Here is a 72,089-nt window from a genome sequence, read left to right on the forward strand (position 1 = left end):
TTTGCTAGATTCAGCCAAATGCTGTGAAAAAAACTTGCACAGCACTGGCACAGACCTGCCTGGCAAAAGCTGATAGGAACTCATGTAACCTAGTCCTGAAAAGGACTCCAATTACAATTAGTCTTTACTCCCACAACCTATCTATTTAAGAGCACAGACCTCCCTGATAAAAGTCGTAGGAAATGCTGTAACCTAGTCCTTAAAAGGACTGCAATCACAACTATTCCCTACTCCCAAGCTATCTGTATATTTGTGCGAAAATTGGCTTGAAATTAACAAGGTATAGCGCACACAGCAACAGCGGTGCCGTCTAACACGCAGCTGCAGCAGTGAGAAAATGGTGGCGACGGGGAAAATGGCTTGGTCTTATAGGGCAAGGACATGTGACATACACTGCCAATGACACATGCCCTTGCTTGTGTGAAAAAAAGCACTTCGCTCCGTGTGTGCGCTGCTGATAGGCTGACAGATTGCACCTCCCCACTGCAAATGCGGGAAAGAGAAAAAAAAATGGAGATCTTCATTGTTCCTGCAGAGATCCATCCCCTGCCCCTCCCCCCACCCCGCTGTACACTCAAACTGCGTATTAACATTAATTTTCATCATTACTGAGAAAAAATCCAGTTATGATTTTGGTGCACGAACAGTTATCGAACATAACCTCGAACAGCCGAATTTTTCTCAAATTGTTCGTGTTCGCCGTCCGGCTCGAACACCGCCCAAAACAGCTCGAATTTGAGATTGGCGAACAGTTCGAGTAGAACAACGCTCATCTCTATTGTGTACGTCTACACAACCAAGATTAAGCGTGTGATTAATGAGGCTGCGGGTCGCCTCTCTCTATTTGTAATACCGTCCTGTCGGTGTTTGCATCGCAACTCCGTGCTCCTCGAGTGGTCACGTGTAGTTTTGAGCCACCCCCGTAGAGTTCGAGTTCGGTTCGGTTCGTCGAACACCCGTGTGTTCGCCGAACTGTTCGTCGAACTGTTCGTCGAACACCTTCGAACACCGTTAAAACCAATGGCAGGCAAACAAAAACACATAGAAACACATAGAAAACACCTTCAAAGGTGTCCAAAAGCTGACAAACTGCTCAGAAGACACAACTAACACATGGAAAAGTGACAAGTACATATAGTCATGCGAAAAGAAAAGAGGTGGAGGAGTAAAAGGAGGGGGAGACACAGATATAGGCATGTCATGCCTGGTGCCTGTCCGCTGGTGGGTCGAGCGAGCCCCCCTGTGGTGGAGGCAGCTCTAAGCTTTTTAATTTAAACTGTCTCTCTAATTTGAATGAATACACTTTAAATCCATTTACAAAGATCTATTGGAGGGCAAGTCTCATGCCAGCAGCCGCGTAATTCCAGCTCCAGTAGCGTCCACTAAAGCTGCTGCAGTTAAAAAGCTTTTATAAGGATCGAGCTCGGCTGTCCATAGCAAGGCATCCTACTGCCAGTCCCAGCCCCTATGCCTTGGGGTGCCTCCTGATGCTCTTCACTGAGTATCCAGTGGTCCCGAAGCATTTCCATGCTTAACAGCCGGGATAATCCGCTGACTAGCAGACACTGCTACTAGGCACAAAGTATTTCCTGGGCTAGATGCAGTTAAAAATTTGTAATTAGATACTCTCGTTGGATGCTGAGAAAGCATTCCACAGAGTCTCCTGGCACGCCATATATGATTCTCTTAAAAAGGTAGGGGTCTAGGGGACCCTTTCATAGCCAAAATCACTGCCCTGTATCGCAATAAGTCACCTAGGCTGAAGATAAATGGAACTGTAGCACCCTGAGGGCTCGGTTGCTACAGAGGTATTGCACCTCACCCAGAGGTGTGATATCTCACTCTCAGGTAAGGATGGAGTGTGGATTAGGACCCGACACCTGCATGCATTACACCACATTGCCGTGGGGCAGGGCGACCAATATGCCCCTGAGATGGGCACGACAGTCCCTGTCCCTGGCTGGAGTGGGGGGAGGGAACACTGAGGAAGGGGAACCCTGTAGTGCAGGAGCAGGGAGGAAGCAGTTCCTGGGTGCATTGAGAAGGGAGTATAAAAGGTGGGCACCATCTTAGTTCAGTGCAGAGAATTCTGAGCAGAAGTGACAGGGAGCAGGGGCTCAGCATGAGTTCTGCTCCGGAGGCGGGCCTAGTAACAGAGGCCCAGGCCTGGAAGAGGGAGAAGGAAGGAAGAGGAGCGGAGAAGGCTCCAGGAACGAGGAACGAAGGGATCCCAGGGGTGCGGACGGGCGAGTCGCCACCGCACGCCCGAATCCACCTGCGTGGAGGGGTCAGGCCAAAGGGGGAGACCGGTCCCCGAAGCTAGTGGAGGCAGGAAATGACCCTCAGCTATAAACCGGAGGCTGTGACATTTTATGTGGTGCAGTCCCTCGCTACACCCGCTAGGATGGCACCACATAGGGTCAGGGAAACTGGCGCCAAGTTTACCAAGAGGAGGCCCGAGGCAACCGGACAGAAGGGTTGGTAAGAAAGGCCAGACAAAGGACACACAAAGGGGGTCCTGTGAAGCGCTCCAAAGTTATCTGGGAGTTGTCTGAGCCCCTCACCTGGTGAGCACAGTACGACGTGGGCAGCCATTACCTGCAGACGTGGTCTGCATAATAAGAACTGTGAGTAAAGGCCCTGGACTGCATCACTGACTCCGTGTCGTTACTACTGCTGCCATGCACCATCACCCCCATCCTCCGCATACACTGCCCTGAGGCTATACTCCTCCCGTGGGGAGTTATGCTACGCTCTGCTGCACCCACAACACCAGCCTCAGCGGTCTGCCCTGCAGCGGCGGTTCACTCTGACCGCAATCCACGGGTGGCGTAGTCGGACATTTAAACATCAAAACCACATAAATAGTTCCGCCACTGATTTGACCGCCCTGAGCCACGGAACCGGGTCGCCGCCACGGAGACTACAACCACCAGCATCCACCAAAAAGGGTCCGGCTCCGGGTGTCCCAAGGCCCAGGGGGTGCATCAGAACATTTTCATCACCTTTCACAATCACCAATGGGACAAGGCAGGGATGTCCTCTGTCCCCTCTCTTATACATCCTAGTGACGGAGCACCTGCTCTCATCAATTCGCCATAACCCCAATATTAGGTGGATTGAGGTGGGAGGCACCGAGTACAAGTGCTCTCTATTTGCTGATGATGTCCTAGTATATATCACTCAATCACATATATCCATCCATGCTGTTATGGCTGAAATAGATCACTTTGTTACATGGTCAAATTTTAAAATCAATGCAGCGAAGTCTGAGGCCCTCGATGTCTCCCTCCCCAAATCCATACAGGATTCCATCCAGTCCAACTTTCCCTTTGCCTGGCCCTCAAAGGGTATCAAATACTTAGGAATTCCTATTCATAGAGACCTCTCCCATCTATGTTATCTTAATTTTGGGCCCTTTATTGAACAACTCCATACAGACCACGGTTGGCAAGTTAGAACTGTAACATTCACTACGTGAACCACTGGTGTTTTGTGGAAAAGCACATGTACACTGTGTTCCAAATTATTATGCAAAAAGTGTTTAGGAGTGATAAGGGAAGAATTTTTTTGTTAGTCAGTTAAACTCATTGATGGTGATGTGTGTCAGGGCTCTTTATATCACTGTAAGCAATTGCAGACACCTGTGCTAATTAGTTTGGCAGGTGTGTCCAATGAAAGGCAAGACTACTTAAGAAGGCTGTCCCACATTATTAAGCAGCCTACATTTTCTGCCAAAATGGGAAAGAAAAAGGATGTGTCGGCTGCTGAGAAGCAACAAATTGTGGAGTGTTTAGGTCAAGGCATGACTACAATCAACATTGTGCGATGATCGGGATGAAGTGTCTTGGCAATCAAGAAGTATGTAGCTGATTCACAGTACACACGTGTGCGTGCTGATAAGGGCAAATTGAGGACTCTTTCCTACAGGCAATTAGGTCAGGTTAAAAGAGCAGCGGCAAAAAAGCCTTGTCATAGCAGCAGAAAAGTTTTTGAAGCTGCTGGTGCCTCCAACGTCCCCCGAACAACAAGATGCAGGGTCCTTCAGAGGTTTGCAGCTGTGCATACGCCATCCTGTCGACCTCCTCTATCCACTTCACACAAGCAGAAACGGCTCCAGTGGGCCAAACATTACATGAAGACTGATTTCAAAACTGTTTTGTTCACGGATGAGTGCCGTGCAACGCTCGATGGTCCAGATGGATGGAGTGGAGGATGGCTGGTTGATGGACACCCCACGCAAACACGGCTACAGCGCCAACAAGGAGGAGGTGGAGTAATGTTTTGGGCTGGAATCATGGGGAGAGAGATTGTCGGCCCCTTTAGGATCCCTGAAGGAGTAAAGATGAACTCCATAATGTATGTGGAGTTTCTCAAACAGCACTTCCTGCCATGGTTCAAGAAGAAGAACCGTGTATTCCACAGCAAGATCATTTTTATGCATGATAATGCACCATCTCATGCTGCACATAAAACATTTGCATCTCTGGCTGATATGGGCATAAAAGGGGACAAGCTTATGGTGTGACCCGCATGCTCCCCTGACCTCTACCCCATTCAGAACCTCTGGAGCATCATCAAAAGGAGTGTCTATGATGGCGGGAGGCAGTCCACATCTAAGCAACACCTCTGGGAGGGTATTCTGTCCTCATGCAAAACAATTGAAGCAGAAACCATCCAAAACCTGACAAATTCAATGGACAAGAGAGTTCAGAAGCTCCTTTCGAACAAGGGGTCCTATGTGAAAATGTAACATCACCTAGAATAAAGTTTTGAGTTGAAAACTGTTTGATTTCAGTTTCTAATAACCTGCTAATGCTTATAATTTCAAAAATGACCATTTTTTTGGTCTTTATTAAAATGAAAAGGTTGATCGAAAAGTTTGGGGGATCTAAGAGTGTGGCAACCCAGTAGTCAGGATTACTTCGAATTCTGACAATATGAGGGTCATGTTGCAGGTAGTGCAGCAAGAAGGCACTTACGTGTCTTGCGCATCTCGGAGCCCCAAAATTATTTTCCGGGCTAGATGCAGCTAAAAATTATTATTAATTTTAAATCTGGTGGAGCTTAGCATAGATGGCCTAATAGAATCAGTGCTGCACACTGCTACAAAGCCCAAATTATTTTCCAGCCAAGGTACAGATAAACATGATTAGTAATTTGAAATCTGGTGGAGCTTAGTATAGATCGCCTAATAGAATCAGTACTGCACACTGCTACAAAGCCCAAATTATTTTCCAGCCAAGATACAGATAAACATGATTATTAATTTGAAAGCTCAAAACGGTTGGTGAGGTGATTTTAACCAATCATCAAGCTTTTACTCTCCCCAGGATGACACAGGGGTAGAAATGTCGTTTCGGATCCATGATTTGTTCATCTTTATGAACGTGAGTCTGTCAACATTATCAGTGGAGAGCCGCGTGCGCTTATCTGTCAGCACACCACCAGCAGCGCTGAACACACGTTCAGACAGAACGCTGGCTGCGGGGCATGACAAGATCCCCAAGGCGTAAGTGGCTAGCTCCGGCCATTTATCCAGATTGGAAGCCCAAAAAGAGCAAGGGTCCAGTGACACAGTCATGGCTTCAATGTTTACTTGGAGATACTCCTTTACCATCGTCTCTAGGCGTTGACTATGTGTCAGACTTCTTGTCTCCTGTGGCCTTGCAAAGGATGGGCTAAAAAAGTGGTGAAATGATTCCGCAAAATTGATGTTACCAGCAGATACTGTGGTTCTGTTACGGTTTGAGTGCTGAACACTCGAAGGTCCCACGTTTGGCAAGTTGGAACTGTGAGATTCACTACGTGCACCACTGGTGTTTTGTGCAAAAGCACATGTAAGATTCTGCAACAGTCTCTGCTGATACTCCTGCATGTGTGCATTACTTTCTATGGCAGGAATAATTTCTGCAAATTTACTTTTGTATCGGGGATCTAACAGTGTGGCAACCCAGTAGTCAGGATTATTTCTAATTCTCACAATTCGAGGGTCATGTTGCAGGTAGTGCAGCAAGAAGGCACTCATGTGTGTTGCGCATCCAGGAGCACCAAGTCCCTGTTGTGTTGGTGGCGAGGTAACAATCATGCTTCCTTCCTCTGTCCTCTCCCCCCAACCTCGCACAACAGAAATGTGATCAAGGTCTCCCTCATCTGATGAGTCTTCCATCAGTTCGTCCTCCACTTCTTCCTGGGCTCCTGCACCTTCCTCACTAGTTTGGCTGCTACCATGCGCCCTGGTAAAACCATCTCCCCCACCCTCACATGCCTGCCGCCTTGGTGCTGCCGACCGTCTGGACCTTGCAGATGTTAGCCCTTCCGCATACAACTCCTCCTCCTCTACTTCCTCCACCTCCTCTTGTGCCACCACCTGACTCCGAATTCTGTTTAACATGTGCTCCAGCATGTAAATCACCGGAATAGTCATGCTGATAATGGCATCGTCAGCACTAAACATCTTTGTCGCCATTTCAAAACTGTGCAGAAGGGTGCATAGGTCCCTGATCTGAGACCACTCCTCCAGCGTGATTTGCCCCACCTCTGGATCTCGTTGGCCCAGGCTATACGTCAGAACGTATTGCACCAGGGCTTGTCGGTGCTGCAACAGTCGCTGCAACATGTGCAGAGTTGAATTCCACCGGGTAGGCACATCGCATTTTAGCCGGTGAAGTGGCAGGCCCAACGACTTCTGTAGAGATGTAAGTCGCTGAGCTGCGGGATGCGAACGGCGGAAGTGAGCACACAGCGACCGTGCCCTCTGCAGAAGGTCATCTAGTCCGGGATAGTGGGCTAAAAATTGCTGGACAACCAGGTTCAACACGTGAGCCATACAAGGCACGTGTGTGACATTGCCCCGGCGAAGGGCCGCACCCAGGTTTGCAGCATTGTCGCACACGGCCTTACCTGGTTTCAGGTCCAGTGGAGACAACCATTCATGAAATTGGTTCTCCAGAGCTGAGCACAACTCCTCAGCTGTGTGACTCACATTTCCCAGACATTTCAAAGTAAATACCGCCTGATGACGTTGAGCCCTACTGCCAGCATAGTAAGGAGGTGTGCAGGATCCCTTCTGCGCAGTTAGAAAGCTTGTGGCATGACCAGACAGGCTTTGGGTGCAGGTGGAGGACCGAGAGGAGGTTGAGGAGGCAGAAGCAGTGGAGGAACTTTGAGATAAAGAGGATTGACGCACAACTCGTGGGGACGGCAAGACTTGGACAGCAGCCCCTTGTCCTGCTGACACTATAGTTACCCAGTGCCCAGTCAGCGACATTTAACGCCCCTGTCCATGCCTACTCGTCCAAGTGTCTGTGGTGAAATGCACCCTGTCACACACAGAGTTTCTCAAAGAAGCGGTGATGTTGTGTGCGACATGCTGGTGGAGCGCAGGCACACCTTTCTTTGAGAAGTAGTGCCGACTGGGCATCTGGTACTGGGGCACTGCGACGGACATAAGGTCTCGAAAATCCTCTGTGTCCACCAGGCGGAAAGGCAGCATTTCTGTAGCCAAGAGCTTGCAGATGGTGAAATTCAACCTCTTAGCTTTCTCATGGCTAGGAGGAAATGGTCTTTTACTTGTCCACATCTGAGGGACCGAGGGCTGGCTATTGTGCTTAGACGGGGTTGATAAGGGTGTCCCCGGCAAACTGCCGGTCTGTGAGGAAGATGCAGGCGGACATGTTACGTTGCCTTGATCCAAAGGTGGTGCTATCGATGTCGGACAGCGCTCAACACCAGCTGGTGTTACCACCTCCAAAGAAAATGATGACCTGCCAATCACGCTGGCTGTTGCGGGTAAAGAGGTGGCAGGTCTGCGCCCCAAAACAGGTGTGACTGCTGTCCCCCCAGTCACAGAGGATGAAGAGGTTGCGGATGCACAAGATATGGCAGACGGTGGTTGGCCCGGCCGGCTAGGCCGCATTGTAGCACACTGAGCTTCCCACTGCAACTTATGCTTCATGTCCATGTGCCGGTTCATGCATGAAGTACTCAAACTATGTATTTTTTGGCCTCTACTTAGCTTTTGCTGACAAATGTTACAGATAACACGAGTTAGGTCATCTTTATCGATCTGAAAAAATGCCCAGGCTATGCAAGGCTTAGCACCCATGCGACCTGAAGATCCACCACGACTTGTGGTGAGAGGCAGAGTTGTGTTTGAGGATGCAGTTGTTGACGTGCTTCCAGTACTACGTCTCTGTCCAGGAAGGCGCAACCTGACCTCGTCGTCACTAGCATCCTCCTCCACCTCCTCTGCTGACCTCATCTCTTGGCTGACTGTGGGTTGACAGTAAGTGGGATCTCCAACCTCATCATCATCACCCTGTGCGTTATCACACCCGTCGTCCTCAGAGCCAACCTGTTCCTGCCCTGACAAAAAACTAAAGTTGTCGCTCCAATCAGGTATTTGAGTCTCATCATCGTCTTCCTCATTGTCTCCACCAACAGGAGTTACAGTTTGGGAATGAGGATCTACATTATGGTCAGAACCTTCTGCGTCTGGTCCTGGATCCGACTCATAAAGATTCTGGGCATCAGTGCAGATTATTTCCTCGTCTGGATTCACAGAAGCGCTGGAGTCGACCTCTGATTCCCAGGCTATAGTATGAGTAAACAGCTCTGCAGACTCAACCATCTGTTCTAACTCATACTCAGACGGGCAGCTGGAGATTTGGGAGCTGTGAGGAAGCAAGTGCGATTGGGGTGACACCTTTGAGGACTGGAGTATTTGTGATGTTGAAGTTGATGTGGAGGAGAGCCCACTTAAAGGAACACTTGATATCCGTTGAAGCACCTGCTGTTTTTGTGCCTCATCTGGAATTTGTAGCGATTGGCGTGGCCGTAAGAAAGGGATCTTATCACATTGTCCGCTAAAAGAAGTAGACATTTTAGTTTGGCTGGAAGATGGTCTTTCTTCTGCAGATGTTACTGTTGCTTTAACACCTACCCCACGGACACAACCTTTTTTCCCCTTCCCAACACGCCTATTCCCCTTTCCACCAGCAGCAGGCCTTTTTCCACTCATTTTGGTGGTTAACTAATTCACAACTCTGGAGTTGTTTGTACAAAAAAACAATGGATGGGAACCGAGCAGAGCTGAGTGGCCAAACTGTGGTATTAGGCCAAAACTATTGGCTTGGTTAGATGCAGAAAAAAATTATATTCAATTTGCAACCTGATGGAGGTCAGTATAGATGGACTAAGAGAACAAGTCCCACACACAGCTAGAAGCCCAAATATTTTTTCAGAGGTAGATGCAGAAAAAAAATATATTCAGTTTGCAACCTGATGGAGGTCAGTATAGATGGACTAATAGAGAAAGTCCCACACACTGCTAGAAGGCCAAATATTTTTTCAGAGCTAGATGCAGACAAAAAGGTATTTTTAATTTGCAACCTGATGGAGGTCAGTATAGATGGACTAATAGAGAAAGTCCCACACACTGCTAGAAGGCCAAATATTTTTTCAGAGCTAGATGCAGAAAAAAATTATGTTCAGTTTGCAACCTGATGGAGGTAAGTATAGATGGACTAATAGAACAAGTCCCACACACAGCTAGAAGCCCAAATATTTTTTCAGAGGTAGATGCAGAAAAAAATTATATTCAGTTTGCAACCTGATGGAGGTCAGTATAGGTGGACTAATAGAACAAGTCCCACACACTGCTAGAAGCCCAAATATTTTTTCAGAGGTAGATGCAGAAAAAAAATATATTCAGTTTGCAACCTGATGGAGGTCAGTATAGATGGACTAATTGAGAAAGTCCCACACACAGCTAGAAGGCCAAATATTTTTTCAGAGCTAGATGCAGAAAAAAAAATATTTTTAATTTGCAACCTGATGGTGGTCAGTATAGGTGGACTAATAGAGAAAGTCCCACACACTGCTAGAAGGCCAAATATTTTCTCAGAGTTAGATGAAGATAAAAATTATTTTTAATTTGCAACCTGATGGAGGTCAGTATAGATGGACTAATAGAGAAAGTCCCACACACTGCTAGAAGGGCAAATATTTTTTCAGAGCTAGATGCAGATAAAAATTATTTTTAATTTGCAACCTGATGGAGGTCAGTATAGATGGACTAATAGAGAAAGTCCCACACACTGCTAGAAGGCCAAATATTTTTTTCAGAGCTAGATGCATAAAAATTTTTTATTCAGTTTGCAACCTGATGGAGGTCAGTATAGATGGACTAATAGAACAAGTCCCACACACAGCTAGAAGCCCAAATATTTTTTCAGAGGTAGAAGCAGATAAAAATTATTTTTAATTTGCAACCTGATGGAGGTCAGTATAGATGGACTAATAGAGAAAGTCCCACACACTGCTAGAAGGCCAAATATTTTTTCAGAGCTAGATGCAGACAAAAAATTATTTTGAATTTGCAACGTGATGGAGGTCAGTATAGATGGACTAATATAACAAGTCCGACACACTGCTAGAAGGCCAAATATTTTTTCAGAGCTAGATGCAGATAAAAATTATTTTTAATTTGCAACCTGATGGAGGTCAGTATAGATGGACTAATAGAGAAAGTCCCACACACTGCTAGAAGGCCAAATATTTTTTCAGAGCTAGATGCAGACAAAAAATTATTTTGAATTTGCAACCTGATGGAGGTCAGTATAGGTGGACTAATAGAACAAGTCCCACACACTGCTAGAAGGCCAAATATTTTTTCAGAGCTATATGCTGAAAAAAATTATATTCAGTTTGCAATCTGATGGAAGTCAGTATAGATGGACTAATAGAACAAGTCCCACACACAGCTAGAAGCCCAAATATTTTTTCAGAGGTAGATGCAGAAAAAAGTTATATTCAGTTTGCAACCTGATGGAGGTCAGTATAGATGGACTAATAGAGAAAGTCCCACACACTGCTAGAAGGCCAAAATATTTTTTCAGAGCTAGATGCAGATAAAAATTATTTTTAATTTGCAACCTGATGGAGGTCAGTATAGATGGACTAATAGAACAAGTCCCACACACAGCTAGAAGCCCAAATATTTTTTCAGAGGTAGATGCAGATAAAAATTATTTTTAATTTGCAACCTGATGGAGGTCAGTATAGATGGACTAATAGAGAAAGTCCCACACACTGCTAGAAGGCCAAATATTTTTTCAGAGGTAGATGCAGAAAAAAAATATATTCAGTTTGCAACCTGATGGAGGTCAGTATAGATGGACTAATAGAGAAAGTCCCACACACTGCTAGAAGTCCAAATATTTTTTCAGAGCTAGATGCAGACAAAAAATTATTTTTAATTTGCAACCTGATGGAGGTCAGTATAGATGGACTAATAGAGAAAGTCCCACAAACTGCTAGAAGGCCAAATATTTTTTCAGAGCTAGATGCAGATAAAAATTATTTTTAATTTGCAACCTGATGGAGGTCAGTATAGATGGACTAATAGAGAAAGTCCCACACACTGCTAGAAGGCCAAATATTTTTTCAGAGCTAGATGCAGAAAAAAATTATATTCAGTTTGCAACCTGATGGAGGTCAGTATAGATGGACTAATAGAACACGTCCCACACACAGCTAGAAGCCCAAATATTTTTTCAGAGGTAGATGCAGATAAAAATTATTTTTAATTTGCAACCTGATGGAGGTCAGTATAGATGGACTAATAGAGAAAGTCCCACACACTGCTAGAAGGCCAAATATTTTTTCAGAGCTAGATGCAGACAAAAAATTATTTTGAATTTGCAACCTGATGGAGGTCAGTATAGGTGGACTAATAGAACAAGTCCCACACACTGCTAGAAGGCCAAATATTTTTTCAGAGCTAGATGCAGAAAAAAATTATATTCAGTTTGCAATCTGATGGAAGTCAGTATAGATGGACTAATAGAACAAGTCCCACACACAGCTAGAAGCCCAAATATTTTTTCAGAGGTAGATGCAGAAAAAAATTATATTCAGTTTGCAACCTGATGGAGGTCAGTATAGATGGACAAATAGAACAAGTCCCACACACAGCTAAAAGTCCAAATATTTTTTCAGAGGTAGATGCAGAAAAAAAATATATTCAGTTTGCAACCTGATGGAGGTCAGTATAGATGGACTAATAGAGAAAGTCCCACACACTGCTAGAAGGCCAAATATTTTTTCAGAGCTAGATGCAGACAAAAAATTATTTTTAATTTGCAACCTGATGGAGGTCAGTATAGATGGACTAATAGAGAAAGTCCCACACACTGCTAGAAGGCCAAATATTTTTTCAGAGCTATATGCAGATAAAAATTATTTTTAATTTGCAACCTGATGGAGGTCAGTATAGATGGACTAATAGAGAAAGTCCCACACACTGCTAGAAGGCCAAATATTTTTTCAGAGCTAGATGCAGATAAAAATTATTTTTAATTTGCAACCTGATGGAGGTCAGTATGGATGGACTAATAGAACAAGTCCCACACACAGCTAGAAGCCCAAATATTTTTTCAGAGGTAGATGCAGATAAAAATTATTTTTAATTTGCAACCTGATGGAGGTCAGTATAGATGGACGAATAGAGAAAGTCCCACACACTGCTAGAAGGCCAAATATTTTTTCAGAGGTAGATGCAGAAAAAAAATATATTCAGTTTGCAACCTGATGGAGGTCAGTATAGATGGACTAATAGAGAAAGTCCCACACACTGCTAGAAGTCCAAATATTTTTTCAGAGCTAGATGCAGACAAAAAATTATTTTTAATTTGCAACCTGATGGAGGTCAGTATAGATGGACTAATAGAGAAAGTCCCACACACTGCTAGAAGGCCAAATATTTTTTCAGAGCTAGATGCAGATAAAAATTATTTTTAATTTGCAACCTGATGGAGGTCAGTATAGATGGACTAATAGAGATAGTCCCACACACTGCTAGAAGGCCAAATATTTTTTCAGAGCTAGATGCAGATAAAAATTATTTTTAATTTGCAACCTGATGGAGGTCAGTATAGATGGACTAATAGAGAAAGTCCCACACACTGCTAGAAGGCCAAATATTTTTTCAGAGCTAGATGCAGACAAAAAATTATTTTGAATTTGCAACCTGATGGAGGTCAGTATAGGTGGACTAATAGAACAAGTCCCACACACTGCTAGAAGGCCAAATATTTTTTCAGAGCTATATGCTGAAAAAAATTATATTCAGTTTGCAATCTGATGGAAGTCAGTATAGATGGACTAATAGAACAAGTCCCACACACAGCTAGAAGCCCAAATATTTTTTCAGAGGTAGATGCAGAAAAAAGTTATATTCAGTTTGCAATCTGATGGAGGTCAGTATAGATGGACTAATAGAACAAGTCCCAGACACAGCTAAAAGCCCAAATATTTTTTCAGAGGTAGATGCAGAAAAAAAATATATTCAGTTTGCAACCTGATGGAGGTCAGTATAGATGGACTAATAGAGAAAGTCCCACACACTGCTAGAAGGCCAAATATTTTTTCAGAGCTAGATGCAGACAAAAAATTATTTTTAATTTGCAACCTGATGGAGGTCAGTATAGATGGACTGATAGAGAAAGTCCCACATACTGCTAGAAGGCCAAATATTTTTTCAGAGCTAGATGCAGATAAAAATTATTTTTAATTTGCAACCTGATGGAGGTCAGTATAGATGGACTAATAGAGAAAGTCCCACACACTGCTAGAAGGCCAAAATATTTTTTCAGAGCTAGATGCAGATAAAAATTATTTTTAATTTGCAACCTGATGGAGGTCAGTATAGATGGACTAATAGAACAAGTCCCACACACAGCTAGAAGCCCAAATATTTTTTCAGAGGTAGATGCAGATAAAAATTATTTTTAATTTGCAACCTGATGGAGGTCAGTATAGATGGACTAATAGAGAAAGTCCCACACACTGCTAGAAGGCCAAATATTTTTTCAGAGGTAGATGCAGAAAAAAAATATATTCAGTTTGCAACCTGATGGAGGTCAGTATAGATGGACTAATAGAGAAAGTCACACACACTGCTAGAAGTCCAAATATTTTTTCAGAGCTAGATGCAGACAAAAAATTATTTTTAATTTGCAACCTGATGGAGGTCAGTATAGATGGACTAATAGAGAAAGTCCCACAAACTGCTAGAAGGCCAGATATTTTTTCAGAGCTAGATGCAGATAAAAATTATTTTTAATTTGCAACCTGATGGAGGTCAGTATAGATGGACTAATAGAGAAAGTCCCACACACTGCTAGAAGGCCAAATATTTTTTCAGAGCTAGATGCAGAAAAAAATTATATTTAGTTTGCAACCTGATGGAGGTCAGTATAGATGGACTAATAGAACACGTCCCACACACAGCTAGAAGCCCAAATATTTTTTCAGAGGTAGATGCAGATAAAAATTATTTTTAATTTGCAACCTGATGGAGGTCAGTATAGATGGACTAATAGAGAAAGTCCCACACACTGCTAGAAGGCCAAATATTTTTTCAGAGCTAGATGCAGACAAAAAATTATTTTGAATTTGCAACCTGATGGAGGTCAGTATAGGTGGACTAATAGAACAAGTCCCACACACTGCTAGAAGGCCAAATATTTTTTCAGAGGTAGATGCAGAAAAAAATTATATTCAGTTTGCAACCTGATGGAGGTCAGTATAGATGGACTAATAGAACAAGTCCCACACACAGCTAAAAGTCCAAATATTTTTTCAGAGGTAGATGCAGAAAAAAAATATATTCAGTTTGCAACCTGATGGAGGTCAGTATAGATGGACTAATAGAGAAAGTCCCACACACTGCTAGAAGGCCAAATATTTTTTCAGAGCTAGATGCAGACAAAAAATTATTTTTAATTTGCAACCTGATGGAGGTCAGTATAGATGGACTAATAGAGAAAGTCCCACACACTGCTAGAAGGCCAAATATTTTTTCATAGCTATATGCAGATAAAAATTATTTTTAATTTGCAACCTGATGGAGGTCAGTATAGATGGACTAATAGAGAAAGTCCCACACACTGCTAGAAGGCCAAATATTTTTTCAGAGCTAGATGCAGATAAAAATTATTTTTAATTTGGAACCTGATGGAGGTCAGTATAGATGGACTAATAGAACAAGTCCCACACACAGCTAGAAGCCCAAATATTTTTTCAGAGGTAGATGCAGATAAAAATTATTTTTAATTTGCAACCTGATGGAGGTCAGTATAGATGGACTAATAGAGAAAGTCCCACACACTGCTAGAAGGCCAAATATTTTTTCAGAGGTAGATGCAGAAAAAAAATATATTCAGTTTGCAACCTGATGGAGGTCAGTATAGATGGACTAATAGAGAAAGTCCCACACACTGCTAGAAGTCCAAATATTTTTTCAGAGCTAGATGCAGACAAAAAATTATTTTTAATTTGCAACCTGATGGAGGTCAGTATAGATGGACTAATAGAGATAGTCCCACACACTGCTAGAAGGCCAAATATTTTTTCAGAGCTAGATGCAGATAAAAATTATTTTTAATTTGCAACCTGATGGAGGTCAGTATAGATGGACTAATAGAGAAAGTCCCACACACTGCTAGAAGGCCAAATATTTTTTCAGAGCTAGATGCAGAAAAAAATTATATTCAGTTTGCAACCTGATGGAGGTCAGTATAGATGGACTAATAGAACACGTCCCACACACAGCTAGAAGCCCAAATATTTTTTCAGAGGTAGATGCAGATAAAAATTATTTTTAATTTGCAACCTGATGGAGGTCAGTATAGATGGACTAATAGAGAAAGTCCCACACACTGCTAGAAGGCCAAATATTTTTTCAGAGCTAGATGCAGACAAAAAATTATTTTGAATTTGCAACGTGATGGAGGTCAGTATAGATGGACTAATAGAACAAGTCCCACACACTGCTAGAAGGCCAAATATTTTTTCTGAGCTAGATGCAGATAAAAATTATTTTTAATCTGCAACCTGATGGAGGTCAGTATAGATGGACTAATAGAGAAAGCCCCACACACTGCTAGAAGGCGAAATATTTTTTCAGAGCTAGATGCAGACAAAAAATTATATTCAGTTTGCAACCTGATGGAGGTCAGTATAGATGGACTAATAGAACAAGTCCCACACACAGCTAGAAGCCCAAATATTTTTTCAGAGGTAGATTCAGATAAAAATTATTTTTAATTTGCAACCTGATGGAGGTCAGTATAGATGGACTAATAGAGAAAGTCCCACACACTGCTAGAAGGCCAAATATTTTTTCAGAGGTAGATGCAGAAAAAAAATATATTCAGTTTGCAACCTGATGGAGGTCAGTATAGATGGACTAATAGAGAAAGTCCCACACACTGCTAGAAGTCCAAATATTTTTTCAGAGCTAGATGCAGAAAAAAAATTATTTTTAATTTGCAACCTGATGGAGGTCAGTATAGATGGACTAATAGAGAAAGTCCCACAAACTGCTAGAAGGCCAAATATTTTTTCAGAGCTAGATGCAGATAAAAATTATTTTTAATTTGCAACCTGATGGAGGTCAGTATAGATGGACTAATAGAGAAAGTCCCACACACTGCTAGAAGGCCAAATATTTTTCAGAGCTAGATGCAGAAAAAAATTATATTCAGTTTGCAACCTGATGGAGGTCAGTATAGATGGACTAATAGAACACGTCCCACACACAGCTAGAAGCCCAAATATTTTTTCAGAGGTAGATGCAGATAAAAATTATTTTTAATTTGCAACCTGATGGAGGTCAGTATAGATGGACTAATAGAGAAAGTCCCACACACTGCTAGAAGGCCAAATATTTTTTCAGAGCTAGATGCAGACAAAAAATTATTTAGAATTTGCAACCTGATGGAGGTCAGTATAGGTGGACTAATAGAACAAGTTCCACACACTGCTAGAAGGCCAAATATTTTTTCAGAGGTAGATGCAGAAAAAAATTATATTCAGTTTGCAACCTGATGGAGGTCAGTATAGATGGACTAATAGAACAAGTCCCACACACAGATAAAAGTCCAAATATTTTTTTAGAGGTAGATGCAGAAAAAAAATATATTCAGTTTGCAACCTGATGGAGGTCAGTATAGATGTACTAATAGAGAAAGTCCCACACACTGCTAGAAGGCCAAATATTTTTTCAGAGCTAGATGCAGACAAAAAATTATTTTTAATTTGCAACCTGATGGAGGTCAGTATAGATGGACTAATAGAGAAAGTCCCACACACTGCTAGAAGGCCAAATATTTTTTCAGAGGTAGATGCAGAAAAAAAATATATTCAGTTTGCAACCTGATGGAGGTCAGTATAGATGGACTAATAGAGAAAGTCCCACACACTGCTAGAAGTCCAAATATTTTTTCAGACCTAGATGCAGACAAAAAATTATTTTTAATTTGCAACCTGATGGAGGTCAGTATAGATGGACTAATAGAGAAAGTCCCACACACTGCTAGAAGGCCAAATATTTTTTCAGAGCTAGATGCAGATAAAAATTATTTTTAATTTGCAACCTGATGGAGGTCAGTATAGATGGACTAATAGAGATAGTCCCACACACTGCTAGAAGGCCAAATATTTTTTCAGAGCTAGATGCAGATAAAAATTATTTTTAATTTGCAACCTGATGGAGGTCAGTATAGATGGACTAATAGAGAAAGTCCCACACACTGCTAGAAGGCCAAATATTTTTTCAGAGCTAGATGCAGAAAAAAATTATATTCAGTTTGCAACCTGATGGAGGTCAGTATAGATGGACTAATAGAACACGTCCCACACACAGCTAGAAGCCCAAATATTTTTTCAGAGGTAGATGCAGATAAAAATTATTTTTAATTTGCAACCTGATGGAGGTCAGTATAGATGGACTAATAGAGAAAGTCCCACACACTGCTAGAAGGCCAAATATTTTTTCAGAGCTAGATGCAGACAAAAAATTATTTTGAATTTGCAACGTGATGGAGGTCAGTATAGAAGGACTAATAGAACAAGTCCCACACACTGCTAGAAGGCCAAATATTTTTTCTGAGCTAGATGCAGATAAAAATTATTTTTAATCTGCAACCTGATGGAGGTCAGTATAGATGGACTAATAGAGAAAGCCCCACACACTGCTAGAAGGCGAAATATTTTTTCAGAGCTAGATGCAGACAAAAAATTATATTCAGTTTGCAACCTGATGGAGGTCAGTATAGATGGACTAATAGAACAAGTCCCACACACAGCTAGAAGCCCAAATATTTTTTCAGAGGTAGATGCAGAAAAAAATTATATTCAGTTTGCAACCTGATGGAGGTCACTATAGATGGACTAATAGAACAAGTCCCACACACAGCTAGAAGCCCAAATATTTTTTCAGAGGTAGATGCAGAAAAAAAATATATTCAGTTTGCAACCTGATGGAGGTCAGTATAGATGGACCAATAGAGAAAGTCCCACACAATGCTAGAAGGCCAAATATTTTTTCAGAGCTAGATGCAGACAAAAAATTATTTTTAATTTGCAACCTGATGGAGGTCAGTATAGATGGACTAATAGAGAAAGTCCCACACACTGCTAGAAGGCCAAATATTTTTTCAGAGCTAGATGCAGGCAAAAATTATTTTGAATTTGCAACGTGATGGAGGTCAGTATAGATGGACTAATAGAACAAGTCCCACACACTGCTAGAAGGCCAAATATTTTTTCAGAGCTAGATGCAGAAAAAAATTATATTCAGTTTGCAACCTGATGGAGGTCAGTATAGATGAACTAATAGAACAAGTCCCACACACTGCTAGAAGCCCAAATATTTTTTCAGAACTAGATGCAGAAAAAAATTATATTCAATTTGCAACCTGATGGAGGTCAGTATAGATGGACTAATAGAATGATGCTATGCCCAAAAGCTTTTACTTCACTAGGTGCAGTAAAAAAATTGGTATTCTATACACAGGTGGTATATCTTGCAACACAGATAGGCTACTCCACTGACTAACACACACTGCAATAGGCCAAAAAGGATTAGCTTTGCTAGATTCAGCCAAATGCTGTGAAAAAAACTTGCACAGCACTGGCACAGACCTGCCTGGCAAAAACTGATAGGAACTGATGTAACCTAGTCCTGAAAAGGACTGAAATTACAATTAGTCTTTACTCCCACAACCTATCTATTTAAGAGCACAGACCTGCCTGATAAAAGTCATAGGAAATGCTGTAACCTAGTCCTTAAAAGGACTGCAATCACAACTATTCCCTACTCCCAAGCTATCTGTAGATTTGTGCGAATATTGGCTTGAAATTAACAAGGTATAGCGCACACAGCAACAGAGGTGCCGTCTAACACGCAGCTGCAGCAGTGAGAAAATGGTGGCGACGGGGAAAATGGCTTGGTCTTATAGGGCAAGGACATGTGACATACACTGCCAATGACACATGCCCTTGCTTGTGTGAAAAAAAGCACTTCGCTCCGTGTGTGCGCTGCTGAAAGGCTGACAGATTGCACCTCCCCACTGTAAATGTGGGAAAGAGAAAAAAAAATGGAGATCTTCATTATTCCTGCAAAGATCCATCCCCTGCCCCTCCCCCCGCCCCGCTGTACACTCAAACTGCGTATTAACATTAATTTTCATCATTACTGAGAAAAAATCCAGTTAAGATTTTGGTGCACGAACAGTTATCGAACATAACCTCGAACAGCCGAATTTTTCTCAAATCGTTCGTGTTCGCCGAACGGCTCGAACACCGCCCAAAACAGCTCGAATTTGAGATTGGCGAACAGTTCGAGTCGAACAACGCTCATCTCTAGTCACGTGATCCTGCTGGACCGGATACCACATCACCGCAGGTCCTCAGTTGTTTATCCCGGTGGCTGGATAACAGCAGGTCCTCAAACATCCGAATATGCCAGGCTGCTCCTGCCGCTTTGGCTCCGTATGGAGATATTTCACATGTAAACAATGGTACAGCGGTCTCAGGGAGCGCCAAAGGAATACTGGACAATTTAATAGATGATGATAACCGACCTTTATTCTTCCTCCAATACCACTACCATTGTTTACATGTTATATGTATTGATGAGTTGAGCTTATTTTTTCTGATGACTGTGTTAAATTACCTTTTTTTTTTATAGCCAGTGACTGTTGGCTATTACATTGTTTGGAGCATTCGCTCTAATATTGTGACTGGTGCTGACTTTGTGCCAATCAGCAAACCTATTAAGTATTTGACATTATACGGTGCATTAAGGCATATAAGGGCCAGTCAATGTTAAGCGGGGTCGCCATTTGCACCTATAGTGTGCCAAGCTCCATGGAAAGATAGGGACTAGCTGTGACGCGAGTCAGTACAGAAATAACAGACTCAGAAGAGGAGAGAAGAGACTAATATTACTGAAAGAAATATTATGTAAGTGCTACTTACTGGATAAATAAAGGGAGGTCAAACAATCCATAGTCAAGTCCAGGAAAATGGCGCAGTACAAAGGGAGCAGACAAAAGAGTAGTCAGATAACAGGCAAATGGTCAAAATCCAGGTAAGGGAAAAGAGTCAGGCACAGTTAGATCAGTCCTACACAGGCAACAGCAAGTGTACAATTGACACTGGGTGAAGGAGCTAGCATGCTTAAGTAGAAGACTAATCAAGGGGAGTGAACACAGATGATTGCAGAAACGACCCAGCAAAACCAAAACAGACTGACAACCTCCACACAATAGTCACATAGAAGACAAGGAAAGTGTGGAGACTGTGACAGTACCCCCACTTCAAAGGGGGGGCCCCGGACCCACAGGTCTCCCAGGAAACCGCCGATGAAAAGCCCGGACCAACCGATCAGCCCTCACAGAATGAGCTGGAACCCAGGACCGTTCTTCGGGTCCATACCCCTTCCAATGTACAAGATATTGAAGGGAATTCCGGACCATACGGGAATCAATGATCTTTTGTACCTCATATTCTAAGCTTCCCTCAATAGACACCGGAGGAGGCGGGGGCAAGGGAGACAGAACAGGGGGAATAAATTCCTTCAACAAAGACTTGTGGAACACATTAGGAATACGGAAAGATTGAGGGAGTCATAATCGGAAGGAAACCGGATTGACCACCTCCTGAATCTCATATGGACCAATTAATCTAGGACCCAACTTCAGCGACGGTATCTTCAATCTAATATTCTTAGAGGATAGCCATACCTTATCTCCCACCTTGAAGGCGGCACCTGACGAGCGTCTCCTATCGGCCTTTTGTTTCTGCCGATGCTGAGCCACCCCAATATTCTTTTTAACCTCCCTTCAGACATCCTAGCAACTGCCTTCTGGGTGGCAGTAACTCCAGGATGACCACTCAACACAGAATCATGGAATTCTTGCAAAAGGCGTAATCTGAGATACACAGGGACAAACAACTTGCATTCAGGAATATTGGGAGGAGCCAAGGACTGAGCAGTACGGATTTCAGCTTCTAGCTCAGAGGAAACCATGGCTACAACTATACCCTGAGGAAGAATGGAGGAAGGAGGCTCCGGAGGAGACACAGAATCAAGGCTACGAGACAGGGCATCCACCCTCACGTTCTTAGACCCAGGTCTGAACGTAATAGAAAAATTAAATCTTGAAAAAAATAAAGACCATCTGGCCTGTCTAGGTGTCAACCGCTTAGCAGATTCGATATACGCTAGATTCTTGTGATCTGTCACCATGGTGACTAGATGAACGGCTCCTTCCAAAAAATGCCTCCATTCTTCAAAAGCCAATTTGACAGCAAGTAACTCTCGATTACCCACATTATAGTTTCTTTCAGCAGGAGAAAATTTCTTAGAGAAAAAGGCACATGGTCGCATATTAGTTTAAGTCTTTGGACCTTGAGACAATACAGCCCCCACCCCAACCTCAGAAGCATCCACCTCCACAATGAACGGCCTCTGGAGGTCTGGTTGAACAAGTACAGGAGCAGACATAAAACATTTCTTCAAGTTTTCAAAAGCCCTGACTGCTTCTGACGACCAAACCTTTAGCTCCGCCCCTTTGCGAGTGAGGTCCGTAAGAGGCTTGACGATCTGAGAAAAACCTTTAATAAATTTTCTGAAATAATTTGCGAACCCTAAAAAGCGCTGCAAAGCCTTAAGGTCGCTGGGTTGAACCCAATCAATGATGGCCTGAACCTTCCCAGGATACATCTTAAACCCGGAGGCTGACACAATGAAGCCCAAGAATGATATTTCTTGAACAGAAAAGGTACATTTTTCAATCTTGGCAAACAAACAATTATCTCTTAACATTTGCAGAACCAAACGGACATGTTTATAATGAATATCCAGATCAGGTGAAAAAATTAGAATATCATCTAAATAAACCACAATAAATCTCCCAATATAATCAGAGAGAATATCATTAAAAAAATTCTGAAAAACCGCGGGTGCATTTGTTAGCCCAAAAGGCATGACGAGGTTTTCAAAAAGACCTTCAGAAGTTAAAAACGCTGTCTTCCACTCATCACCTTCACGAATACGTATCAGATTATATGCCCCTCTGAGATCCAGTTTGGAAGGCCATTTGGCCCCGAAAGCTGATTATATAGATCGGGGATAAGTGAAAGCCGATAAGTAGTTTTAACAGTTATCTTGTTTAATTCTCAGAAATCGAGGCAGGGACGGAGACCTCGATCTTTTTTTTTTAACAAAAAAGAATCCGGCGGCAACCGGCGATGAGGAAGGACGAATATGACATTTCCGTGAACTTTCATTAATATAAGCCTTCATGGATGCCCGCTCAGGGCCAGACAAGTTATACAAGCGAGCTTTGGGTAATTTGGCGTTAGGAATGAGATCAATAGCACAGTCATAGAGACGGTGAGGATGTAAGTAGTGTTGAGCCACCCCCGTAGTGTTCGAGTTCGGTTCGGTTCGTCGAACACCCGTGTGTTCGCCGAACTGTTCGTCGAACTGTTCGTCGAACACCTTCGAACACCGTTAAAACCAATGGCAGGCAAACAAAAACACATAGAAACACATAGAAAACACCTTCAAAGGTGTCCAAAAGCTGACAAACTGCTCAGAAGACACAACTAACACATGGAAAAGTGACAAGTACATATAGTCATGCGAAAAGAAAAGAGGTGGAGGAGTAAAAGGAGGGGGAGACACAGATATAGGCATGTCATGCCCTTCTAAAATCCAAAAAGTGAGAAGCCGAGACGGCCAGTCCGCTCCTGCCCGTGCCACCTCCGTGTCGCCGGGTTTGTGCCAGAGCCGCGGTGAACCCTGACGGCCAGCCCCCCTCTCCCAATACTGGTGCCTGTCCGCTGGTGGGTCGAGAGAGCCCCCCTGTGGTGGAGGCAGCTCTAAGCTTTTTAATTTAAATTGTCCCTCTAATTTGAATGAATACACTTTAAATCCATTTACAAGGATCTATTGGAGGGCAAGTCTCATGCCAGCAGCCGCGTAATTCCAGCTCCAGTAGCGTCCACTAAAGCTGCTGCAGTTAAAAAGCTTTTATAAGGATCGAGCTCGGCTGTCCACCGCAAGGCATCCTAGTGCCAGTCCCAGCCCCTATGCCTTGGGGTGCCTCCTGATGCTCTTCACTGAGTATCCCGTGGTCCCGAAGCATTTCTTTTGAAAAAATTAAGTGTCCAAACTACAGGTGGTGTAGCTTGCTTAACAGCCGGGATAATCCGCTGACTAGCAGACACTGCTACTAGGCACAAAGTATTTCCTGGGCTAGATGCAGTTAAAAATTTGTAAGTAGATACTCTCGTTGGATGCTGAGAAAGCATTCCATAGAGTCTCCTGGCACGCCATATATGATTCTCTTAAAAAGCTTGGGGTAGGGGTCTAGGGGACCCTTTTATAGCCAAAATCACGGCCCTGTATCACAATACGTCACCTAGGCTGAAGATAAATGGAACTGTAGCACCGAGGGCTCGGTTGCTACAGACGTATTGCACCTCACCCAGAGGTGTGATATCTCACTCTCAGATAAGGATGGAGTGTGGATCAGGACCCGACACCTGCATGCATTACACCACATTGCCGTGGGGCAGGGCGACCAATATGCCCCTGAGATGGGCACGACAGTCCCTGTCCCTGGCTGGAGTGGGGGGAGGGAACACTGAGGAAGGGGAACCCTGCAGTGCAGGAGCAGGGAGGAAGCAGTTCCTGGGTGCATTGAGAAGGGAGTATAAAAGGTGGGCACCATCTTAGTTCAGTGCAGAGAAGTCTGAGCAGAAGTGGCAGGGAGCAGGGGCTCTGTATGAGCTCTGCTCCGGAGGCGGGCCTAGTAACAGAGGCCCAGGCCTGCAAGAGGGAGAAGGAAGGAAGAGGAGCGGAGAAGGCTCCAGGAACGAGGAATGAAGGGATCCCAGGGGTGCGGACGGGCGAGTCGCCACCGCACGTCCGAATCCACCTGCGTGGAGGGGTCAGGCCAAAGGGGGAGACCGGTCCCCGAACTAGTGGAGGCAGGAAACGACCCTCAGCTAGAAACCGGAGGCTCTGACATTTTATGTGGCGCAGCCCCTTGCTCCACCCGCTAGGAAGGCACCACATAGGGTCAGGGAAACTGGCGCCAAGTTTACCAAGAGGAGGCCCGAGGCAGCCGGACAGAAGTGTTGGTAAGAAAGGCCAGACAAAGGACACACAAAGGGGGTCCTGTGAAGCGCTCCAAAGTTATCTGGGAGTTGTCTGAGCCCCTCACCTGGTGAGCACAGTACGACGTGGGCAGCCGTTACCTGCAGACATGGTCTGGATAATAAGAACTGTGAGTAAAGGCCCTGAACTGCATCACTGACTCCGTGTCGTTACTGCTGCTGCCCTGCACCATCACCCGCATCCTCCGCATACACTGCCCTGAGGCTATACTCCTCCCGTGGGGAGTTATGCTACGCTCTGCTGCACCCACAACACCAGCCTTAGCGGTCTGCCCTGTAGCGGCGGTTCACTCTGACCGCAATCCACGGGTGGCGTAGTCGGACATTTAAACATCAAAACCACATAAATAGTTCCGCCACTGGTTTGACCGCCCTGAGCCACGGAACCGGATCGCCGCCACGAAGACTACAACCACCAGCATCCACCAAAAAGGGTCCGGCTCCGGGTGTCCCAAGGCCCAGGGGGTGCGTCAGAACATTTTCATCACCTTTCACAATCACCAATGGGACAAGGCAGGGATGTCCTCTGTCCCCTCTCTTATACATCTTAGTGACGGAGCACCTGCTCTCATCAATTCGCCATAACCCCAATATTAGGTGGATTGAGGTGGGAGGCACCGAGTACAAGTGCTCTCTATTTGCTGATGATGTCCTAGTATATATCACTCAATCACATATATCCATCCCTGCTGTTATGGCTGAAATAGATCACTTTGTTACATGGTAAAATTTTAAAATCAATGCAGCGAAGTCTGAGGCCCTCGATGTCTCCCTCCCTAAATCCATATAGGATTCCATCCAGTCCAACTTTCCCTTTGCCTGGCCCTCACAGGGTATCAAATACTTAGGAATTCCTATTCATAGAGACCTCTCCCATCTATGTTATCTTAATTTTGGGCCCTTTATTGAACAATTCCATACAGACCACGGTTGGCAAGTTAGAACTGTAAGATTCACTACGTGAACCACTGGTGTTTTGTGGAAAAGCACATGTACACCGCGTTCCAAATTATTATGCAAAAAGTGTTTAGGAGTGATAAGGGAAGAATTTGTTTGTTTGTCAGTTAAACTCATTGATGGTGATGTGTGTCAGGGCTCTTTATATCACTGTAAGCAATTGCAGACACCTGTGCTAATTAGTTTGGCAGGTGTGTCCAATGAAAGGCAAGACTACTTAAGAAGGCTCTCTCACATTATTAAGCAGCCTACATTTTCTGCCAAAATGGGAAAGAAAAAGGATGTGTCAGCTGCTGAGAAGCAACAAATTGTGGAGTGTTTAGGTCAAGGCATGACTACAATCAACATTGTGCGATGATCAGGATGAAGTGTCTTGGCAATCAAGAAGTATGTAGCTGATTCACAGTACACACGTGTGCGTGCTGATAAGGGCAAATTGAGGACTCTTTCCTACAGGCAATTACGTCAGGTTGAAACAGCAGCGGCAAAAAAGCCTTGTCATAGCAGCAGACAAGTTTTTGAAGCTGCTTGTGCCTCCAACGTCCCCCGAACAACAAGATGCAGGGTCCTTCAGAGGTTTGCAGCTGTGCATATGCCATCCTGTCGACCTCCTCTATCCACTTCACACAAGCAGAAACGGCTCCAGTGGGCCAAACATTACATGAAGACTGATTTCAAAACTGTTTTGTTCACGGATGAGTGCCGTGCAGCGCTCGATGGTCCAGATGAATGGAGTGGAGGATGGCTGGTTGATGGACACCCCACGCAAACACGGCTACAGCGCCAACAAGGAGGAGGTGGAGTAATGTTTTGGGCTGGAATCATGGGGAGAGAGATTGTCGGCCCCTTTAGGATCCCTGAAGGCGCTAAAGATGAACTCCATAATGTATGTGGATTTTCTCAAACAGCACTTCCTGCCATGGTTCAAGAAGAAGAACCGTGTATTTCACAGCAAGATCATTTTTCTGCATGATAATGCACCATCTCATGCTGCACATAAAACATCTGCATCTCTGGCTGATATGGGCATAAAAGGGGACAAACTTATGGTGTGACCCCCATGCTCCCCTGACCTCTACCCCATTCAGAACCTTTGGAGCATCATTAAAAGGAGTGTCTATGATGGCGGGAGGCAGTTCACATCTAAGCAACAGCTCTGGGAGGGTATTCTGTCCTCATGCAAAACAATTGAAGCAGAAACCATCCAAAACCTGACAAATTCAATGGACGAGAGAGTTCAGAAGCTCCTTTCGAACAAGGGGTCCTATGTGAAAATGTAACATCACCTAGAATAAAGTTTTGAGTTGAAAACTGTTTGATTTCAGTTTCTAACAACCTGCTAATGCTTATAATTTCAAAAATGACCATTTTTTGGTCTTTATTAAAATGAAAAGGTTGATCGAAAAGTTTGGGGGATCTAAGAGTGTGGCAACCCAGTAGTCATGATTACTTCGAATTCTGACAATATGAGGGTCATGCTGCAGGTAGTGCAGCAAGAAGGCACTTATGTGTCTTGCGCATCTCGGAGCCCCAAAATTATTTTCCGGGCTAGATGCAGCTAAAAATTATTTTTAATTTTAAATCTGGTGAAGCTTATTATAGATGGCCTAATAGGATCAGTGCTGCACACTGCTACAAAGCCCAAATTATTTTCCAGTCAAGATACAGATAAACATGATTAGTAATTTGAAAGCTTAAAACGGTTGGTAGGGTGATTTTAACCAATCATCAAGCTTTTACTCTCCCCAGGATGACACAGGGGTAGAAAAGTCGTTTCGGATCCATGATTTGTTCATCTTTATGAACGTGAGTCTGTCTACATTATCAGTGGAGAGTCGCGTGCGCTTATCTGTCAGCACACCACCAGCAGCGCTGAACACACGTTCAGACAGAACGCTGGCTGCGGGGCATGACAAGATCTCCAAGGCGTAAGTGGCTAGCTCCGGCCATTTATCCAGATTGGAAGCCCAAAAAGAGCAAGGGTCCAGTGACACAGTCGTGGCTTCAATGTTTACTTGGAGATACTCCTGTACCATTGTCTCTAGGCGTTGACTATGTGTCAGACTACTTGTCTCCTGTGGCCTTGCAAAGGATGGGCTAAAAAAGTGGTGAAATGATTCCGCAAAATTGATGTTACCAGCAGATACTGTGGTTCTGTTACGGTTTGAGTGCTGAACACTTGACGGTCCCACGGTTGGCAAGTTGGAACTGTGAGATTCACTACGTGCACCACTGGTATTTTGTGGAAAAGCACATGTAAGATTCTGCAACAGTCTCTGCTGATACTCCTGCATGCGTGCATCCCTTTCTATGGCAGGAATAATTTCTGCAAATTTACTTTTGTACCGGGGATCTAACAGTGTGGCAACCCAGTAGTCAGGATTATTTCTAATTCTCACAATTCGAGGGTCATGTTGCAGGTAGTGCAGCAAGAAGGCACTCATGTGTGTTGCGCATCCAGGAGCACCAAGTCCCTGTTGTGTTGGTGGCGAGGTAACAATCATGCTTCCTTCCTCTGTCCTCTCCCCCAACCTCGCACAACAGAAATGTGATCAAGGTCTCCCTCATCTGATGAGTCTTCCATCAGTTCGTCCTCCACTTCTTCCTGGGCTCCTGCACCTTCCTCACTAGTTTGGCTGCTACCATGCGCCCTGGTAAAACCATCTCCCCCACCCTCACATGCCTGCCGCCTTGGTGCTGCCGACCGTCTGGACCTTGCAGATGTTAGCCCTTCCGCATACAACTCCTCCTCCTCTACTTCCTCCACCTCCTCTTGTGCCACCACCTGACTCTGAATTCTGTTTAACATGTGTTCCAGCATGTAAATCACCGGAATAGTCATGCTGATAATGGCATCGTCAGCACTAAACATCTTCGTCGCCATTTCAAAACTGTGCAGAAGGGTGCATAGGTCCCTGATCTGAGACCACTCCTCCAGCGTGATTTGCCCCACCTCTGAATCTCGTTGGCCCAGGCTATACGTCAGAACGTATTGCACCAGGGCTTGTCGGTGCTGCCACAGTCGCTGCAACATGTGCAGAGTTGAATTCCACCGGGTAGGCACATCGCATTTTAGCCGGTGAAGTGGCAGGCCCAACGACTTCTGTAGAGATGTAAGTCGCTGAGCTGCGGGATGCGAACGGCGGAAGTGAGCACACAGCGACCGTGCCCTCTGCAGAAGGCCATCTAGTCTGGGATAGTGGGCGAAAAATTGCTGGACAACCAGGTTCAACACGTGAGCCATACAAGGCACGTGTGTGACATTGCCCCGGCGAAGGGCCGCACCCAGGTTTGCAGCATTGTCGCACACGGCCTTCCCTGGTTTCAGGTCCAGTGGAGACAACCATTCATGAAATTGGTTCTCCAGAGCTGACCACAACTCCTCAGCTGTGTGACTCACATTTCCCAGACATTTCAATGTAAAAACCGCCTGATGACGTTGAGCCCTACTGCCAGCATAGTAAGGAGGTGTGCAGGATCCCTTCTGCGCAGTTAGAAAGCTTGTGGCATGACCAGACAGGCTTTGGGTGCAGGTGGAAGACCGAGAGGAGGTTGAGGAGGCAGAAGCAGTGGAGGAACTTTGACATAAAGAGGATTGACGCACAACTCGTGGGGACGGCAAGACTTGGACAGCAGCCCCTTGTCCTGCTGTCACCATAGTTACCCAGTGCCCAGTCAGCGACATGTAACGCCCCTGTCCATGCCTACTCGTCCAAGTGTCTGTGGTGAAATGCACCCTGTCACACACAGAGTTTCTCAAAGAAGCGGTGATGTTGTGTGCGACATGCTGGTGGAGCGCAGGCACACCTTTCTTTGAGAAGTAGTGCCGACTGGGCATCTGGTACTGGGGCACTGCGACGGACATAAGGTCTCGAAAATCCTCTGTGTCCACCAGGTGGAAAGGCAGCATTTCTGTAGCCAAGAGCTTGCAGATGGTGAAATTCAACCTCTTAGCTTTCTCATGGCTAGGAGGAAATGGTCTTTTACTTGTCCACATCTGAGGGACCGAGGGCTGGCTCTTGTGCTTAGACGGGGTTGATAAGGGTGTCCCCGGCAAACTGCCGGTCTGTGAGGAAGATGCAGGCGGACATGTTAGGTTGCCTTGATCCAAAGGTGGTGCTATCGATGTCGGACAGCGCTCAACACCAGCTGGTGTTACCACCTCCAAAGAAAATGATGACCTGCCAATCACGCTGGCTGTTGCGGGAAAGAGGTGGCAGGTCTGCGCCCCAAAACAGGTGTGACTGCTGTCCCCCCAGTCACAGAGGATGAAGAGGCCGCGGATGCACAAGATATGGCAGACGGTGATTGGCCCGGCCGGCTAGGCCGCATTGTAGCACACTGAGCTTCCCACTGCAACTTATGCTTCATGTCCATGTGCCGGTTCATGCATGAAGTACTCAAACTATGTATTTTTTGGCCTCTACTTAGCTTTTGCTGACAAATGTTACAGATAACACGAGTTGGGTCATCTTTATCGATCTGAAAAAATGCCCAGGCTATGCAAGGCTTAGCACCCATGCGACCTGAAGAGCCACCACGACTTGTGGTGAGAGGCAGAGTTGTGTTTGAGGATGCAGTTGTTGACGTGCTTCCAGTACTACGTCTCTGTCCAGGAAGGCGCATCCTGACCTCGTCGTCACTAGCATCTTCCTCCACCTCCTCTGCTGACCTCATCTCTTGGCTGACTGTGGGTTGACAGTAAGTGGGATCTCCGACCTCATCATCATCACCCTGTGCGTTATCACACCCGTCGTCCTCAGAGCCAACCTGTTCCTGCCCTGACAAAAAACTAAAGTTGTCGCTCCAATCAGGTATTTGAGTCTTATCATCGTCTTCCTCATTGTCTCCACCAACAGGAGTTACAGTTTGGGAATGAGGGTCTACATTATGGTCAGAACCTTCTGCGTCTGGTCCTGGATCCGACTCATAAAGATTCTGGGCATCAGTGCAGATCATTTCCTCGTCTGGATTCACACAAGCGCTGGAGTCGACCTCTGATTCCCAGGCTATAGTATGAGTAAACAGCTCTGCAGACTCAACCATCTGTTCTACCTCATACTCAGACGGGCAGCTGGAGATTTGGGAGCTGTGAGGAAGCAAGTGCGATTTGGGTGACACCTTTGAGGACTGGAGTATTTGTGATGTTGAAGTTGATGTGCAGGAGAGCCCACTTAAAGGAGCACTTGATATCCGTTGAAGCACCTGCTGTTTTTGTGCCTCATCTGGAATTTGTAGCGATTGGCGTGGCCGTAAGAAAGGGATCTTATCACATTGTCCGCTAAAAGAAGTAGACATTTTAGTTTGGCTGGAAGATGGTCTTTCTTCTGCAGATGTTACTGTTGCTTTAACACCTACCCCACGGACACAACCTTTTTTCCCCTTCCCAACACGCCTATTCCCCTTTCCACCAGCAGCAGGCCTTTTTCCACTCATTTTGGTGGTTAACTAATTCACAACTCTGGAGTTGTTTGCACAAAAAAACAATGGATGGTAACCGAGCAGAGCTGAGTGGCCAAACTGTGGTATTAGGCCAAAACTATTGGCTGGGTTAGATGCAGAAAAAAATTATTTTGAATTTGCAACCTGATGGAGGTCAGTATAGATGGACTAATACAAATAGTCCCACACACAGCTAGAAGCCCAAATATTTTTTCAGATGTACTGTAGATGCAGATAAAAATTAGTTTTAATTTGCAACCTGATGGAGGTCAGTATAGATTGACTAATAGAGAAAGTCCGACACACTACTAGAAGGCCAAATATTTTTTCAGAGGTAGATGCAGAAAAAAATATATTCAGTTTGCAACCTGATGGAGGTCAGTATAGATGGACTAATACAAATAGTCCCACACACAGCTAGAAGCCCAAATATTTTTTCAGAGGTACTGTAGATGCAGATAAAAATTATTTTTAATTTGCAACCTGATGGAGGTCAGTATAGATGGACTAATAGACCAAGTCCCACACACTGCTAGAAGCCCAAATATTTTTTCAGAGCTAGATGCAGAAAAAAATTATTTTTAATTTGCAACCTGATGGAGGTCAGTATAGATGGACTAATAGACCAAGTCCCACACACCGCTAGAAGCCCAACTATTTCTTCAGAGCTAGATGCAGAAAAAAATTATATTCAATTTGCAACCTGCTGGAGGTCAGTATAGAAGGACTAATAGAACAAGTCCCACACACTGCTAGAAGCCCAAATATTTTTTTAGAGCTAAATGAAGAAAAAAATTATTTTTAATTTGCAACCTGATGGAGGTCAGTATAGATGGACTAATAGACCAAGTCCCACACACTGCTAGAAGCCCAAATATTTTTTCAGAGCTAGATGCAGAAAAAAATTATATTCAGTTTGCAACCTGATGGAGGTCAGTATAGATGGACTAATAGAATGATGCTATGCCCAAAAGATTTTACTTCACTAGGTGCAGTAAAAAAATTGGTATTCTATACACAGGTGTTATATCTTGCAACACAGATAGGCTACTCCACTGACTAACACAATCTGCAATAGGCCAAAAAGGATTAGCTTTGCTAGATTCAGCCAAATGCTGTGAAAAAAACTTGCACAGCACTGGCACAGACCTGCCTGGCAAAAACTGATAGGAACTCATGTAACCTAGTCCTGAAAAGGACTCCAATTACAATTAGTCTTTACTCCCACAACCTATCTATTTAAGAGCACAGACCTCCCTGATAAAAGTCGTAGGAAATGCTGTAACCTAGTCCTTAAAAGGACTGCAATCACAACTATTCCCTACTCCCAAGCTATCTGTATATTTGTGCGAAAATTGGCTTGAAATTAACAAGGTATAGCGCACACAGCAACAGAGGTGCCGTCTAACACGCAGCTGCAGCAGTGAGAAAATGGTGGCGACGGGGAAAATGGCTTGGTCTTATAGGGCAAGGACATGTGACATACACTGCCAATGACACATGCCCTTGCTTGTGTGAAAAAAAGCACTTCGCTCCGTGTGTGCGCTGCTGATAGGCTGACAGATTGCACCTCCCCACTGCAAATGTGGGAAAGAGAAAAAAAAATGGAGATCTTCATTGTTCCTGCAGAGATCCATCCCCTGCCCCTCCCCCCACCCCGCTGTACACTCAAACTGCGTATTAACATTAATTTTCATCATTACTGAGAAAAAATCCAGTTATGATTTTGGTGCACGAACAGTTATCGAACATAACCTCGAACAGCCGAATTTTTCTCAAATTGTTCGTGTTCGCCGTCCGGCTCGAACACCGCCCAAAACAGCTCGAATTTGAGATTGGCGAACAGTTCGAGTAGAACAACGCTCATCTCTAGATGTAAGATCTCAGACTCTACATCCGAAAAACATCTCTGAAGTCCTTCAGGTATTCCGGAAGACCCTCCAGACTAACGGAGCAAGCATGCACAGATTTAAGACATTTTTCAATACAAAGAGGGTCTCATTTGACAATATCTTTCTGATACCAGTCAATGATCGGATTATGCATGCGCAGCCAAGGAAGACCCAACACAATCCCAGCAGGTAAATTGTCCAAGACATAACAGGAGATTAATTCTGTATGAAGTGACCCCACCTTGAGTGTGAACTCCACCGTAACTAACTGAACCAGATCTTTTAGCAACGGTGTTCTATCAATAGCCACAATTTGAATAGGGTCTTCTAGCTTAACTTTCCCTAAACCTAACTTCTGAACAAGTCCCGAATCAATGAAATTAGCCGCGGCTCCACAGTCAATAAAGGCAAATGTTAATAAACACTGTTTTTTAAACAGAAGTTCAGCATTCAACAACACTTTATCGGAGGAGTAAAAGGGTAATTGTAAGTCTGGGTGACCTCCTCGACAATCACCGAGACCTAGGCGTTTCCTGACGGCTTATTCGTTGCAGGTCGTGCCAGGAAATCCTTTAAGAGATGTCCAGTTTGGCCACAATACAGACAAAGTCCATGTTCCAGACGGCGTCTCTTCTCCTTAACCCTTGAGCTGGCAGCTCCAACCTCCATAGGTTCTACCTCTGGTAAACGACCCCGGGCCCGGTGGACGAAATGGAACCTCCTGTTGAACCTTGCATCTCTCCCGTATCCTCTGATCCATGCGGATAGCCTGAGTCATGGCCTCCACCAAACAACCAGGTGGAGCATGCAGGGCCAGAGCGTCCTTTAGAGACTCCGAAAGACCCCTGAAGAATTGGCACCTGAGAGCCGCGTCATTCCAGAGAACCTCAGTAGACCACTGACGAAACTCAGAACAGTAGTGTTCCGCTGTGTGGTTCCCCTGTGTCAGGTTCATGATCCTTGTCTCTGCCACCTTGACCCTGTCAGGTTCGTCATAGATCTGTCCTAAAGCGTCAAAGAAAGCTTCCACAGAACGAGGTTCAGGAGCAAAAGGGGGTAGAGAAAATGCCCAAGTCTGGGGACCCCCCCGCAGAAGTGACATTATAATTCCCACCCGCTGTGACTCACTCCCTGATGACCGAGGGTGCAAAGTAAACAATAATTTACAACTCTCTTTGAAAGTTCTGAACTGATCTTTCTCCCCCGAAAATTTGTCAGGGAGTGCTATAGCCGGTTCAGGGGGGCTTAAAGATACGTCAGATGGTTCAGAGGTCATGACAGTGGTCGGAGAGGAAAGATTCTGAGGGACAGTAAATGTACGAGAAATCTGGTCTTGTAATTGAGCCTGTGAGGACGCCAGTTTGTGTTGTTCCAAGGCCAGATCCTGAACTAACTGAGTCAGATTCGCCACCTGATCACACAAAGTATGTAACGGATCCATAGGTGGGAAAAAGAAAAAATTAACAGTCAATTGTAATGTGACGCCAGTCACTACAGAAATAACAGTCTCAGAAGAGGAGAGAAGAGACTAATATTACTGAAAGAAACATTATGTAAGTGCTCCTTACTGAATAAATAAAGGGAGGTCAAACAATCCAAAGTCAAGTCCAGGAAAATGGCTCAGTACAAAGGGAGCAGACAAAAGAGTAGTCAGATAACAGGCAAATGGTCGAAATCCAGGTAAGGGAAAATAGTCAGGCTGGGTCAGGCACAGAGAGATCAGTCCTACACAGGCAACAGCAAGTGTACAATTGACACTGGGTGAAGGAGCTAACATGCTTAAGTAGAAGACTAATCAAGGGAAGTGAACACAGATGATTGCAGAAACGACCCAGCAAAACCAAAACAGACTGACTGCCTCCACACAATTTTAACATAGAAGACAAGGAAAGTGTGGAGACTGTGACACTAGCTAATGGCATTTTCATTAATCAAATATCTTCAACCAATTTTCTTATCCCTTTCTGTCTGTTATATCAGATGGATATGCGCCTGCGGAGGAGGTAGACTACATAGCCCAGGTGTAACCCTGTATGTTTGTATGTTCTTTGCATCTGCACATTATGATATGTTTATCTCTGATTGTTTTTTAATGATTATTTAATGAAATGTATTTTTTTAATTAGATATATTATTCTGTGAGTTTAGCTTACATAGAATAATACAATCACCCTCAATCCAATCTTACACTGCTCTGGTTATTTAAAAAGCTGAGCTATGATTGATTGCTATGGACAATAGACATGCTTTGGTGTAAGACAGTTTTGATGAATGATAAGCATTCTAAGTGTTATTCTGTACAAACCACAAAAGGGAAACGGGTCTGTTTTTTGTAGTCCAACCTGTAGTACAGTACAGTCATTATTTTATTTCTTTACTGTCATCATATTCTGTGAACTATATCAAGAATGTCGTCTTTAGCATCACTCCCTATTTAAGAAGAGCTTATGCAACATCATGACAAGTGAATTAAGCTATCAGCATTTTTTTGACTGTGGGTGGAAACCATAGGACCCATAGGAAACACAAGTAAACACAAAAGGACATACAATCGCCATACAATTGGTGCCCTAGTCGGGCTTTAACCCATGGCCTCTCTGCTGCATTTACATGTTGTTTTCATTAGCATAATAAATGTCGGCATGGATCAGACAAGAAACAGGGTCACGTTTGTTCTAAAAAAAATGATTAAAATAAAATATGCCTATAGCATGTGCAGATTAGCATTGCATTATGTAAGAGTTTATTTCTAACTGCGGTAATATCTGGCTTGTAAAATGCACAGAGCGAAGGCGAGTCAAGTTCTCCCGACTTTACTGGATAGCGGTGTTATGACTTTGTGATAAGGATCTATATTTACTGAGAGATAAGGCAGGAACACCACAATTTCAGATCTTCAAAGCAGGCTGGCTTGCATTATGCTGGCGTGTGAAAGGATGTGCATGTCAAGAAGGTGCCAGCCATTGTCAAGAGGCTTTCCTTCCACTTTTATTAGTGAAGCAGGGAGGTATGTGCTTCCTATTAGAATAAAGAGGGCTGAAGCAATTTCACATATGCTGACTGCTCGGCCATACTGTTTCTGTCCATATAGTCTCTAATAAGGATTTTGTACTTTTACTCAGGCCAAGTAAAATATGCAATATTTTTATTTCTAGAAGTAATGTAAATAAGCACATTTCCTAAAAACATAACGAGATAGCACAGATGAGACTAAAGATGGGTGCACTTGGAAAAAGAGTGTGAATATCCTACATAAATTATAATAGGTATGATATACTAAATCCTGCAGATCATTGATAGATATTCTAAAATATAGGATCATCTAAATTATACATTGATAAATCACAGAAAATGGCATGGTATAATGCATAACACATAATATTTAAATAAATATAGTCAGACAATGAGAAGTACAAGGTACAACGTCAAATGTGCCACTCATAACTCACTTAAATATAAAACGGACAGAACCTAAGCAAGCAAGCAGTCTTAGTATCTAGTTTTTAGAGCAGATCATTATGTAATTACTTGATCACTACAGGAGGCACCTACTTCAATGGAAGTTGAAGTGACATCTCTTTCCCACTTCCACAGTTATAATTATTTTTTCTCTTCCCCAGCTATAATTAATCCCATATGTTCAATGTAGAGTTCTACTTCAATGGAGGTTGAAGTGTTAGTTCTTTCTCTCTTCCCCATCTATAATGTATCCCATATGTTCAATGTGAGAGTGATATGTCCCCTCTCCGGTGATGTCTTATGGATTTCCATTTTTCTCTTTGACAGTGTATATGCAGGAGAGTATTACCTTAAGGATACACATCCTGGGACCCACCACATGTACAAGTATATCCAGGGTATTTTGTAATGAACAGCTTCAGAATAAGGCTCTTGGATTATTTCATTATTATTGAACCAGATTATCCCATGGTATTGGTGCACCAGTCCAATCCTGATTTTACAAGTCTCTGTTACAATAAAATGGCTTTTTAATTGTTATTATTCTATAATAAAGGGGTTGTCCACTACTGGACAGCCCCTTCTTAATAACTAAGCATCATTAAAAAAACAAACTAAGAAACATATACTTACAGTACTTCATGGATTGATGATGTTCCTCTGATGTCAGCCCTGTGTTTCCTGGTGGTCTCATGATATTGCTATGTGACATGACCTCTGCAGCTGTTTAGCGCCCATTGATCGTCTGCACCCTTTACTGTACTGCTACTGGACTTCTGCTCTGACGGAATATTGAAGGCTACTGCTGATCAGTGGCTGCAGTAGAAAATGTCACATAGCCACATAGGGGATGCAGCGTATCAGCATTTGGCGACCTTGCTCTGTAACTTAAATGATATATGCAATTTTTGCATGGTTGAAAATTTGTGGGAAAAAAAAATACTCTAAATTTTAAAATTATTATTATAACTTTAATTAACTCTATTTCTGCAGAATTATCTTTAAATTTGTCCAATCAATGGAAGGGTTACTATTAGTGATGAGCGAGCTTGCTCGGATAAGGGGTTATCCAAGCAGGCTCAGGTGCTAACCGAGTATCTTCAATGTGCTCGAAAAATAGGTCAGAGTCGCCATGGCTGCAAGTCTCGCAGCTGTTCGACAGCCGCAACACATGCATGGATTGACTAAAAAACAGGCAATCCATGTTTGTGTTGCAGCTGTCGAACAGCTGTGAGACATACAGCTGCGGCGACACAAACCTATTTTTTGAGCACGCCAAAGATACTATGTTAGCACCCAAGCGTGCTCGGATAATTCCTTATCCGAGCACACTCGCTCATCACTAATTACTATAGTTTTTGCTCATCATACATTCACCAAGTTGATGTGGATAGTTTAGATCATCAGACCAGTAATCACAAGACATAAAGATGAAGTGATTATTCACTTATCTGACATTCATTACAAACCATTCTCAATTGTTACTTTATTTTTTTTAGGCAAGAAAACAACGATCCATGAACAGCATATTGCATAGAAGCATAATACGTAGCTTTTTCTTTATATATTTCATATTTTACTGTGAACCGTTGCTTTAATCAATGTGGGCGTTATTGGAGGCAATGCAATATTTCTGATAGGTCAAACATGATGCAGTCTCTGTTTAATCCTATGGCTACTACACAGTTATTTTATGACTTGTCGGAGAGATTTTATCATCTTTTCTGAACTTTCAGCTTTTCACTGCCTCTCCCCTCTTTTTTCTTTTGGTGCTGCACCAAACACTCTGCTTCAGGCAATCTCATGAATTAAAGTTGACAGATATGTTTAGTAATGTGAAAAGGTTAAAACAGGGGCCAATGAGGTATTACTGAGGCTCTATTGTATCTAAGCAACAGACTTTATTCAGACATTCAGCTCATATTATTAGCTAATATAACTCCTTGTGGCTTCTCTAGGAGGATTATTCATTCTTCTCATTTTTGATAATTATTTTATAGTGCATTTTTTACTTTTAGCTGATTTAACTTACTACATTGACTAGAAAATACAACACAATACGTACAATAAAAACATGGAAATGTTTTGAGACCTTGCATCCAGTTTCCACATATGGTGACTGCTTTCAGCAACAAAAAGATAAGAATTGAGAAACAGAGGGTGATGGCGGCATTTTCTGGAGTGATGGATGGAGCATGTCTGACCACACACAGACTAACCTCAGACAAAGGAACAGATCGCTTTTGAGTTTGACCACGTATAGATACAAGTTGGATGACATGAGGCCAGCTGAGTCAAGTGGCCAAATAACTTAAATACGTTGTCTAGTTTAGAAAAGTAATTTTCATTTATCCTAATAAGGAATTCCAAATTAAAAGTGAGGTTTCTTCTGTAAAGGAGCTACACACACTCCTCAACATTGAAACTGCAACACCAGGAAGGTAATGTCATGGAATTATGGAGATCTCAGGATCGATAGACATGTTAATGATATGCAGATGGGGAAAAAATGAAAACAAAATTTTCAAAACATCTCAATTTATTCAGAATCCAGTATGAGCGACAAGTGCAGAAATCCCAGCACTTACAAGCCTGCTATCAATAAGATTATTAACAGTTGATTGAGGAATGTTCTGCCGCGCTGAATGCACTTGGACAAATCATCAAGATCTGCTGCTGGCAGCTGTTTTTTACAATTGTCAACCAATGACTTTCCAGATGTGCTCAATGGGAGACAAGTCCGGAGACGCTGCAGGCCATGGTAGCACATTTGGACCACGCAGGCTGCACACAGTAGCAAGAGCAACATGTGGCTTGGTGATGTCATATTAAAAAGTAGTTCCTGGCACGTGTGGGAATAATGGACTGCACTGTGATTCTGTGATTTCCATAATTCCATAACTTTTCTTCTTGGTGTTGCAATTTCAATGCTGAGGAGAGTATTTTGAACACTGTGGAGTGGTTAAAATGAGTGTCTTTCTCTGGAGGACCTGTCCTATTCTGTTTTTTGCAAAGAATACATTGATTTGAATAGATATTGTGCAATTCCTGATTTCTTCTGTGGTGGCACTGCAGGAAAATTAAACACATACTGTAAAGTGTCCTCCCAGATAAGAGCTGATTGCTGGCGGTCCTCGAAAACTAAGGGAGCTCATTGTGATTAGTGCACAATTAATGCCTTGGACAAGTTTAAAATTATAATATAAATAGTAATCCCCCTATTTGATGCCCAGCCTTCGTTCACCTGATCCTGACTAGTCTCTGCTTCTGGGTTCTGTCATCGATATAGCAAAAATAGCTGGAAATCTAGTGCAGTGGCAGTGATTGGCTGAGTAGGCATTTCCCACTACTTCTGGAAAATACTTGAAAAAGTTTTATAAAATTTAAGAAAAATAGAACCATTTTTGTTTCAATTTGCTAAAATGTACAAAAACAAAAAAATACATGTATCCTCACATTCATAATGTATAATATAATAGAATTAGAATTCACATTCCATCCTCCTATAAAATAGGCTAAAAGTTACAAAATAATTAATATGTAACTAGAGTGATTCTATAAAAACTAAAACTCAGCCCACAACAAAAAATATGCTCACGCATCAGGTGGAAAATAAAAATCAATATGGTAGTGTAGTGTGGTATAGTGCATTCTTTCCCCTTTGAAATATGACCATATTGTAGGTTGCAGGTAGCTTAGAAGGCAGAAATTAAAGGTAAATTCCTGCTGTATTCCCTCTATCCCCCTCACCACCACTGTATTCCAATCCTCTGAATGGTACCACAGCACTGTTATGGCTGTACATTTTAAGATTGTGGTAGTAATGCCAAATGTTAAAGAGTTATTCCCATTTTAGACGTTATCATTTACACATGGGATAGGTAAAAAATTACTGATTGGGGGTCTGACAGCTGGGACCCCTGCCGATCGATAGAATGGGGCTCTGAAAATGATAGCCAAGCAGGGAAACAAAAATCTATTCATTCTCTATGGAACTACCTGAAAAAGAAGTACAGTGATCAACTATTTCCAGCAGTCTCTTAGAGAATGAACATTTCTAACCATGAGACCTCAAGATTGGTGGAGGTCCCAGTGGAAGTATAGTGATCAACTATTTCCATCAGTCTCTTAGAGAATGAACATCTCTAACCATGAGACCTCAAGATTGGTGGAGGTCCCAGCAGTCGGATACCTATCAATCATCAAGCTATTGCCTATCCTACGTATAGGTGAATGCTAAAAGCAGTTTGGGGGATGTTTTAAATGACAGGGTCATATGGCCATCTGGCTTTCATTGATTAAGGTCATTAGGTGGAAATGCAGGTGGCATTAGTGGGATCTTCAGTATGGCATAGCTTAGCTGAGCTACAAACCAGCTGTCAGATTTTTAATTAGGTTCATCTGAGCATGCTCGACCATAAGCGTTAGAATTGCTGAAGGATAGATCCAGTAGTAATAGAGGGTAAAGAGTGCCCCTCGGGGGATCATCATTAGGGAGGTTATTGCTTCAAATCAGTGCAGATTTAAAAATTGGTTTTATTAGCAAATATGATTAATTCTGTATGTGCAGATGTACAGGAATCAGAGCCCATATTATAATTTAAAATAACCCTTTAACTCCTTTACCCATGAAGCCTGTTTTCACCTTCCTGACCAAGTCAATTTTTTCAATTCTGACTAGTGTCACTTTATGAGGTAATAGCTCTGGAACACTTCAATGGATCCCACTGATTCTGAGAATGTTTTCTCATGACATATTGTACGTCATGATAATGGTAAAATTTGTTTGATATGACTTACGTTTATTTGTGAAAATATCAGAAATTAGGCAAAAATTTAGAAAATTTCAAAATTTTCAAACTTTTCATTTTTATGGCCTTAAACCAGAGAGTTATGTCACACAAAATAGTTAATAAATAACATTTCCCACATGTCTACTTTACATCAGCCCAATTTTTGAAACATAATTTTGTTTTGTTAGGAAGTTAGAGAAGTTAAAAGTTGATAACCAATTTCTCATTTTTCCAACAAAATGTACAAAATCATTTTTTTTTAGGGACCACATCACATTTGAAGTGAGAATTTTTAATGCAGTCCATTCATATTTACAAACAAAAAACGTTTCGGTCATACAGACCTTTATCAGTTAACAGAGTGTTTGTAATACAGCTAAATTAACCTGCACAGGCAGCACGTGTAATATCATAGTCCATAAAAGAACTACTTTAGCTGATAGGTGGGGTGAGTCTGGTGTCAACACAATGTCCACCGCTTGTTGCTGTGGACACCGTGTTGACACCAGACTCACCGCACCTATCAGCTAAGGTAGTTCTATTATGGACTATGATATCACACGTGCTGCCTGTGCAGGTTAATTCAGCTGTATTGCAAACACTCTGTTAACTGATGAAAGTCTGTATGACCAAAACGTTTTTTTGTTTGTAAATATGAATGGACTGCATTAAAAATTCTCACTTCATATATATCTAAGTGCCAAGATTATTTTGATATACGAAAGGGTTCGGCCCCTACTTGAGCACCATTATTCAGCAGTGCAACGATTTTTTACATTCACATCACATTTGAAGTGACTTTAAAGGGCCTCTATAACAGAAATATGACAGAAATTACACACATTTTTACACCATAGCATTCTAAAAACTGCACCCCTCGAAGTCCTCAAAACCACATTCAAGAAGTTTATTAACTCTTCAGATGCTTTACAGGAATTAATGCAATGCGGAAGGAAAAAATGAACATTTTAATTTTTTCACAAAAATTTTACTATAGCCCCAATTTTTTTTATTTTAACAAGGGTAAAAGGAGAAAATGGATCTCAAACATTGTTGTGCAATTTCTCCTGAGTACGTCGATACCCTATATATGGGGGAAAGCTACTGTTTGGGCGCACGGCACGTCTTGGAAGGGAAGGAGCATCTTGACTTATTGCACACAAAATTGGTTGGAATCGAGAGCGGACATTAGAGCCTTGATGAATACCTCCTGAAACTGAAGGAAGGTACTGACTCGCCCCCGGGGCCGTGGGGTGCTCGGCAGCCAGGCCTCTGGTTGCCGAGGGATATCACAGTGGCTGGCCCGGTCCGTGACCCAGGGCGCTCAGTGAAATAGGGGAATACTTTTATATGGGGATTTTGGGGTTTTTCGTGATGCCACCTGTGGTGTCTGGTGAGGATCACCAGCGCTGCAACAGTCCTCTGAGGGCAGCTTGTGATGAAATAGCTCTCCACAAGTGGAGCGGGCCTCAGGGCAGTGTGGGGGATGTACTGGATGGTGGTGCAGGGGAGAGACGGCAGGACGGTCCCGGAGGAAGGATGGACACTCACACAGGGGTAAGCTTCAGTACCTTTACTGGTGATGCTGCCGGCACGCTCCAGGGTACTCCAGGTGAAGGGCGCACTTCTGGACTCTCCCCAGTAAGCGGGTATAGGGCCTCCTGATCCGTTGCTTTACTCTCTAAGCTTCTGGCATGCCTGGAGCTGGGCATAGCTTGGTTACTGTCTCTCTCTGCACCTGGTGGTAGGGCCTTCTCTTTGGAGATCTCTCTCCCTGGATGCTGGGACCTCTGTGACTCCTAGCCCTGTTACTTTAGTCAGTGTTTGGTGAACCTGGGACCTGTAGTCCTCCAGGGGTTCCGGTGGTTCCTACTGGATATAAATGGTCCCTGTAGGCGCAGACCCGGTGTCCAGTATATATATCGGGGTGAGCCTGGTATGCTTTTCTGCCCCCTCACTACTTCTTCCTTCTCCTCTCGCCTTCGGCCCACTCAAAGCCCTCACTAGGCTTCCACACATTGGACGTCTCAGCAAATTTTCTGCTGAAGTAGACAGCTACTGGCTGAATTTTATATAGACAATCAAAGCTAGCATTGTCTCGGAGAGGACACTGCACATTATCACTATAATGCAAAAATTTTTGGATTGCTTCAAATCGTGTCCTTGTCATGCCCATACGGAATACCGGTGTGCTGTAGAGAATATCAGTACTCCAGTATTGCTGAGGCTCTGTTTTTTTATAACTATGCCCATATGCAGCACAATGCTATAAAATGTCACACTTTCTGCAGGAGTCCATCTGGTGTATGATGACATGGGATTTTGGGTGAAAAATTGATTGGCATAAAAATTTGTTTGGGCCACCCACCTTAAGATTTATTATTTCCTCACTGAAAAAGAATTTGAAAAAGTTAGTTTTAGTTAGGCCTGTAACTAGTGATGGGCGAACCCGTGACTGTTCGGGTTCGGCTAATATAGAGCGCAGGAAAAAAAATGCAATTACCTCCGATCAGAGCCTGTGTTTACTGCACTGTCTGCTGGCAGCACGGGAAGCACCCGAACCCGAGCTGGAACAGTAACACAGACTTCCAGAAGAAGTCCGTGCTCGGGGTCCGTGACCGAACAGTAGGTGTTTGGTACTGACGCCGAACTTTACTGTTCGGGTTCGTCCAACACTACCTGTAACGTCAAATTCGATTCCTGGGCTGCTCATGAAATCCAGAATAACAGGCTGATAATTTTTGGTCGGTGGTGTCCATATGGGATCAATTTGTGAAGGGGTTGCCTCGGTCCTAGGGTGCCTCGCAGGGGGTCCCTCCTCCCTAGATAAGGAGGAGGAAGAGAAATAGAGGAATGTGGGATCTTCCTCACTATCTGAATCCCTGTCGGAGGCAAGGAAAGCGTATGCCTCCTCTGGTGAATAGCTTCTTCTTGATGAATGGGCAATTTTTATTTTATTCTTCAAAACATTGGGGATGTTTGCAGTGGGGCTTTTACACATGTATTGTGTGGGGCTTGTGTATAGCATATTATTTATTATAAAAAGTAGAAAGAAAAAAGTAGAGAGAAAAAAAGTAGAGAAAAAAAGTAAAAAGGAAAAATTTAGAAAAAAGACTTAGAAGAAAAATATGAAAAGAAAAATCAGTAGATGTAAAAAAAAGGTTTACATTAAAAAAATTAGTGACGTTCACTAGACTAATGCCCTACCTATAAAGTTACTCGGCACTAAATATTCTTTTTTTTTTTTTCTACAAAGGAAAAACAAATATCACTAACATTGCGACATACACTCCCCTAATGCACTAGCTATAAATTTACATGGCACTAAATATTCTTTTTTTTTTTGCAAAAGAAAAACAGACATGGCTAACACTGCGACGTACGCTCCCCTAATGCACTAGCTAAAAATTTACTCGGCACTAATTGTTTTTTTTTTTTTTTTTGCAAAAAACAAAATGGACGTCACTAACACTGCGACATAAGCTTCCCTAAGAAATTACCCCGCAGTAACAATTCTTTTTTTTTTGCAAAAGAAAACCACATCGTCCCTGGTCCTACCTATAAAAGCTACTATGTACTACTATTATTTTTTTTTCTAACAGAAAATCGGACGTCACTTACACTACGATGTCCACTCCCCTAATCCGCTACCTCCCTACCTATAAAGCTACTCTGTACTAACTACAATTTTTTTTCTAATAGAAAATCGGACTTCGCTAACACTGCAACATCCGCTACTCTAATGTGCTTCCTCTCTACCTAAAAAGCTACTCTGTACTATTTTTTTTTTTTTCTAAAAAGAAAAAATCAGACGTCACTTACACAGAGATGTCCGCTGCTCTACCGTTATCTAAAAAAGTAAAAATGCCCTGATACTGATCAGAGCACTGTAGCCACAGGAAGAGAATGATCAGCGCATAATGCCGTGTACACAGAAAAGGAGCAAAAAAAGTATGCCAAAAATACAATTGGGAGTGGGAGTGATTGGGGGAAACTGGAACAGGGATTGGGGAACTGCTGCTACTGTGATCACAGATAGGTCAAACATCAGCCAGCACAGCACTGGATCGCAGGAGACATTGGAGATTGCAGGAAACACAGCTTACTGGCCACTAATGAATTTCTCTCTCTCAGGTACACAGAGTGGGTATACAACCACTCTGCATGCCAACTCTGAAGTAAAGATGGTGTGCAGAGTGTAATCGCTATTTTAGATTAACCTCTTTGGTGCTGATTGGCTGAATGATAGTTACTGACCAATCAGTGTCAAAAGGGTTAATCAGCCAAGGCTCAGACAACACCAATCACAGCATGTCTCAATGTCTTTTTTTATTTTTTACAACTTTATTGTGACATTGCTGTGATTAGCAGTATAGGGATGGACAGCTGTCAGAGACAACAGCCATCTAAACTCAGTCACAGCATGTTGCAGCACGGTGAATGGAAGTAGCAGTGCAGTATATGTACTTCACTTCGCAGGAACGCAACTCCCGCAGCTATGTACATATGTGGCGCATGTCGGGAAGGGATTAACTAAATTGATGTCCAGCTGAATTTGTAAATTTTCTGTTCAGGACATGAGTAGTGTTGAGCGATACCTTCCGATATCAGGAAATATCGGATCGGATTGGATCGGGCCGATACCCAAAAAGTATCGGATATCGCCGATTCCGATACCGGAAACCAATGCAAGTCAATGGGACACAAATATCGGAATGAAAATAAACCCTTTCTTTCCTTGCAGGTTAATTCTACATGAAGGAAAACAACTAACAATAATGTAGAATGTATTGGGGGAGGTGGTTGCCCAAATCGATGGGAACAGTGCTCACAGTGAAACATGAAAAGCCGGCAATTCAGCAGCGGCATACACCGGTACCCGACAATTTAGAACAGAAAGAATAGAGCTTCACACATAGATTAGATAGATAGAAACATGTCAGTCACATATATATGAAGTACAGTGACAGTGTTGCTTACTGTACTTGTCATTTAGTGTAAAGGATTTATTTAAAAAAATATTAGTGTTTTCATGCACCGTCTCTTTAAAAAAGCCGGCCGGCAATTCTGCATCTGTACCCAACAATTTAGAATAGAAAGAATAGAGCATCACACATAGATTAGATAGATAGAAACATGTCAGTCACATATATAAGAAGTACAGTGACAGTGTTGATTACTGTACTTGTCATTTAGTGTTAAAATAAAGAATTTATTAAAAAAAAAAATTGGCGTGGGGTTCCCCCTAATTTTAGATGTTTGAAGCCTGGGAAGGGGGTAATACCCACGGAGCTTCCCAGGCTACTAATATCAGCCCCCAGCTGATGCCAGCTGACATCAAGCCCAGGTTAGTAATGGAGAGGCGTCTATAAGACACCCCCATTACTAACCCCATAGTCAAAGTTAAAAAAAACACAAACACCCAGAATAAAATCCTTTAATTGAAATAAACACACAATTCTTTATTGTTCTAAATTAAACCATACTTACCGTCACACCCATTCCAGCTGAAGCCAACGATCTCCTGCAATAAAAATAAAATAATAAAGGAACATCATCCTTACCTTCCCATGGCTCCCAGGACAGCTTCAGCTCTGCTACATCGAGATGACAGGCTGGACCGCAGCAGAACGCTGCCATCCAGCCTGTCATCCCGCAGACACTGAGAAGCGCAGGCATGCTTGCGCTCCTCAGTGTCTGGCTGTGACGGCATCCAGATGAGCCGACAATGAACTCAGCTCACTTCATGCACGTCACTGACAGCGTGGGAGAATTCTCCTGCGCATGCGGTGAGCGTGAGAGACTCGGCTCATCGGGATTCCGTCACAGCCTGACACTGAGGAGCGCAAGCATGCCTGCGCTTCTCAGTGTCTGCGGGATGACAGGCTGGATGGCAGCGTTCTGCTGCGGTCCAGCCTGTCATCTCGATGTAGCAGAGCTGAAGCTGTCCTGGGAACCATGGAAAGGTAAGGATGAGGTTGCTTTATTATTTTTCATTTATTGCAGAAGATCGTTGGCTTCAGCTGGAATGGGCGTGATGGTAAGTATGGTTTAATTTAGAACAATAAAGAATTGTGTGTTTATTTCAATAAAAGGACTTTATTCTGGGTGTTGTGTTTTTTTTTTAAATACTTTACTAGAAATTCATGGCGGTCATGTCTAATATTGGCGTGACCCCATGAATTTCGGGCTTAGGGCCAGCTGATAATGCCAAGCTGGCCCTAACCCCTTTATTTCCCAGTGAGCCACCGCACCAGGGCCCTGGATGAGTTGGGTAAAGCGCCAGAAGATGGCTCTTCTATGAACGCGCCATTTTCTGGAGTGGCTGCGGAAATATAGTGCGAAGCCCTACGTCAATTTTTTTTTAATTATTTCATGAAATAATTTTAAAAAAAAGGGCTTCCCTATATTGTTGTGTCCGGCCCGGTACAAATAGGCAGCTGGTGGTTGGGGGCAGCCCGTTCCTGCCTGCTGTACCTGGCTGGACACAAATATAGGGCGAAGCCCCACATCAATTTTTTTTTAATTATTTCATGAATTTCCTGAAATATTTGAAAAAAAATTGACGTGGGGCTTCGCCCTATATTTGTGTCCAGCCAGGTACAGCAGGCAGGAACGGGCTGCCCCCAACCACCAGCTGCCTATTTGTACCTGGTTGGACACAACAATATAGGGAAGCCCTTTTTTTCTTTATTATTTCATGAATTTCATGAAATAATAAAAAAAAAAAATACGTGGGGCTTCTCCCTATTTTTGTGTCCAGCCAGGCACAACTAGGCAGCTGGGGGATGGAATCTGCAGCGCAGGGAGGCCCAAGCTTTCTGCCCCCCCCCCCGCTGCAAATTGCAGTTCGCAGCCACCCCGGAAAATGGAGCGTTAATAGAAGCTGGATGCTGTACCTGGCTGGCATACAAAAATATGGCAAAGCCCACGTCTGTTAGAACTCTCCTGTTAGGTTTTTTTAGTTTGCTGGTCACATGACCATTTTTGCCTATTTAATCCGGCTCCGCCCTCCTGGTCTTGCTGGACTTCATTGTATTTGCTACTCTTGAGCTAGCTTGGTGCTCTGTTGCCGTTCTCTGTTAATTTTGCTAGGTCTTCTGACCTCTATGCTTTTTGTTGTGTGTTTCTCTTTGACTGCTACTATTTCTGCTAGGAGGTGTCCAACTTATCCCAGTCCCTAGTTCTTGTAGGGATCCCTCGCTCACATCTATAGGTCTTCATACAGACTAGCCGAGGACTTTAGCGGGTCTGATCGCAGGATCAGGTTCCCCGTTACATCGTAGGGATCTAGTTTAGTTCTATTGTAGGGACAGCTCTCCTGTCTTTCCTTAGTCCCTGTAGCAGATCATAACAGTAAGTCCAGCCCTAAAAGAAAAAAATAAATAAATAAATAAAATTTCTCTAAGGAAAGACCTCCAGTTTTCCATCATGGTCTCGGTTCAAGATTTGGCTCAACGCTTGCAGGGACTCTCTCTGGAGGTGGCCGAGCTCCAACAACACGTGAGTAGCTGTTCTGGAGCGCATTTTGTGGAACCAAAGGTACGTCTGCCTGATCTATTTTTTGGCGAACAACAAGATTTTTTTTCTTTTAAAAATGCTTGTTTATTGTATTTTCGTTTGAGACCCGGATCATCTGGTGATGAATCACAGCGCATAGGGTTCATAATGTCACTTTTGCGCAAAGATCCTCAGGGATGGGCCTTCTCTCTCCAACCTAGTGATCCATGCTTTAGATCAGTGGATAGTTTTTTTTCTGCTTTGGGTTTGTTGTATGATGATCCTGATCGTGTCTCATCTGCTGAGTCTGAATTGAGACGTTTGAGGCAGGGATCAGATAATGTGGAAAAATATTGTTCTCACTTCCGTCGGTGGTCTGCCCAGGTGGGGTGGAACGATTCAGCTTTGAAAAGCTTGTTTCCTGCAGAGCTAGGTGAAAGGGTTAAGGATTTACTGATTGCTTATCCCACACCTGGGAACTTGCAGGAGGCAATGCAATTAGCTATACGGGTGGACAGGAGACTGCGTGCAAGGGTTAGTGAGAGCAAATCCTCTGCTATGTCAGCTCCGAGTCCTGAGAGGGTCTGTGCTGACAATGGAGAGCCGATGGAGATTGGGGCGATGACACCCCGCTTTCAGGAAAAAGACCGCAGGCTTTCTGAAGGCTTGTGCTTCTATTGCGGAAATTCTGGTCATTTTATTAAGAACTGTGTGCTTCGTATGAAGAAAGAAAAAAAAAGGTCAGTTATGCCCGTATTGCCTGTTTAAATTCTAAGGGAGTATTCCTATCTGCCACTACTGCTGCTCAGGATGAATTAATTGAATTTCGGGTATTTGTGGATTGTGGTTCTACTCTGAATGTGATTGATGGGGGATTCTTGGAAAAACTTAGATTAGAACCTAAAACTTTGTCATCCCCTATTGCTGTGGTTTCTGTTGATGGCTCTCCCTTGAAGAGTGTTACTCATAAGGTCTGTGAATTTCCCCTCACTATTAATGGTATTCACCAAGAAAATTTGGATTTGGTGGTATTGGATAAGTTGCCTTCTCCAGTAATATTGGGGTTACCCTGGTTAAAATTGCACAATCCTGTACTGGATTGGTCTACCAATGAAATTAAGTCCTGGAGCCCTAAGTGTTATGACAAGTGTTGTAACGGACGTATTGCTGCTGTGGATAAAGGGGAATTGCCTGTACCTATTCAGGATTTTTGGAGAGTTTTTTCTGAGGAGGAGTCACAAATTTTGCCTCCCCATAGAGACTATGATTGTACCATTGAATTTGTCCCTGGAGCGACTCTTCCTAAAAGTCGTTTATTTAATCTTACTTTTCCTGAGAGAAAGGCTTTGGAGGAATACATACAGACAAGCTTGGTCGCCGGTCACATTAGGCCTTCCAAGTCTCCTGTGGCTGTTGGATTTTTTTTTTTTAAAAAAAAGATGGCGGTTTACGTCCTTGTCTGGACTTTTGTGAGATTAATAAAATTACTGCACGCAATCCTTACCCACTGCCATTGATTCCTGATTTATTTAACTAGTTAGTGGGGGCCATGTGGTTCTCTAAAATTGATCTCCGGGGGGCATACAATTTGTTGCGCATGAAGGAGGGTGATGAATGGAATACTGCTTTTAACACTCCTGTGGGTCATTTTGAGAATCTGGTTATGCCTTTTGGTCTTACCAATGCTCCAGCATTTTTTCAGAATCTTATTAATGACATCCTTAGACCTTTAATCGGCAAAAATGTGGTTGTGTATTTGGATGACATTCTGATTTATTCGCCTGATCTGGAGTCTCATTGGCGGAGCGTACGTGAGGTATTACAGTTATTAAGGGACAATTCGCTTTTTGCTAAGCTGGAGAAATGTGAGTTCGCTGTACAGAGAATTAGTTTTTTGGGCTACATTATCTCCAGTGAAGGTTTTGAGATGGACCCGGTAAAAGTTCAAGCTGTGCAGGAATGGCCTAGGCCTATTGGTTTGAAATCGATACTGAGGTTTTTGGGTTTCGCCAATTATTACAGAAAATTCATAAAAAAATTTTCTATTATTGTCAAACCGCTGACCGATCTCACCAGGAAAGGTGCTAATGCGGTTCAGTGGACTTCTGAGGCCATTGAAGCTTTTGTGTTTCTAAAGGAGAGGTTCACCTCTGCTCCCATCCTTATGCAGCCTGATGTGACTAAGCCGTTTTTGGTTGAGGTTGATGCTTCTTCGGTGGGGGTCGGTGCGGTGTTGTCTCAGGAAAACAAGGATGGAGTACATCCCTGTGCCTTTTTTTAAAAAAAAATTTCTGAGACTAAACTTAATTACGATATTGGTAATCGGGAATTGCTGGCGATTAAACTCGCATTTGAACACTGGCGTCACCTCTTGGAAGGTGCTGAATTTCCCATTCAGGTTTTCACTGATCATAAAAATCTGATCTATCTTGATGCTGCCAAGCGCTTGAATGCCCGTCAGGCTAGGTGGGCACTTTTTTTCTCGCGGTTTAATTTTTCCGTTACTTACATCCCGGGTACCAAGAATGTTAAAGCGGATGCTTTGTCTCGCAGCTTTTCTCCCATGGTCGGTGTTGAGGAGGAAGAGGAGAGCATTTTACAAGAAGGTGTTGTGATTGCTGCTTTGGACTCCGTTTTGGAGGATGAGATTCTTAAAGCTCAGGAGAATGCCCCATCTAACACTCCCCATGGGAGGTTGTTTGTGCCTAGGACCTTTAGGAGAGATTTGTTTGTTGAGTGTCATGAGTCTCGGTTGGCAGGTCATCCAGGAATTTCTGAGACCAAGAGACTTGTGGGTCGCAGTTTTTGGTGGCCTGGATGGCAGAAGGAAGTCATTAAGTGGGTGCGTCAATGTACTGTGTGTGCTAGATCTAAGTCTTCGCATGCTCCTGCTGCGGGGTTGCTTTGCCCTCTGGAGGTTCCTAGTGCACCTTGGACACATCTGGCTATGGACTTTATTACTGACCTTCCCCCCACTGAAGGTTTCACGGTCATCTGGGTGGTCGTGGGCCGTTTTAGCAAGATGTGTCACTTGGTTCCCTTCATCAAACTGCCTTGCGCTAAGACACTCGCTAAGGCCTTTGTCAAGGAAATTGTCGGACTGCGTGGTGTTCCTGCTGACGTTGTTTCTGATGGGGGACCTCGGTTCGTGGCTCTTTTTTGGCGTGCCTTTTGTGGCGGGTTGGGAGTTCATTTGTCGTTTTCGTCTGGATGTCATCCTGGGTCTGGTGGCCAGACGGAAAGGAAGAACCAGGATGTTGAGCAGTTCTTGCATTGTTTTGTGGCAGACAATCAAGAGGGGTGGTCTGAGTTTCTGCCACTTGCTGAATTTGCTCTTAACAACCATACATCCTCTTCTGCTGGGTGTTCGCCTTTTTTTTGTTGTTCTGGGAGACATCCGTCTTTTGGGTCATTCTCCAAATTGGTTTCGGCTGTGCCTGAGGAGGAGAGTTTTTCCGGTGATTTGGAGAGAGTTTGGATGGATGTGCGTGGTAATCTTCAGGAGGCTAACAAAAAATCTAAGGTACTTTGATAGGAAACGGTAAGAGGTTTTGTTTGCTGTTGGTGACATGGTTTGGTTGTCCTCTAAGAATCTGCGATTGAGGATTCCTTCTAAAAAATTGGGTCCCAAGTTCGTAGGGCCCTTTAAGGTGCTTCAGATAGTTAACCAATCTGCTGTTAGGTTGGAGGTTCCTACATCCTGGAAGATTAACCCGGTGTTTCATGTTTCTCTGTTGAAAAAAGCTGATGTGTCGGATGGTGACGCCTCTGCCACTGTTCCTCCGGTGGTGGAGGACGGGGAATATGAAATTTCCCGCATCCTAAATTCTAGATGGTATAGAGGGAGTTTGCAGTATCTCGTCGCTTGGAAGGGTTTCGGACCTGAGGATAACTCATGGGTGAGGGCGGATGATGTTTCTGCTTCCAGACTTGTCAGAGCATTTCACAGGAGGTTTCCTGGTAAGCCTGGGCCTAGGGGATCCGGAGGATCCTCTTAGAAGAGGGGGTACTGTTAGAACTCTCCTGTTAGGTTTTTTTTAGTTTGCTGGTCACATGACCATTTTTGCCTATTTAATCCGGCTCCGCCCTCCTGGTCTTGCTGGACTTCATTGTATTTGCTACTCTTGAGCTAGCTTGGTGCTCTGTTGCCGTTCTCTGTTAGTTTTGCTAGGTCTTCTGACCTCTATGCTTTTTGTTGTGTGTTTGTCTTTGACTGCTACTATTTCTGCTAGGAGGTGTCCAACTTATCCCAGTCCCTAGTTCTTGTAGGGATCCCTCCCTCACATCTATAGGTCTTCGTACAGACTAGCCGAGGACTTTAGCGGGTCTGATCGCAGGATCAGGTTCCCCGTTACATCGTAGGGATCTAGTTTAGTTCTATTGTAGGGACAGCTCTCCTGTCTTTCCTTAGTCCCTGTAGCAGATCATAACAACGTCAACATTTTTGGGAAAAATTAATTAAAAAAAAAATAATAATTTAGGGACTGCATCTTTATTAACTCCTCAAATGTCATTTAGTGTTAAAATAAAGGATTTATTTTAAAAAAAATTGGCGTGGGATCCCCCATAATTTTAGTCTCTAGCGGAGGTTAAGCCGACGGCTGGGGCAGATGTTTGAAGCCTGGGAAGGTGGTAATACCCACGGAGCTTCCCAGACTACTAATATCAGCCCCCAGCTGAATACCTAGCCTTTACTAGCTATTAAAATGGGGGACCCCCCCAAAAAAATGACGTGGGGTCCCCCCTATTTTAATAGCTAGCAAAAGGCTAGACAGACAGCTGGGGGCTGATATTAATAGCCCAGGAAGGGTGCCATGAATATTGGCCCCCTCCCAGGCTAGAAACACCAGCCGTCAGCTGCCCCAGAAATGGCGCATCCATAGGATGCGCCAATTCTGGCACTTAGCCTCGCTCTTCCACGCTGCCCTGGTGCGGTGGCAGGGGGTAATAGGGTTGGGGTTCATGTCAGCGCCAGCTGCCATGAAGCCCAGGTTAGTAATGATGGGCGTCTATAAGACACCCCCATTACTAATCTACAAAGTGTTAAAAAGAAAAAAACACACTACACCCAGAAAAAAATAATTTATTTGAAAAAAAACTCACTTTATTTAATTCTTAGTTTACTAAAAAAAAAAATAGTTACCTGTCCACGTTCCTGCGCTGATCTCCCATGCACAGCTGTCACATCTGGAGATGGTGACAGCTGTGCATGGCTGCTGTAAGCTCACGCTGCCGGGAACACGTCCGCTCCCGGCAGCGGGAGCCCCTGACTGAGGTCACCGGAGTGCATTCAGGCAGCGCAGCACCAGAGACCTCCTTTATGGCACTGCTGTACCGTGGGAATTTCTCACGATACAGCAGGGCCGTAAAGGAGCTAACCGGAGCAGCGCTGCCTGAACTCCGGCGAACCCGCTTATGCAATGACGGGGACGCTTTACGGCCCCGTCATTCTGGCGGCGGCAGCAGTTCAGAGCGGTCACATTCTATGTGGCTGCTCTAAACTGGAGATCTTCGTGGGACACTCGTGGACTACTACGGAGGGGTAAGGATAAGGTTGTGGTTTATTATTTTATATTTTATTACAGGAGATCGATGGCTTCGGGGAATTAGGTGTCTAGGTGAGTATAGGTGTAGTTTTTTATTTTTTACTTTATTTTAGGTGGCGATCGGCGGGGACAGGTAATGTATAAACTAATTTATTGTAGGTAACCACTGGCCACCAATGAAATGGATTTAAAATTTATTGGGGACACAGTAGGGCAATTTAAATAGCAGGATCAGGCTGATGGGAACTACTGCTCCCATCGAGCTGATCCTGCTGGCACGAGTGGACGGGGGACAGACATAGGCCGATGGGAGTAGTAGTGTCACATCGGCCTATGTCTGCCTGCACGCACACATCCCCCAGACATCGCACAGACACCGCGTACACCCGCACACACTCGCAGACATCGCACAGACACCGCGCACACACTAATCATGACGGGCTGATGGTCTGGGAGGTGAGGCTGACCTGTGCGGCCGTGGGAAAGTTCATGTGAGTTCATGCAATGCAGTCAAGCATGAACTCACATGAACCCTCTGAGGGCACCGCGGCTACTTCAAATGAACAGCTGATCAGCATCACCTGATACCTCAGCTGTTCATTTGAAATAACCGGCGGCAAAGCGCAGCACAGAACGGGAAAGCCGGCGGTGAAGTCTTTTCACTGCCGGCTTCCCCGCCCGGGTCCTTCACTCCCCGCTCCTTAGTGCTGTGCTCCCCGCCTGGTACTAACTTACGATCGGGATGGGAGGTGACGAGGGGAGCGGAGGATCGGGGTCGGAGGCTGCGGGGAAGCAGTATGGGGCTGTGTGATTGTTTAAAAGCCGGCGGGTTTTTACCGCCCGCCGGCTTTTAAACAATCAGGAGAATTCTCTCACGCTGGGATGGCATTCTGATGACAGGCTGGATCGCAGCTGAGCGCTGCCATCCAGCTTGTCATCCTTCAGAGACACTGCAGAGCGCAGGCATTATGGGAACTTCCGATTCCGGTATTCGATATTGTAAAAGTATCGGAATTAAGTATCGGAATTCCGATACCGCGAATATCGGCCGATACCCGATATTTCAGTATCGGAATGCTCAACACTAGACATGAGTCAAGTTAACAGGGGGCATGAGCCTCCTTAAGCAGTAATGGCTGATGTGCCCTCATTAGCCCAGTAGGCTGTACACCGTTAAAGGCAACCTGTCACCAGCAAAACGTTATTAATCTGCAGATATGGGTTTAATCTGCAGGTTAATAGAGTTACTAACTTGGCCGGCGACCGCACCTAGTCGAAAATTAGTCGTGAGAAAAATTTTCTTCCCGGCACCATTCAGTTTCAGTCACGGGGGCGGCACCAGCGCAGGTTTAGTCTCTGAGTATAGAGAGCAGCAGCTGTAACCACTCCCCAGGTCCTGACTGACACTCGCTCTGCATTGGGGCCGGCTGTCAGTTAGTGCTGGGGGTGAAGTTACAGCCTCCACTCTGTATTCTCAGAGACTGAACTCATGCTGGCGCCGCCCCCATGACTGAAACTGAATGCTACTGGGGAGAATAGAGTTAATTTTCTCGCCACAGCGTTCGGCTACGTGCAGGCATCTGGCAGGTTGGTAACGCTATCAATCTGCAGATTATCTACAGGTTAATAGAGTTTTTGCTGGTGACAGTTTCCCTTTAAGGCCAGACTTACACATCTACTCAAATAGGAAGCTGTGATTTAATTAACACATGAGGCAGCTTTCACTTAAAATACTCTACGCTAAAAGTAATATTATTCTATTATATCCAAATATCACATCGGATCAAGTGGTTTGCCACTCTATTTTGCAAAGTAGCTATACCGTGACCGTATTCACTTAAAAGTGGTAAAAAAGAATTGTTGAATACTGTGACCTAGATACGGTACTATTGTATTCCTTGTAGGCTACCACTTCTGCTAAATACAATAAGACTAATAAGGTAAATCACATTCAGATCACCCTGCAATTAGTTTTTGGTTATGCAAGAAAATGAATTCCATTAATAACTTGATTTGTATTCTGTAGATTTTTACCATAATTTTTTTTTATAAATCCGAAAAAAACAATTTTTCCCCCAGTAGCTTCTGAGGCAAAGTCGTTCACAGCACACTTTTTGTAAATCCCCCTTTTATCCACTGAACAAGACGCTGAATGTTATAAACTTATTAGAGCATAAAGTAGTTTGCATGCTTTGTTACAATTACAATTAATTAGACAATTAACAGCATAGCTTGCTGTAAACATGGTTGCTTCAGAGCAGCAATTATTACAGATCATTGACTCCTAAGGCAATAGAAAAAGTTAAGCTTCTTAACTCAGAATAACCACCCAGGTACTGCAAGATAATGATAGCAAATAGCAATGATTCATAGTTACATAGGATGGTTGATAAATCATATATATGTCCATCAAGTTCAACCAAGGGATAAGAACAGAGCTGGGACAAGGTATTTTGGTGAACCAGGGAGATGAAGCCAATGCCTCCCCCACCTCTCAGGCCCCAAGCAAAGAAATGGGTCAGCGACTAAGGTAACAGGAATCTAACACACACACACCCTCCAATGGGTCAGCTAATAACTTCTGACTGCCATTTCCACTAGAATTATTAACTTTTTCACCAAAAAATACCATCAAATGTAAAAAAAAGTGGTGTACTTTAGTAGATTAACCCCTTAACCCCCGAGGGTGGTTTGCACGTTAATGACCAGGCCAATTTTTACAATTCTGATCACTGTCATTTTATGAGGTAATTACTCTGGAACGCTTCAACGGATCCCCCTGATTCTGAGACTGTTTTTTCGTGACATATTGTACTTCATGATTTTGGTAAAATTTCTTCGATATCACTTGCGTTTATTTGTGAAAAAAACGGAAATTTGGCAAAAATTTTGAAAATTTAGCAATTTTCAAAATTTGAATTTTTATGCCTTTAAATAATAGAGATATGTAACACAAAATACTTAATAAATAACATTTCCCACATGTGTACTTTACATCAGCATAATTTTGGAACCAAATTTTTTTTTTATTAGGGAGCTATAAGGGTTAAAAGTTGACTAGCGATTTCTCATTTTTCCAACAAACTTTACAAAACCATTTTTTTAGGGACCACATCACATTTGAAGTCACTTTGAGCGGTCTTTATGACAGAAAATACCCAAAAGTGACACCATTCTAAAAACTGCACCCCTCAAGGTGCTCAAAACCACATTCAAGAACTTTATTAACACTTCAGGTGCTTCACAGGAATTTTTGGAATGTGGAAGAAAAAAATGAACATTTAACTTTTTTCACAAAAATGTTAATTTAGACCCAATTTTTTTTATTTTCACAGGGGTAACAAGAAAAAATGGACCCTAAAATTTGTTGTGCAATTTCCCCTGGGCACGCAGATACCCCATATGTGGGGAAAAACCACTGTTTGGGCGCATGGCAGGGCTCGGAAGGGAAGGAGTGCCATTTGACTTTTTGATTGTAAAATTTGCTTGAATAATTAGCGGACGCCATGTTGCGTTTGGAGAGCCCCTGATGTGCCTAAACATTGGAGCTCCCCACAAGTGACCCCATTTTGGAAACTAGACCCCCCCAAGGCACCTATCTAGATGCATAGTGAGCACTTGGAACCCCCAGGTGCTTCACAAATTGATTCGTAAAAATGAAAAAGTATTTTTTTTCCCACTTTTTCATTTTTACGAATCAATTTGTGAAGCACCTGGGGGTTCCAAGTGCTCACTATGCATCCAGATAGGTGCCTTGGGGGGTCTAGTTTCCAAAATGGGGTCACTTGTGGGGGAGCTCCAATGTTTAGGCACACAGGGGCTCTCCAAATGCAACATGGTGTCCGCTAACAAATTGAATGGAAAATCGGCTCAAATTGTTAGCGGACACCATGTTGCGTTTGGAGAGCCCCTGTGTGCCTAAACATTGGAGCTCCCCCACAAGTGACCCCATTTTGGAAACTAGACCCCCCAAGGCACCTATCTAGATGCATAGTGAGCACTTGGAACCCCCAGGTGCTTCACAAATTGATTCGTAAAAATGAAAAAGTGGAAAAAAAAACACTTTTTCATTTTTACGAATCAATTTGTGAAGCACCTGGGGGTTCCAAGTGCTCACTATGCATCTAGATAGGTGCCTTGGGGGGTCTAGTTTCCAAAATGGGGTCACTTGTGGGGGAGCTCCAATGTTTAGGCACGCAGGGGCTCTCCAAACGCAACATGGCGTCCACTAACAATTTGAGCCGATTTTCCATTCAATTTGTTAGCGGACACCATGTCGCGTTTGGAGAGCCCCTGATGTGCCTAAACAGTGCAGCTCCCCCTCAAGTGACCCCATTTTGGAAACTATACCCCTCAAGGATTTTATTAAGGGGTATAGTGAACATTTTGAACCCAGAGGTACGACACAGAATTTGATAACATTAGGTCATCATATTGAATAAGTTGTCATTAGTCTTGAGTGCAAGTGCTCGCTACTTGAGTTTGCATCGGGTACTCAGGTATGCACCATGTACTGCGTGTGCTCGAGTGACATGCTCAAGTCCCTGCCCCGCATGTTTCATGGTTATTAGACACCCCAAAAAAAAACCATGTGGGGATCGCTCGTGCATGGCAGGCAATCCCTGCAAAGTTTTTTTGGCCGCGAAGCATATGGGGCGGAGACTCGAGCATGTCGCTCAAATACCCACGATACTCAGTGCATACCAGAGCACCCGATGCAAACTCAAGTAGCGAGCACTTGCGCTCAACACTAGTCGCCATATAGTCATCTTTTTTTCTTACTTTTGAAAAAAATCCCATCCCCATCACAACCCTAACCCCAAACCTAACCCGAGAGTTTTTTTTTTACGCCGTTCCGCGTGCGGTATAAGTGATTAGACGACCTTATTCTTCGGGTCGGTGAGACTACAGCGATACCAGAATCATATGGGGTTTTTATAACTGACAGCTGTCACACACTAAAAGACGCAATTTTTGTAAAATCTAGCTTTTGCATCGCCATATTTTGAGAGCTATAATTTTTCCAGATTTTGGCAGACAGTCATGTGATGGCTTGTTTTTTGTGGGATGAGTTGATGTTGTTATTGGTGCCATTTTCAGGCATGTGACATTTTTTGATCACTTTCTATTCCGATTTTTGGGAGGCAGAATAAACAAAAACCAACAATTCAGGAATTGTTTTTTTTGTTTTTTTTTATTCTGTTCCGCGTGTGGTAAAATTGATAAGGCAGCTTTATTCTTCAGGTCAGTAAGTTTACAGCGGTACCACATTTATATCGTTTTTCTATGTTTTGCACTTTTACATAATAAAAGCAATTTTATAGAAAAAATTATTTTTTAGCATTGCTTTATTCTGAGAGTTATAACTTTTTTATTTTACGGCTGATGGAGCTGTATAGTGGCTTGTTTTTTGCAGGATGAGATGCTGTTTTCAGCACTACCATTTCTATTTATATTCATCTTTTTGATCGCGTGTTACTCCATTTTGTGTTTGGCGGTATGGTGATAAAGCATTGTTTTTTGCTTCGTTTTTTATTATTTTTTTTTACCGTGTTCACTGAAGGGGTTAACTAGTGGGACAGTTTTATAGGTCAGGTCATTCTGGACGTGGCAATACCAAATATGTGCACTTTTACTTATTTTATTTTTTTTATAATAATATTTATTGATGGGTACATTATATTTTTATTTTTGGTGGATTATTTTTTTATTTATTTTTTTTATATTTTTACAATTTTTTTTTTATTTTTTTTTTCACTTTCTGACAGTTTTAATAATTTTTTACTTTGTCCCACTATGGGACTTTCACTTTTTTATTCTGATCGCCTGCATGGCATAGGAATGGAGCACCATCCCTGTGCCATGCAGGCAGTCAGTGCTGGACAGGGTGAAGATAGTTTGGAGATGCACTGCGCATGTCCAAAAAATCTTCCTGCTGTCTGGTGACCCGGATGTTGTCATGACTACATCGGGTCGTCATGGCAACATCCTGGAAGCCACGGCAGACAGCGCTGGAGGCCGGAAGAGGAGGTGAGTATCTGTGATCACCTCCCCTTGCCACCGCAATGCTGCGATCGACTGCGATCGACTTCGATCGCAGCATTGCGGGGGTTAATGTGCCGGGAGCGGTGCGGGACCGCTCCCTGCACATAGCCCTGGGTGTCAGCTGTGACAATCAGCTGACACCCGGTGGCGATCGCGCCCGCACAGCCTGTGTGCACGCGCGATCGCTATGACGTACTAATACGGGTCTGGCTCTTAAGTCCCAGGGCTCAGATGCGTATTAGTACGTCTAATGTTGTTAAGGGGTTAAACAAGTGATGCAATTTCACAGTTAGATGTAGAATCCAGGGCCGGCGTCAGCACCCGGCGCACCCGGGCAAGTGCCGGGGCCCTGAGCAGGCGGAGGGGCCCACTCATTGTCGGGGACCCATGCGTGCTATGAAACCCGTGAGCGGTGATGTGCCAGTGCCCGCTTCCCCCGCTTGCTCAGGGCCCCAGCGCAATACTTACCTCTCCCCGTGCCTCCGCAGCAGGTCCGGTCTCTTCCGAGGCTGCTGCACTGTGATGTCTCAGGTCAGAGGGCGCGGTGACGTCTTTACACCACACCTCCCTGAGCCGTCACAGTGCAGAGCGGGAAGACACCGGCGCGGGTGAGGAGTCCGGAGCAGCGGCAGCAGGTGAGAGGTGAGGTGAGTATTTGATTTTTTGTTTCTTAATATAAGGAGGCGTGGGGCATTATAAGGGGGGGGATGACATCCTGCGTGGGGCATTATAAGGGGGGAGAGATGACATCCTGCATGGGGTATTATAAGAGGTGGTGACATCTTGCATGGGGTATTATATGGAGGGGGAGAGGTGACATCCTGCATGGGGCATTATATGAGGGGTGACATCCTGCATGGGGCATTATATGAGGGGTGACATCCTGCATGGGGCATTATATAGGGGGAGAGGTGACATCCTGCATGGGGCATTATATGAGGGGTGACATCCAGCATGGGGTATTATATGAGGGGCGACATCCTGCATGGGGCATTAAATGAGGGAAGACATCCTGCATGGGGCATTATAAGAGGGGTGACATCCTGCATGGGGCATTATAAGAGGGGGGTGACATCCTGCATGGGGTATTATTAGAGGGGGTGACATCCTGCATGTGGCATTATAAGAGGGGGTGACAGCCTGCATGGGGTATTATAAGAGGGGTTGACATCCTGCATGGGCCATTATATGGGGGGAGAGGTGACATCCTGCATGGGGCATTATATGGGGGGGGAATGACATCCTGCATGGGCCATTATATGGAGGGGAGAGGTGACATCCTGCATGGGGCATTATAAGAGGGTGTGACATCCTGCATGGGGCATTATATAGAGGGAGAGGTGACATCCTGCATGGGGCATTATATGAGGGGTGACATCCAGCATGGGGCATTATATGAGGCGCGACATCCTGCATGGGGCATTAAATGAGGGAAGACATCCTGCATGGGGCATTATAAGAGGGGTGACATCCTGCATGGGGCATTATAAGAGGGGGGTGACATCCTGCATGGGGTATTATAAGAGGGGGTGACATCCTGCATGTGGCATTATAAGAGGGGGTGACATCCTGCATGGGGTATTATAAGAGGGGTTGACATCCTGCATGGGCCATTATATGGGGGGAGAGGTGACATCCTGCATGGGGCATTATATGGGGGGGGAATGACATCCTGCATGGGGCATTATATGGAGGGGAGAGGTGACATCCTGCATGGGGCATTATAAGAGGGTGTGACATCCTGCATGGGGCATTATATAGAGGGAGAGGTGACATCCTGCATGGGGCATTATATGAGGGGTGACATCCAGCATGGGGCATTATATGAGGCGCAACATCCTGCATGGGGCATTAAATGAGGGAAGACATCCTGCATGGGGTATTATAAGAGGGGGTGACATCCTGCATGGGGCATTATAAGAGGGGGTGATATCCTGCATGGGGTATTATAAGAGGGGGTGACATCCTGCATGGGGCATTTTATGGGGGGGAGAGGTGACATCCTGCATGGGGCATTATATGGGGGGAGAGGTGACATCCTGCATGGGGCATTATAAGAGGGGGTGACATCCTGCATGGGGCATTATATAGGGAGAGAGGTGACATCCTGCATGGGGCATTATATGAGGGGTGACATCCTGCATGGGGAATTATATGAGGGAAGACATCCTGCATGGGGCATTATAAGAGGGGGTGATATCCTGCATGGGGAATTATAAGGGGGGTGACATCCTGCATGGGGCATTATAAGGGGGGATGACATCCTGCATGGGGCACTATAAGGGGGGTGACATCCAGCATAGGGCATTATAAGAGGGGGTGACATCCTGCATGGGGCATTATGTGGGGGGAACAGCCTGCATGGGGCATTATAAGGGGGGGTGACATCCTGCATGGGGCATTATAGGGGGGGTGACATCCTGCATAGGGCATTATAAGGGGGTGACATCCTGCATGGGGCATTTTAAGGGAGGGGAGAGGTGACATCCTACATGGGGCATTATGTGGGGGGAACAGCCTGCATGGGGCATTATGTGGGGGGAACAGCCTGCATGGGGCATTATGTGGGGGAACAGACTGCATGGGGCATTATGTGGGGGGAACAGCCTGCATGGGGCATTATTTGGGGGCCAGTATTCTGTATGGAGCATTATAAGGGGGCCAGTATTTTGTACAGAGCATAATATGGGGGTCAGTATCCTGCATGGAGCATTATTTGGGGGCCAGTATTCTGTATGGAGCATTATAAGGGGGCCAGTATCCTGTACGGAGCATAATATGGGGGCCAGTATCCTACATGGAGCATTATTTTGGGGCCAGTATTCTGTTGGAGCATTATAAGGGGGCCAGTATCCTGTACAGAGCATAATATGGGGGCCAGTATCCTGCATGAGGCATTATTTTGGGGCCAGTATTCTGTATGGAGCATCATAATGGGGCCAGTATCCTGTACTGAGCATAATATGGGGGCCAGTATCCTGCATGGAGAATTATTTGGGGGTCAGTATTCTGTATGGAGCATTATAAGGGGGCCAGTATTCTGTACAGAGCGTAATATGGGGGTCAATATCCTGCATGGAGCATTATTTTGGGGCAAGTTTTCTGTATTCTGACATCCTGCATGGGGCATTATAAGGGGGTGACATCGTGCATGGGGCATTATAAGGGAGGGGAGAGGTGACATCCTACATGGGGCATTATGTGGGGGAAACAGCCTGCATGGGGCATTATGTGGGGGGAACAGCCTGCATGGGGCATTATGTGGGGGAACAGACTGCATGGGGCATTATGTGGGGAGAACAGCCTGCAATGGGGCATTATTTTGGGGCCAGTATTCTGTATGGAGCATTATAAGGGGGCCAGTATCCTGTACAGAGCGTAATATGGGGGCCAGTATACTGTATGGAGCATTTTATGGGGGCCATTATTCTGTATGGAGCGATTCACCGGTTTCTGAGCTGTTGTGGAATTTACAATAGATATCGGTCATGTAATATAAGAAGTAAAATCTTTGGCCTTGTACTATATATATATTTCTTTGCTGTATCTGTGCATCATGAAGTATGTGTTAAAGGGGCCCACAGAGACTATTTCACCCGGGGTCCACAAAAACCTGGAGCCGGCCCTGGTAGAATCTATAATTGTTGTAGACCATTTACACAATACCAGGGACAAATAGTGATATTCATCCCTGTGGTCCTATATTTTAAATGTCAGACCTAGTGATAGTCATGGAAACTAATAGCTTAACTATAATTGGGGCTGTTTGGTTTTGGTTAAGGTGTCCAGCATTTATCAAATGTCATAATGGAAACTAAACGGACCCATTTATAGATAAAGACATATATATATGATGATTTTTGCATCTGTCATACGACAAATGCAGTTTGCAACAAAACTGATGGTGGTTCTGTTGCCATATTCTTGTACGGATAGTGGTTTCAGTGATGTATTCCTTTTCTGATAATGGTTCTGGTGACGTATTCATGTAATGATGGTTGTTCTGGTGCTGTATTCATGTAGTACTGATGGCTATAGTGATGTATTCATGTAATGATGATCATGGTTTTGGTTTTGTATTACATCAACAGAATCATCATCAGTACATTAATACAAAAGGAAAATCATCAGTACATAAATAGAACACCAGAGCCATCAATAGTATATAACTTTGGCACCAAAACCATCATCAGTAAATAAATAGGTCACTAGAACCACCATGTAATAAGGGATGGGGCTATACATAACAAGAGGGGATGCTATGGAAGAAGGGAAAATTGCTGAACATAACAAGGGAAAACACTATATACTAAGTGACGGTGCTTTACAGAATAAGAGAGTTTCTTTTGCAAACAAAAGTATTACTCCAATCATCTCTGCAAATAGAGCTGCATTTACACTGAAATATAATCAATGAAGAAGCATTCGAATGATATATCCTTCCAGTGTAAACAGGCTGCCGATTAGGCATGAGCGATCATTTCAATGTTCGGTTCGGAAAAGTTTGCCGAACAAATTGATATTCGCCGAATGTTCGTCGAACATTTTCTAATCTCATAGGAGTCAATGGGGGGACCAAAAAAATGCATATACAACAACTAGAAACGGGACCAAAAGCTGCTAAAGCACATCGAATTAGGTGTAGACACCAGGGAAGTGCCATCAATTGACCCAGAGTACAAGTACTATAATTATTATTACTGTGACAGCAACATTTATTCAGCTGCGCGTTACATGTCAAAAGGGGACACCGACTTGTACAACAACAGAGAGGACCCTACCTGTGAGGGTGCACTGTCACGGACGTGGTTTGTGGAAACACTGTGCCACAGACCCCGGAGAGCCTGGAGGGGCGTGACTAAGCGAGCACCAGACTGTTTACTATAGCCTCTGATGATGAAGTTAGACTTGGTTCCTGATGAATGCCAGGTGCCACTCCAGGACAGAACAACGGACGCGCAGCAGCTGGACCCAGTAGGCCAGACTAGATGGTGCAGCAGGCAGAGTCTGTATCAGGAGTGCAGCAGGCAGAGTCTGTATCAATAGTGCAGCAGGCAGAGTGTGTATCTGGAGTGCAGCAGGCAGAGTGTGTATCTGGAATGCAGCAGGCAGAGTGTGTATCTGGAATGCAGCAGGCAGAGTGTGTATCTGGAATGCAGCAGGCAGAGTCTGTATCAGGAGTGCAGCAGGCAGAGTCTGTATCAGGAGTGCAGCAGGCAGAGTCTGTATCAGGAGTGCAGCAGGCAGAGTCTGCATCAGGAGTGCAGCAGGCAGACTCTGTATCAGGAGTGCAGCAGGCAGAGTCTGTACCTGGAGTGCAGCAGGCAGGGTCTGTATCAGGAGTGCAGCAAGGACTGGTACGCAACCTTGCACAACTTAGACTGCAGAACAGGAAGGTTCCACTACAGCTAACCCAATAGATGGAGACCCAATCAGGATTCTCTACGTTTCAAAAAATTAGTGGCAGACACTAGCAATGTCTAATCAATTTCACTACAGTAGAAATAGTGTGAATAAGACCCACACCTGTTCCAGTACAGCCAACCCAGGAGATGGAGACCTAACCAGGAGTTTTCACATTGCCCTAAATGAGGGCCTAACACCACCGAAGTGGCATCATTGTCATCAGACTACAAGTAGTTTAACGCAGACCAAAACCTGTCCCACTACAGCCAACCCAATGGATGGAGACACAATCAGAATTCTCCACATTTCCCAAAATTAGGGCCTAAAACCTGCATCAGCAGCAGCAAGAGCAGGCACAGAAGCCATATCACAGACTGCAATTTCAAGAAATCAATGCAGCACACTCAAAACGACAACATCGTCTACTCTGTTCAGTCAGCAATTGGAGATCCATGACTTGTTCATCTTGATGAAAGTTAGGCGGTCTACACTTTCAGGGGACAGCCGAGTGCGTTTATCCGTCAAGACACTACCAGCAGCGCTGAAGACACGTTCAGAGAGAACGCTGGCTGCCGGGCATGATAAAACCTAGAAGGCGTGAGAAGCGAGCTCAGGCCATTCATCCATTTTTGAAGACCAAAATGTAAAAGGGTCCAAACCCTCCCTGATGGCATCGATATTGAACTCTAGATACTCCTGCACTATCCTCTCCAGTTGTTCACCACGTGTCAGACTTGTACTCTGTTGTGCTGATGCACGAGCTGGAGCAAAAAATGTGTGAAAGGAGTCCCAGAAATTGCTTCTGCCACTTACTCTGCTGCTGCTGTTAATGTTTTGGCGTTGACAAACTGACATGCCGGAGGTTGAAAGACAACAGCTGCGATGCACAGTGTGTGCCTCACTGTTATCTTGGGGAAAACCTCTATTAAGGTTGCTTAAAAGCTTGTTTCGATACTCCAACATAAGAGGGTCCCTTTCCATGGTGGGAAGCATCTGGCAAAATTGACTCTTATAACGTGGATCTAACAGAGTGGCAACCCAGTAGTCAGCATTATGTCGAATCCTAACTATAAGGGGATCATGTTGCAGATAGTGCATCAAGAAGGCACTCACATGTCGCGCTCTTCCAGGAGGTCCAAAGCCAGGCTGTATTGTGGGCTGCGGAACACTGATGCTTGTTTCCTCCATCCCCTCCTGCCAACCACGTTCAAACGAGAGAGGATGATTATCCTCTTCATCCTCTGACAGCTGCTCACCCATCACCTCTTCCACTTCCATTAGTTCCTCGGCTCTTGTATCTTCACTAACAGTTTGCCTGGTATCACCAAACCCCCTCGATCGCTGTAATCCACCGTCACTTGGCATCTGGAAATTTGAGACATTGGTATCCCTTCCTCATCCTCCTCTTCTTCTGGGGCCACCACCTTCTGCCGCAGGTTATTCAAAGTTTGCTCCAGCATGTATATGACAGGAATAGTGATGCTGATGATGGCATCGTCAGCGCTAACCAGTTTAGTAGCCATTTCAAAACCGTGCAGAAGGGTGCAGAGGTCCTTAATCTGTTCCCACTCCGCAAACGTGATATTCCCCAAGTCCGTACTGCGTCGCACCAAGCGATACATCATGACATACGGCGTCAGAGCTCGTTGCTGCTGGCACAGTCGCTGCAACATGTGCAGAGTGGAATTCCACTGCGTCGGCACATCGCAGATCAACCTGTTAACTGGCACGGACAAAGACCTCTGTATTGAAGCAAGTCGATGACATGAGGGGTGCGAATGGCAGAAGTGAGCACACAGCTTCCGTATTTTATGAAGCAGCTCATCCAGGCCAGGATAGTCATGGAGAAATCGCTGTACCACCAGGTTGAGGACGTGAGCCATGCAAGGCATGGGTGCGAGCTTGCCTCGGCCTAGGGCCGCTAACAGGTTTGCACTGTTATTACACACGGCCTTCCCTGGCTCTAGGTTCAGCGGAGACAGCCATTGCTCAAACTGAGCCTGGAGAGTTGCCCACAACTCTTCACCTCTATGACTGCGATCTCCAAGGCATATTAATTTGAAGACTGCCAGATTACGGTGAGCCCGACTGTGCAGTACGGAGGTGGTGTGTATTCGCTCCGCACCCTTGAAACTCGTGTCTCATTAAGGCAGAGGTTGAGTGCACAGGTGGAGGCCCTAGAGGAGGTGGAGGACGCAGAAGCAGCAGAGGAAGTGGGAAATACAGAGGTTTTTTCTGCAAGTCTTGGGGATTCCAAGATTTGTGGAGCAGCCCCTTCCCCGCCTGTCCCCAAAGCCACCAGAGTCACCCAGTGCCCAGTCAGCGAGATGTAACGCCCTTGGCCATTATTACTCGTCCAGGTGTCTGTGGTGAAATGCACCCTGGCACACATAGATTTAAACAAGGAAAGGGTGATGTTGTATGCGACTTGCTGGTGTAGCACAGGCACAGCTTTCTTAGAGAAGTAAAGGCGACTGGGCAACTGGTACTGGGGGACTGCGACATCCATCAGTTTTCGGAAGCCTTCTGTATCTATCAGGCGGAAAGGCAGCATTTCCGTGGCCAACAGATTGGAGATGGTGGAGTTCAATCTCTTAGCTTTGTCATGCGTAGGATGAAACAATCTTTTACGTGACCACAATTGCAGGACCGAGGGCTGGCTAAGGTGCTGAGAGAGGGCGGAGTGGTGAACCGGAAAAAACAGTGGAGCGTCAGTGAGGTGCAGATGTTACAGTGGATTGAGAAACATGCGGTGTGCTCGGTGAAACAAACACAGCAGGCGTGTCCGCTAGAGATGAGCGTTGTTCTACTCGAACTGTTCGCCAATCTCAAATTCGAGCTGTTTTGGGCGGTGTTCGAGCCGTTCGGCGAACACGAACAATTTGAGAAAAATTCGGCTGTTCGAGGTTATGTTCGATAACTGTTCGTGCACCAAAATCATAACTGGATTTTTTCTCAGTAATGATGAAAATTAATGTTAATACGCAGTTTGAATGTACAGCGGGGTGGGGGGAGGGGCAGGGGATGGATCTCTGCAGGAACAATGAAGATCTCCATTTTTTTTTCTCTTTCCCGCATTTGCAGTGGGGAGGTGCAATCTGTCAGCCTATCAGCAGCGCACACACGGAGCGAAGTGCTTTTTTTCACACAAGCAAGGGCATGTGTCATTGGCAGTGTATGTCACATGTCCTTGCCCTATAAGACCAAGCCATTTTCCCCGTCGCCACCATTTTCTCACTGCTGCAGCTGCGTGTTAGACGGCACCGCTGTTGCTGTGTGCGCTATACCTTGTTAATTTCAAGCCAATTTTCCCACAAATCTACAGATAGCTTGGGAGTAGGGAATAGTTGTGATTGCAGTCCTTTTAAGGACTAGGTTACAGCATTTCCTACGACTTTTATCAGGCAGGTCTGTGCTCTTAAATAGATAGATTGTGGGAGTAAAGACTAATTGTAATTGGAGTCCTTTTCAGGACTAGGTTACATCAGTTCCTATCAGTTTTTGCCAGGCAGGTCTGTGACAGTGCTGTGCAAGTTTTTTTCACAGCATTTGGCTGAATCTAGCAAAGCTAATCCTTTTTGGCCTATTGCAGAGTGTGTTAGTCAGTGGAGTAGCCTATCTGTGTTGCAAGATATACCACCTGTGTATAGAATACCAATTTTTTTACTGCACCTAGTGAAGTAAAATCTTTTGGGCATAGCATCATTCTATTAGTCCATCTATACTGACCTCCATCAGGTTGCAAATTGAATATAATTTTTTTCTGCATCTAGCTCTGAAAAAATATTGGGCTTCTAGCTGTGTGTGGGACTTGTTGTACTAGTCCATCTATACTGACCTCCATCAGGTTGCAAACTGCATATATTTTTTTCTTCATCTACCTCTGAAAAAATATTGGGCTTCTAGCTGTGTGTGGGACTTGTTCTATTAATCCATCTATACAGACCTCCATCAGGTTGCAAACTGAATATATTTTTTTCTGCATCTACCTCTGAAAAAATATTTGGCCTTCTAGCTGTGTGTGGGACTTGTTCTATTAGTCCATCTATACTGACCTCCATAAGGTTGCAAACTGAATATAATTTTTTTCTGCATCTACCTCTGAAAAAATATTTGGCCTTCTAGCAGTGTGTGGGACTTGTTCTATTGGTCATTCTATACTGACCTCCATAAGGTTGCAAACTGAATATAATTTTTTTCTGCATCTACCTCTGAAAAAATAGTTGGCCTTCTAGCTGTGTGTGGGACTTGTTCTATTAGTCCATCTATACTGACCTCCATAAGGTTGCAAACTGAATATAATTTTTTTCTGCATCTACCTCTGAAAAAATATTTGGCCTTCTAGCTGTGTGTGGGACTTGTTCTATTAGTCCATCTATACTGACCTCCATCAGGTTGCAAATTGAATATAATTTTTTTCTGCATCTAGCTCTGAAAAAATATTGGGCTTCTAGCTGTGTGTGGGACTTGTTGTACTAGTCCATCTATACTGACTTCCATCAGGTTGCAAACTGAATATATTTTTTTCTGCATCTACCTCTGAAAAAATATTGGGCTTCTAGCTGTGTGTGGGACTTGTTCTATTAATCCATCTATACAGACCTCCATCAGGTTGCAAACTGAATATATTTTTTTCTGCATCTACCTCTGAAAAAATATTGGGCTTCTAGCTGTGTGTGGGACTTGTTGTATTAGTATATCTATACTGACCTCCATCAGGTTGCAAACTGAATATAATTTTTTTCTGCATCTACCTCTGACAAAATATTTGGCCTTCTAGCTGTGTGTGGGACTTGTTCTATTAGTCCATCTATACTGACCTCCATAAGGTTGCAAACTGAATATAATTTTTTTCTGCATCTACCTCTGAAAAAATATTTGGCCTTCTAGCTGTGTGTGGGACTTGTTCTATTAGTCCATCTATACTGACCTCCATAAGGTTGCAAACTGAATATAATTTTTTTCTGCATCTACCTCTGAAAAAATATTGGGCTTCTAGCTGTGTGTGGGACTTGTTCTATTAATCCATCTATACAGACCTCCATCAGGTTGCAAACTGAATATATTTTTTTCTGCATCTACCTCTGAAAAAATATTGGGCTTCTAACTGTGTGTGGGACTTGTTGTATTAGTCCATCTATACTGACCTCCATAAGGTTGCAAACTGAATATAATTTTTTTCTGCATCTACCTCTGAAAAAATATTTGGCCTTCTAGCTGTGTGTAGGACTTGTTCTATTAGTCCATCTATACTGACCTCCATAAGGTTGCAAACTGAATATAATTTTTTTCTGCATCTACCTCTGAAAAAATATTTGGCCTTCTAGCTGTGTGTGGGACTTGTTCTATTAGTCCATCTATACAGACCTCCATCAGGTTGCAAATTGAATATAATTTTTTTCTGCATCTAACCCAGCCAATAGTTTTGGCCTAATACCACAGTTTGGCCACTCAGCTCTGCTCGGTTCCCATCCATTGTTTTTTTGTGCAAACAACTCCAGAGTTGTGAATTAGTTAACCACCAAAATGAGTGGAAAAAGGCCTGCTGCTGGTGGAAAGGGGAATAGGCGTGTTGGGAAGGGGAAAAAAGGTTGTGTCCGTGGGGTAGGTGTTAAAGCAACAGTAACATCTGCAGAAGAAAGACCATCTTCCAGCCAAACTAAAATGTCTACTTCTTTTAGCGGACAATGTGATAAGATCCCTTTCTTACGGCCACGCCAATCGCTACAAATTCCAGATGAGGCACAAAAACAGCAGGTGCTTCAACGGATATCAAGTGCTCCTTTAAGTGGGCTCTCCTCCACATCAACTTCAACATCACAAATACTCCAGTCCTCAAAGGTGTCACCCCAATCGCACTTGCTTCCTCACAGCTCCCAAATCTCCAGCTGCCCGTCTGAGCATGAGGTAGAACAGATGGTTGAGTCTGCAGAGCTGTTTACTCATACTATAGCCTGGGAATCAGAGGTCGACTCCAGCGCTTCTGTGAATCCAGACGAGGAAATGATCTGCACTGATGCCCAGAATCTTTATGAGTCGGATCCAGGACCAGATGCAGAAGGTTCTGACCATAATGTAGACCCTCATTCCCAAACTGTAACTCCTGTTGGTGGAGACAATGAGGAAGACGATGATAAGACTCAAATACCTGATTGGAGCGACAACTTTAGTTTTTTGTCAGGGCAGTAACAGGTTGGCTCTGAGGACGACGGGTGTGATAACGCACAGGGTGATGATGATGAGGTTGGAGATCCCACTTACTGTCAACCCACAGTCAGCCAAGAGATGAGGTCAGCAGAGGAGGTGGAGGAAGATGCTAGTGACGACGAGGTCAGGTTGCGCCTTCCTGGACAGAGACGTAGTACTGGAAGCACGTCAACAACTGCATCCTCAAACACAACTCTGCCTCTCACCACAAGTCGTGGTGGCTCTTCAGGTCGCATGGGTGCTAAGCCTTGCATAGCCTGGGCATTTTTTCAGATCGATAAAGATTACCCAACTCG

The sequence above is a fragment of the Phyllobates terribilis genome, unplaced genomic scaffold, assembly GCF_046119375.1.
Source record: "Phyllobates terribilis strain yellow unplaced genomic scaffold, ASM4611937v1 Scaffold_3__8_contigs__length_932513732, whole genome shotgun sequence".
In the NCBI taxonomy this organism is placed as follows: domain Eukaryota; kingdom Metazoa; phylum Chordata; class Amphibia; order Anura; family Dendrobatidae; genus Phyllobates; species Phyllobates terribilis.